Source organism: Pempheris klunzingeri, chromosome 22, assembly GCF_042242105.1.
Source record: "Pempheris klunzingeri isolate RE-2024b chromosome 22, fPemKlu1.hap1, whole genome shotgun sequence".
Taxonomy (NCBI): domain Eukaryota; kingdom Metazoa; phylum Chordata; class Actinopteri; order Acropomatiformes; family Pempheridae; genus Pempheris; species Pempheris klunzingeri.
In genome coordinates, this window is record NC_092033.1 from 12138306 (window position 1) to 12208308 (window position 70003).

At 41.4% G+C, this 70003-nt stretch overlaps 1 protein-coding gene across 1 annotated transcript; it reads right to left on the reverse strand.

Moving 5' to 3' along the window:
• Positions 1–6821: 6821 nt before the first annotated feature.
• Positions 6822–46834, reverse strand: ptn (pleiotrophin). The gene is made up of 5 exons (XM_070854006.1): positions 46755–46834; positions 18551–18645; positions 17546–17719; positions 14349–14510; positions 6822–7604 (listed from the first exon to the last, which is right to left on the reverse strand). The coding sequence occupies exons 2-5, from the start codon at positions 18642–18644 to the stop codon at positions 7549–7551; spliced, it is 486 nt and encodes a 161-aa protein (XP_070710107.1). The 5' UTR covers position 18645; positions 46755–46834; the 3' UTR covers positions 6822–7548.
• Positions 46835–70003: the final 23169 nt, after the last annotated feature.

A 70003-nucleotide genomic window follows, 5' to 3' on the forward strand; every position in this document is an offset into this window, starting at 1 on the left:
AAAAAAAAAAGATAAAGAGCGGAGGAAGATCTGCACTGTACGAAAAACACAAGAAAACTTCAAAATGGGAAAATAGGGCTGACTGAATTCATAAACCTCAGAAGTTTGAAGTTCAGTCAAGATACCTGTAGATAACTGTACATATCAGTGTATACTCAATATTTATGTGAGTGAACATGTGGGTGTGTGCTGACTCAGAGTATGTGTGAACACCCATGTGTGCCCCTCTGCCTGCCTTCTTTCTATTTGTCTGTGATTCTCATCATGGCACTTCCAACCAGCAACATGTAGAAGAAAGTGGGGCAGCTTGTGTAGATTGCCTCTGACGTGGTCACATCAGGGCTGGAAGCTATCCCATCTACCAATGAGCCCCTGTGGAATTTAGTTGCCATTAATACATAATAGATATATAAATATATTAACGCTGCACCTGTCAACTTTGCATGCTGGTGGGCCCAACTGGTGGCTAGACATAATTTAAAACATAATAGATCAGTTCATCTCACTTACCCTTACTGGTGGTGTTTAACCATGCAGCTGGTTAGGTTCATTTTATTCTGCCTGGCATTGAAATATCTGTCTCCAAACCACTTTAAAACAATGGAGGTAAATGCAGTTTTTCATATGTTGACTGCAGAAAAACTAGTATCTCTCTTGTTATTTCCATGAACCAGCTCTTTACAGGATGTTGACCCATTTTGTGCCATAAAATAGGACAAATATTCACCTAATGGAGATAAATGTAGACATGCTTAAGTATTTATTTGGACCAATCGATGAACCCCTATCTAATTTGAAGGAACAGCTTGACATTTTGGGAAATATCCTTATTTGCTGTCTTGTCAAGAATTCGACAATTGATGCTACGTTCGTAAATATGCAGCTGAAGCCAGGCTGCAGTTAGCTTAGCTCATCTTAGCATAAAGACTAGGAGCAGGGGGAAACAGCTTGCCTGGCTCTGTCCAAAGCTCAAAAGAAATCACGACTACCAGCACCTCTCAAGCTCACTAATTAACACGTCATTGTTTTATGTGCACAAAAACTGAAGTGCAAAAATGACAAGCTGTGGATTTTACAAGTGACAAAGTTTCTCGTCATCGTTGTGAGAAAGTCACTGCAGCCGGCCAAGAAATAGTCTCTCACATAACCCCTGTAAAAAAACCTCAACTTGCTGTTGTCACATTTTGGAAGTCACAGAATGCAACCTGCCATGTATCGTTACAGAGAATAACCAAAAAGCTGTAAGAGCGACAAACTGACAAAACAAGAGTTTTGACTAAATAGGAGAAAAAAGTGGCATCAGATTGTTCAGTCTCACTCTTTGATTTGCCAGCTGTTTGTACCACATCCTGTCAGCTACTGACAGGATTTCTGATGTATATTTTAGGCTTGTTATTAATACGTTTATGCTTGCTGTCAAGTTTTCACCACTGCTAGGAACCTTCCTGCTCTGTGAGTGAAACAGGTGGCCGGAGCTCAGAGCCTATTACTGTCTGTGGGATGGCATTGTGTGGTGTTTTTTTTTTTTTTGTTGTTTTAGGTGTGTGTGGATGAGTGGGAGGCACTGATCCTGCTGATTGGTGGAATGATGTCACAGCGTGTACTGATGATGATTGTGAGGACTTGGGTGCATGTGTGTGGGTGCTCTTGTGTGAGGCGTGTGTGGGTATAGCTGCTGGCACGAGTGTTTGCTCCAGGAGTGGAGTTTACTTCTGATCACAGGTTGCAACCTTGTGATTTAAATAAGGGCTATTTCTGCGTCTTTACTGTACATGTTTTGTAACCCATCTCCATTTTATTCTAAAAAGCAACACGCGAGTTAATCAAATATATATCATTATATTCTTAGATTAAAAGTAATAAATGGCTGTGCTTATTTTAATTATAAAAGAAATGAGAAAATATCAATTTACTGTAAGACATGTTCTGTGTATTCATGCATGTCATCCATTATTTCAACCTATTAGACAATTCTCTGTTACATTAATGTATGCTCACCAGTCGGAGCGATGAATATACATGAGCCTTTGCCATCAGCAGGTTGCCACAGTGGCTGGTAGGGGGGCTTTGCAAAGAATTACGCCTGCACTGAATAGCTCCTCAAGGCTGTCTCCTTAAAGAGAGATCTGGGACAGATCCTATAATGAAAACTCACCATGAGGCTGATCAGATTATGGGACGATGTGGAACACCTACATTTGAGATTAAAGATCGGCCATTACACGCTCAGCTTGTGCTTGCATGCTACGTGCCCATGTCCCACTTAGTGCTCCACTCAGCCCTGATCCTGTTATAGTCTCTACCTCATATATGAGGTCATGAATGTAATGTAAATATCATATGTGCAGTTCCTTGCTCCATCTTTAATTGTCTCTTTTTTTCTCCATCTCCCGCGCTCATTCTAGCCTTCCTTCCTGTCACGTTACACTGTAAAGCTCCTATGTGTTCATAGCCAGTGCAGGATAAGCATCCCTTCTCTAAATTACAATTCTGCATTAATCTAGCACGCTGACATTTCTCATTCACATTTGCATTTGTTTGCTGGCCACCTAAAGCACAACGGTGAATGCTATGTTACAATAGCATCTCTAGCATGTAGCTGCACATCAGTGGTGGAAAGCGCATTAAGATGCTTAAGATAAAAGTTACAAAATCACAATGTAAAAATGCTCCATTATTAAGTAAATGTACTAGTCACATAAAGACCCCTGACGTCTTTACTGTTTCTTCTTCATCAGATGAAACAGTTTAACAGTCAGAAGCTCACTTACTCTGTTTCATAATGTGTAGATGTGGTTCGATGAGATTTGATTGGCAGTTTTAAAGTGAGCCCCGCCAACATCGATTCAACGAAAAGACCTGAGAGAAAACAAAAATCTTTCGTGAAGTCTCTCATGTGAAATTACCAAAACTGTTCTCACTTAGGCAGATACATTCGTGCTCACGCGGCCTTTAATGAAAGAGCGCCTGCGTTACAAACTGGGTGTGTGGACTTTCAAACAACGCTATTTAGTTGCATTATGGGAAGTGTAGGATCCAGTGTTTTTGCAGTGTGACCAACACTAGGGAGGCCACAGTCTCTCACAGTCTATTGGCCATTCGAGTCCCACAGCTTTATGAGAGCGTAGACCTGTCTGGATGATTAATAAATTAGTGGATTAGTAATTACAAACTACAAATCTACAAACTACAACTGTCAACTTGAGTATAAAGTACATTCTGAAATGTAGAAGTGTTAAGTAGCAGCAAATGAGAAAACTGACAGTACAAGTGCCTCGACATTTTACGTAAGTTTGCCATTTGCTGCACAAACAGGGAAGCAGTTTCAGCAGGAACTGAGGCATCTGTCCAAGTTTAACATCCAAACATCCGTCACAGTGATAAGTCGAGCCACGTCTGTCTGACATCTGTCACACATCTCAGTAGTGGGTAAAGAGCCTTCCAGAATATCTGATTAATCTTTTTAAGCTGTCGTTTGAGTGGTACCAGCAGGAGTGTAAGTGGCTCACAGCTCACGCAGAGGTCCAGGGGTCCCACTATGAGCAGCTGCTTGGGTGTTTGATGGAAGGTGATGTCAGTTTATCACCCCCTGGAGTGAGAAAAGGCTGAGGTGCATCTAAAAAACAAAAGTGCTCACCGTGGTTATCTCCTCGCCTTGCACTTTAAAAACATCGGGAGCAAAGTCCTCATGAGCCGTTTTGCTCCTCCTGCTCACGTTGCCAAGTTGTTAAACAGATGAGGGCAAAACAACGCTCTTGTATCGGGCATTGTCTTTTGCGTTGGAGAGTGGAACGGAAGAAGTGGATGATGGGGGAGAGAACGTGGACTTACGATAGATGGAGCGGGGAAGCGCCATTGGGTGACAGTGAACAAGGGCAGCTGTCAAGCATGTGAGGGAGAAAGGCGGCTGATAGCCCCCAAGGTGTACACTCCATACGTATGAAACAGATAAGCTGGCCTTTGTGGTCATGGCAGTGGGGGGGGGGGGGGGGGGGGGGGGGGGGGGGGGGGTGAGGAGGTGAGGGGAGGGAGGGTTGTCAGTGACAAAATCCAAAGCTGGAGGATCATTGCATGTGGACCATGTTTGGAGAAGTCACAGCCGTTCTCGGCAGGTCAGCCAAGGGTTTTGCTGCAGGAATTTGAGTGTCCCAGACGAAACCTGCTGCCTGGTGTAAACACAGTGTGGCGCGGGGCTGTTTACCGTCCCTCCTGCGCTTTTATTGCATCCCATTCTCATGTTGTGCAAACACGTTTCTCGTTTTGTGGTTACTATGATCATCACCTTTGTATTCAACAAGTTAACTTATATTCTGATGTTCATCCATCGAATATGACCAGAATAAACATTGTCTCCATTGAAATCAACAGATCATAATGTGCCGTCAGAGCTAGCTGGGCTCCTCTTCATACGGCTTATGTCAAAGGGCTAAACTCCTTTTACGGAGTACAAATGACATGTAACGTTAATCAGAGATGACTTTGAATTCAAGGTTTCTCTAGCTTTGCTCTTGCTGACATGCAGGAGTGAAAACGCAGCAGCTTGTACATGCTGTGAAAATTTTAGCGGAGATGGAAAATATATATCGCCAGATTGTACAGAGCAATCTGAAGTGCCTTATCCAGAGTGACTTAAACAGATTGCTCTTTTATCCTAAAACCCCTGTTGTGACTGTGCTGAAAGTTTTCCACGGTGCTTCAGTGTGAAGAGTGTCTTATTAAGCCTTCCTAAAGGTACTTTTTTTTCTCCTTTCTGTTAAAGATATTGTGTTTCTACGCTCTGAGCTCCCTTTACAATAATTTCTTAACATCTTAACAGCCACTGCAGAGGCAAAGAAAGTATGGACTGAACAATCTAAACTCATCATTGCAATGGTTTTTAAAATAATCTTTCAAATAACTGTACAGTATACAATATACAGTCACAGGAGTGACATATTTCAGTACTATCCTGGAGGCACAGCAGGCTATTTTGGTTGATTTTCCATCCTATACACACATACAGTATATATATACTGTATATATATACACATATATATGTGTGTGTGTGTGTGTGTATGTGTGTGTGTGTGTGTGTGGATTCACATTTGTCATATCGGAAATTGTCCTTTCCTGTGCAAACCCTGAGCATCTGCCATTATACCAAGATCAGTACTGTCTTTTGTGTGTCTGTGTGCGTGTGTGTGTGTGTGTGTGCACGTGTGGTTGCAGCTTGCTGTGCAGTGTTTTATTTTTTCCTAAATGGCATCCTCAGCATGAAGACATCAGATTGGACAAAATATCGTGGCACACATCAGGGAAGATGCACACAGTGTGATTGTCTGTTTCTCTGTCATCACTCTTTCCTCTTTTAAACAGTCTTTCAATAGCAACAGGCTTCCAAAGACTCACACGGCTTTGTGTGGTACTGGAATACATATAAATACATCTTATTGTACATTTTCTATCACATTTTATAAATATCTTTCTTTTATCATTGTACAAAGTACAAATGTGGTATTATAAATTAGAATATGATCAGTGTACAGCCAGAGTTTCTTTTTTTTTTTTTTGGTTTGAGATTAAAAATGTAATTTAAAATCTATAAAGATATGAATATTGTTGGTTATGGAAGTGTTTCAAAGAGAATATGAGTATAAAAATAGGAGGTATAAATATATGTGCATTTCTGGGGGCTTGATGTGCTAATAAATGGATTTATGCCTTGCAAAACGGAGTGGATCCAAACTTTTAAACTTCGGAGCAGCCTCCCAGGCGAGTACAAGAGTGACTTTTGCAGCCAGAAAGAAAGAGAGCGAACCTGGAGACCTGGAAGAGCACAGAAGCTAAAACTAGTTTCAATGTGACCTAAAGGCCCAGAGGCAAGGGCTTCATTTTGATTTCACCTGTAAAGTTATGAGGCTTCACACTCACCTTGGGAGGAAGGTGGTTGTCTGCTATCTTAGCGGACACACTTTATAACTTTTGCAATTTTAACATCCCAAGGAAAGGATGGGTTTATTTCTGTTTCTTTTTTTTTTTTTTTGTGGAACAACCAAAGTGTTAAGGATTGAGTTGTTTGACCTGATCTGAATTTCAAGGGTCACAATGTGGACTTAAAACAAAATCAGCATACAAAAAGGTAAAAAAGAAAAAGGAAAAAAAAAAAAGAAAAATCAGTAGCCTGCTGCAAGTGTTTAATGTACAAGTGTTCATTTTTCATTTGCTTATGTATGTAGATGTTCATTGTGTATTCACTCACTGTGGCTTGTGGCTTCTCTTGCAATAGGAAAAATAAATTTAACAGTCTATTGTTTGCATTGTATATATCTATATGATAATACATTATATGTAACTCAGATGTGGTACATTTGAAATGTACATACACGTCTTTAATAGCTACTATCTGAATGTTTCCCCCTCCTCAACAATACCCCATTTAGCCAAACCCCCCACCCCACCCCATTCCCCAACTATGATACTTCCTGTACAGTAACAATGGTATTGATTTCCTTTTTGATGCATTCTTGATTGATTATTTGTTCTGGACAATGAATCTGAGTGTTACTATAACTGGCCACCTACAACACTGTAAGATGAACTGCATCAAGTGGTTACATTGTGCCATATTCTCTCAGAATGAAATTCAAAATAAAAATATATCAAAATGTGTTTGAAATATTGAATCTTTTTTTTTTTTTTTTTACTGTCAGGACGAGATGAAACACAAACACCTTCTACCTTTTATTTTTTATTCATTTTTATTTTTGGAAATGTAACGGAAAACAATGGGAATGTTAACTCCAACTGGGGACTACAATTGTGAGGATTTAACTTTTTTTTTTTTTTTTTTTTACAGCCAAGAGTGGGAGAGTAAAAATCAGTGGGTATTAATTGAGGTACAACAGAGCAGCAGGAGGAAAACAAACTGAAAACAGTGATAGTTTGCACACTTAAACAGTAGCCATTTCATGCAGCCTCCGGAAAGAACTAGCTTATGTTTATTTCTCACTGGAAATAAAAGAAATATTATCACATAGCACAGAGAAATGAGGGACAATGTTACAATTAACTTGAGCCACTTGAAAAATTGCAAATACACAACTTTTTTTCTTTTTTTTTTTCAACTCAAATTAATTAAGTGAAGATGTTTAGAGCTTCACTTTCAGCCAACTGCTTCATTAAATCGGGGCATGGACCAAAGAGTTTTCCAAATTAGAGTTAGGCTATGCAAGTGTAAAACAAATCCTATCCAATTTGTTCTTAAGAAAATAATCCTAGAAATAACATCATTAGGTAAGAACACTAGTAAACAAATCTCCTCCATATTCGTTATTCGTCCCTACTGCTGAGTATTATGTCTCCTACCACAACATAGAAGTTGTTTCAGGTGCTAGAAAGAAGAAAAAGTAAAACATATTGTCGCTAAAAGTCATATTTCCACTGGTTTTGTCAAAGCTCTATAGGCTCCTACAGTCAACCTACAGGACATACGAAGAGGAACCGTGTGAAATAGGGCAGTGGATGTCTTTCCACCCACTTGTTTCTTCCTCCCTGGGACAAACAACCTCATCAGTCCATTTGGGTGCGCTCCCGCTTCTTGCCTTCCTTCTTTTGCTTCTTCGCATCTGCGAGCACAGAGAAGACAAAAAGTAACAACCCACAGTGTTTACTCGGACAATTTCTCCGCCAGAGGTGATGTTTTGTTTTAAAAAAAATAAACCAATCCCATTGTGTCCATGAGGAGCACAGATGCTGTGCTTCAGCTTCAGATTGTAATAATCAACCGTAAGAGTTTAAGACTTTAGTTTTTATTTGCCAGAGTGCAGGTTTAGTGCTGTGACACTGGATGCAGCCGCTCCTTCCGCTCTCTCCTGAGGATTGATTTGGTGGCGTGGCGTATGCCCCATGAAAACCCACTTTATCAACTTCCCGCAACAGTGGATTGGTACCTGGCAGCCATGACAGAAGCCACAGTCCATGGCTTCCCTTTCTGCTTTGCGGCCTCTCCGCTCTGGTGAAGCGGAAGAGAGCACAACCTACAGCGCTCTGGTTTAGCTAGCTCCTGGCTAGCTGTTTGTTGGACTGTCAATCTGCCGGGCTGTTTGTGTGCCTGCTAGTCTGTATGCATGTGTGGCTGTCTCTCTGGCAAACTGTCTGTCTGTGCCCTGTGTGTGTGTGTGTGTGCAGATATGGGTGACATATCTAAATTGACAATTTTTGAGAGATTTTTTTGGGGGTGAAATGAGTTTATACCCTGCCAAACAGACCATTTTTGTGGAGGACATTTTTTTCCATCTCACATAATAAAAAACTCCAGCAATAAAGAAGTGCTCTGACTCTTGTTGTTTTTCTCTTTTAATTTCCTGTCAACACCAGCAGCGTTTGTGCTGTGTTCAAATATATGCTCCTGAACGTATTTCTTTGATGCTTGGCACTACTAATCGTCCCACTATGAGTAGCGTTTTCTAGCAAGCTTTTCAGCTTATGACATGTTGAACAGAGGTATCAGCCTCACTAATCCACACCCTTTTGTTTAGAACATGTACCTAATCCAAAGCAAGTTGCTTAAGCTGCATCTAACACTAAATTTAGATCCTCCCACATTGTTTTTGTATCCCTCACTGACTTAACAAACACAGAGGTGTCATATATAAAATAAGAAGTAATGCATGAAGAAAAGCATCTTGGTGTGTTTTAAAAGAGAGATAGTGTGATAATGTATAGAAATATTGTCTGTACTGAAATCATTTTTGCATGAATGTATTATTTTAAGATGACTCCTCCACACAGACTCACAGATCCTCTAATGACACGCTGGAAAGCAGCTCTGAACAGCGACAAGGTACGCTTAGTCAATGAGACGTCAACTGCGTTTCCGCCCTTTAACATTCTGAATGTGCACGATGAGTAAATCCTAGAAATCTGTTCGTCACCTCGGTTGTAAACTTCCACAGGCATTAAGATTTTGACGTGCAAAGCGCTCTCACCCATTCAAGTCTGCAAATTGCTCCTCCATCCAATTTGTTTGCTTGTTTTCATTTGTTTGAATGTTTTCACTCTCTCTCTTTCTCCCCCCCTCCCCTCCCCTCCCCCAGTTGTTTTTGTCAGCGTATCGTCTGCTCCTCCGGGAGGGAGATGGAGAAAAAGGGATTCACTCCTGCTCTGCTGATCTGCTGCTTATACGAGATGGGGACTCTGAAACCTGGCTGGAGTTCTTTCTGCTGCATTTGCACTTTACATGACACTGCTTGCTCTCCCCTCTGACACAGACGAATAATTGGGCTGTTGCTGCCTTTTCCAGCTCAGATCTGCCCCGACTACATATTTGGCCAAAAAAACCTGACATTTGTTGGGTGTTGGTATGTAACTACGTACTTTTACTCAAGTACAATTGTGAGGTATTTTATTTTTACTTCTACTTCAACAATTACACTTGGGAGACACTCAACTGAATTTATTTGACACCAAACTATAGTAACGTTGCAAATAAGATTTTACACAAAAACATGAAATCATATTATGGATATCAAATATGGATATTTAATTGGCATGTGTCATTTCCAGGTGCCCTGGTGGCCGAGAGGTTCAGCCATTGACCACAAACCGCAACATCCCTCGTTTGTGTCTGACTGGGGACCGTGGTCGCATGTAGCTAGACATTAATGTTCAGAAAATATCTTAATTATTTCAAAGAAATATGTCATATTAAAGAAAGCAAGTAAAACTGGCAGCAAACTACACTAACTGCTGTGTAGATGTAGAGCCAATAACACAGCTAATAATCATTGAGTTCAAATGGAGAAGAAAGTACTGTATGTTAAAAAGAAGAGCGTCATATCTGCCTTTGGACAATTTCAAGGAGATCCTCGTCACATGGTGGCACAAATCTGCCTAAAAAGGCATAAAATTAAGTTATTATAACTTAACTATCTGTTACACAGTTTGGTAGGCCAGCCTAAAAACTTCAAACCCTCTTTTCTTCACAGAACTTTCTCTAACTTCACAGTTTCTGCAGCTTTTATAGGGCAGAAATATCCTGATGAGAGCGATAACAATACTGTATGGCTCTGAATGAATGCCCTTTTATTTTAAATTGGAACGCCACCTGTCTGTCCACAAAGAACAAGGCAAAATAAAGCCGTTCCAAACAAAGTCAGAGGTGCCAGAAATATCCCTCCAAAGCCTTTTGTTTAACCTGAAATCAACTGTGGCGTCCAAACACTCCCTCGCGCACCACTCACTCCTGTTCTGCTGAAAGAGAAGGCGGGGACCTTGAGGTTTCTACAGGCATTCATAATGTTTCATTTCTGTCACTCTTTGTTCTCTCTCTCGCTCCGCAGGGTCTGTGTTTCACCTGGGCTAGACAGCAAAGACACGCAACTCTGAATCTCAGATCCCTCCCAAGGCTCCTCTTAGCATTGTCTCCTCCAGAATCTGCAAATGACAGATGCTACCTCCATCACAGCAACGTGCTGCAGTCAGGGGAAACCTCTCTCCCAAAGCCAAGGTGACTGTTCAGAATTGCAGATTCGGCCGGGCAGATCTCTGCTCCCAGCCGGGGTTAGATAGCCTCTCCTCTCTCCATCTAAGTCACTGTGGAGACAAACATTTATATATTTTTTTCACAAGCCCTCAGATCCCGCTGCTGTGGACTGTATCTCAGCCATCCCCTGACACACACACAGAGAAGAATTCACAATTCCTCTTCTCGTACACACCTCATTGTGCACAGCAGCCCCGCTTTTCTTTTTCCCAGTAACCTCCCTGCTTCCCAGGGCTTATCTTCCAACTGGCAGACATGGGAAAACACACATCACGCGGTCACATCTCTCAGATAGCCAAGCTCCCTTCTCAACTGCCTCCCTTCATTTCGGCCACTGTCATCCACGCGCCGCTTCTCTCTTGCCCTCAGCTCTCACACCTCTTGGACTGTCACTCCGCATCCGCACATGTGGCCTTCATTAGAACTGAGGCGTGCAGGTACGCAGCGCTGCACACATGGCTGCAAACCAAACACATTAAACTTGAACACACACACACACACACACACACACACATCCTCAGTGCGCGAGAAGACGCAACGCCGTTCAAAACTTTGGAATCGCCTGCCACAAAAGCTTGATGTGATACAGTCTCTCATGCTTTGTAGAAAGTCCTCTTTACAAACAAGTATGAAGGAGTTGAAAAAAGTTATGTTTTGTACGTAGAGAACAAAACTCTGTAGTATTGTTCACCCACATTGACAATTCAACTAGCACAAGATGCATCTGAGCAACAGTTAAAAAAAGAATAGAAGAGATCGCCGGTCATCGGTCAAGAAAATTGGAAGCTCAGCATCAAAATCTGTGCAGATATAAATAGGAACAGGTTCCTGTTTCAGTGCCAAGAGCACAGCAATGCCTATAACAAGCTGGAATCAACAGCCACGTTGTTTTAACAAAGCTATTCTTCTAATTTAAAAATAGAAACGGAAAGTTAGCCGAGGGCTAACGCTGTTGGAATTGGATTATGGAATATCAGATGAACGTAGCCTGGACTGACAAACCCCAGTTTAAACCTGTACACCTGCAAAGGACCCAAAAGAAAAACAGGTTCTGTTATTTGGAGCCCATTTGTAAGCACCATTGTGGTTCAGTAATGACCCGGAGTCACTAACACTTTTCTGGATTGGAAAATCGATTCAAAATAAAAAGGTATTTCAGGGAAACAAAGGTTCCAACAGTATTGTTCCCTGACGTGCAACACTGTGGGGACTAAATAGAAGTTTTACTTATTTATTGATTCTGATTTGGAGGCTAATTCTATTCCAAATGTAAACAATACATTTGTTGTCTAAATTCTACTGTTTCTATCTATGTTAAATTAGCCATTATTTACAGAGCAGATAAAATATAGAACAGGTTCCAAATTGTTTTGAACAGTGTATTTTCATATATATCTTACAGCATGAAAAGTTCATGATCCGAATTCATATTCTTGCACGATGAAACAAGATTAACTAAATTTGAAAAGCAGAATAATCAAAGTGTGATGTGGATGCGTTCATGCATCCTCTAAAAGGGTTTTAATTTGGACCTCACATTTGACTGTCCTTAAGGATTTTCTGCCATTTCTATGCTGCACAGTAGAAACTGGCAGGGTATGATGATTGAATTCATCCATTATTTTCATTATGGGATAGGTTCCATCCCCCACAGCTCTGGCAACCCACACCTATATACACCATAATGCTATAAATGCATATATGGTTCTTGACATTTCAACAGTAGCATCCTGCACCCTGTGTTTGCTTGTAATTATGGGAGAATCACAGCTGGCAAGTACAGTAGAGTTCCTCAAGAAACTTCCCGTCACACTGCATTAATGATGTGCTACCGGGTGAAAAATTAAACAGATTCCTCCTTTGAAAGTCAAATAGAATTTTGGCATAAAATGTTAAGACAAACAGTGGATCAGACAGCCGTGTTACATTTGGCCGCACTGCAGCTGCAGACACCCTGTAGTAAAAGTAAAACTCTGGAGAGCTCACATTGTCTTATCATTGTCAGTAGGGGACATCACCGGATTGATGAAGTCACAAGAAGGTTAAGCAAACTCCACGCATGAACCCTGTGTGCACAAATGTCATCTGCTGAGCCCGATAAGGGCGCAGTTTATGACCACTGGCAGCAATTCTGCACTCATTATAATCCTGTTTAAACAATGGGGCATTCACAGTGGGTCAGTTACACCCTTGTTTACAAAATTAACAAAAGGCATCGACTCACTTGGAATGAATTCTTATCACCAGCTTTACACTAATCAGTCCGAGCTGCCGGTAATGTATTCCACAAGCGTCCACATGGTTATTTAATATTCTCCCATTAGTTCAAATCTTGTGTCAGCTCGAGTTTTCCGATAACTGCCCATTTCCCCGTAGAATGCGGGATGTATGAGCGAAAAAGCTCTCTGGCTTCAGTTTCTTTGACATGAATGAAGAAAGCTAAGAGCATGTAATTACAGCTGAATGGTGAGTTAACCTCTTCACCCGTGCTTTAACACCGCCACTCACCGCTTCAACTTAGCACTTAAGTAGGTGGATTTCCGTCATGCTGATGGTGAGAATATGAATGTGAATTACAGCTGACAGAGAGATTAAAATCATTTGCAGTGGATTGTTGGATTTAGCAAAGATGCAATCAGTCCGAGATGTACCCAAAGACAAGATAAATTGAACTTTACAGTAATTATCACAAAAAGGATTGATGGAGGAAGTTCACTCTCAGGTACGCCTTGATACATATGGTGATGCTAATTTATCGTAATTAAAATGAAATCCAGATTATGTTATTTCATATTTTGACCTGTGTGTTATGGCCACCAAACATCCAAAACACACAAGCTTCTCGGGAGGAAGATTAGCCGAAGAAACAGATACACCCGAGGGGTAAACATGTCAGCCATAATTAATTAAATAAACCAACTTATCTAACATTCCCTGTAACTGTTTACCACGACTTGACAGGGTAAGAAAGTACTGGAATGGGTCTTCTCGTAAATCATCAGTCTGTTTCTGCGTGGGCCCTTGCTTTTGATCCAAACCGACCTAATGACATGTAATTTCTCTGGAGAGTAAACAACATTTTCCAGCTTTCAAACTGGTCCAAAAAGGCTAATGTATTGCACCCAGGGTTTAAGGATAAGCGTGCTTGAAAGAATCCGTCCAAACAAGCCTCGACAAAGAAGACTTGGCTTTGTCTTGGGTGAATTTAATTAAACTTCAGGATGGTACCTTGACTTATTGAGTTTAATTGTTACAACGCGCTCGGAAGAAAAAGTCCTCTTCCTCTGAGCTCACAAAGGAAGGAGGCAGCTCTCCGCAATGTGTTGCACGCTATAATAACTAAGAAACAAGTTGCTGAATCTTAAAGAATGTTACATTATGCTAATGTACATGGGATTACAATTTGAAGGTCACTGAGTGCGTCAGTTCGGGGGGCAGCTTGTTCATCGTCATCCCAGGAGTTTAATGGAGGGTTGATATCAGATTGATGTGTATACTGTATGAGTGCACTGTGTACTGTGTGTTTTATATAATTGATTATGATATTATTATATAACTGATTATTGCTCAACACTGTTTAGCAGTTGGATGTAAAAAGCCTTGTATGGTTGCCAGCATCTGTTTAAGATTCATTCAAGTTTTCTTTTCGTTTTTTCATCCTCCTGAAACTGAACAGTAAAATATCATGTCTACGCCTTGTGCCATATTTTTGAGGACATGGCGATCCATCAACAGGACGTCAGCGTGGCTCGCCGTTGCCGCCAGGCTCGACGTGTCCAGAGAGAGTTGCATTTTATGCGGTGATGATTTATTCATCTCAGCGTACCTTGCAGCTTGGTCTTGGGGATTTTCCCACAGGGCTTGGTGGCTGTGACAGTGGCGGCGCAGGTTGCGTCCATGAGCGCTCGCTTCAGCACACCCGTCCTGTTCTTCTTGCCAGTCGCCAGATCACACTCCCCCCAAGCCTGGAAGTCGTACTTGCACTCCCCTGCAGCACACAAAGACATCAGATACTTGATTGGGTGCTTTTGTTGAGTGAAGTGGCTCTGAGGAGGGCTTGTATAGGAGTGATCAAGCAGAAAACCTGGTAAAATTACACATTGCGGCTCTTATATTTGTTTTAAAAAGCAGTCATTTGCAATCAGTCAATGAAGAAAGCCCCTTGAGGTCTGAGGAGTTGTGCATCATACACTTTGAATCCCTGTTTGATGAGGTTTTAATTTACTTGGCTATTATCCCCTTCCTATCAATAGAAAGTGTCCTCAGAGTGAGTACTGCTACAACCTCGTCACGCTCTCATTAGCAGCAAAATAAAAGATGTTTATTGCTTTTCGCTAACAGGAACAGATGGTACTTCAATTGTTATCTTATATATCCTATATGATGAAACCCGCTAACAGAAGAATGTAATCAAAAGCAGTCTGGCTCCCGTTCATCTTGGATATAACGGACAGGTACAATCTTGCCAGCACAGAAGTGAGAGAACTTTCAGTCGTACCTCAAATACATTTCACATTTGTGCTTTTATTTGATATTAAATTTAACCGGTGGCTGGTGTGTGTTATAGAAGCGTGTGTGTGTGTGTGTGTGTGTTTGTGTGCTGTATGTCCATGTCTCTAATATCTCCCTCCATTATTTTGTTGCCATTCTCGCCGGGGCTCCCTCGAGGCTGTGACACTCATTCCTCAGCTTCCTCTCACATGAAAGCGTCGGACCCCTTGTCACTGCCTCTGAGATCCCAGGGTGCTCATCAGAGGAGGGGAGAGGGGAGAGAAGGGGTGAGGAGAGGAGGGACGGAGAGTGGCGAGAGGGAGTGACAGGGCCATTGTTGCAGGAATCCTTCAGGGACCTCCTGAGCATCCAACTTTAAAGCGCTGCTCCTCTATAATTTGTCTCTGAGAGAGAGCTTCCTTGCTGACTCCTGGGAATTTGGCAGGCAGCCCATGTCCTCCTTAAGGCGTGACATACACTTAGGCAAAAAAAAAAAATGGTTGTACAAGTACGAACACACCCACTCATCAGCGTGTCGAACATTTGTTCGGAAATTTAAGTTTTTTTCCCAATTGGGGATTGGGTTGGGATCGTTTAAATATTTTTAGAATTGAAAGAATAACTGTCCTCTATATAGGTGATGCAGCTTTATGTCTATAATTTTTCAACGCAGAATTTTTTCATCAATAAAATCATCTTGATAACTTGGTTTCTTTTTTATAGTTTGCACACTGATTTACACACACTTTTATTTATTACACACTTTAATCTCCATGATAATGAAAATAATAATTAGCAAATTACCTATAGCATGGATGATGGCAACACGGACAATGATGACAATAATACTCTTTATTGATACAGATATGTGTCACATAATTTATGCCTTTTTTTCACACATTCATGGGCTTCTATGCACTTGTATGCTACTATTTTTTAAATAGTTCTATTAGAATTTTGTTGTCTCCTGGCCCAAGCTAATCAGACTTCATTATATTTCATTTTATTTAGATGACATCATTATCATTTTATTCTTCCAGACTTTGGAAAGCTGAGTCATACTAGTCATGACAAGTAAACGGACTGTAATGCATAAAATGGGTGGAGTGCCGCTTCAATAAGGGGCCCAGACTTTAATCCCTTGAAGAGAAAAGTCTCCCCTTGCAGATTTAAGTATTATTCTTTTCTTAAATCACATTAACATTACTTATCTGTTTGTGTGCATTCACTGTTTTTGAGTATTTCTATGGTCTGTTGTAAAGCGAGCCTCAGTGTCACCTGCGCCACACAGCTGTCCCCTTTTTTTTTTTTTTTGGTTGTCCTGATGGAAACCCTGACGCTACAGTATTGTGCACGGACTCCTATTTTAGGCACTGCATTTATACTCTCCCTGCATTGTTGTGTCGCACTCTTGTGAGTTGCAAATTACAATTTGGGCCATATGCTGCAAACTTAAAAGCGCTGTTAACCTACTTTTTACATGTTTGTTTTTAAGGATCTTGTGGAGTTTAATATTCAAATCAGATGTAACAGTTTTGCCAAATAGGATGTTAAATCTTTTATGTTTCTCCAAATCGAGTCCAAAATGACTTCAGAGTTGACCCTTTTTTTTACAAGGTTCTTGTAATAGTGTCTAAAGCCACATAATGTTGTTCCTTAATGCAATATGCTATGCACCAGTATTTAGTTTACCAGCAAAATAGCCTTTGCATCAATGACAGACTGAGCAGCACCAGCTCTGAATCCTGGTTTGGCTGCCAGGGTTAAATTGCAGGGTCTTTTCGCACCTATTCTGACTCATTTTGTGGGGCGTAGGAACCAAATGTTGCTGTATTTATTTATCTTTTTAATTGCAAAAGTATCCAAAATTAAAAAAAAAAAGACACTGGCTCGATTGTCATCCTCTAAAACACAAAGAAAGGCCTTTTCTTTTCCTGTCTTTTCTTTTCTCAAGAAACTTTCCACAATTTAAAGGCCAGAGGCATGTAACTTATTGCCATTTCCCCAAAACTTTTACTGCTATAATCTATATAGCCAGTTAGTGGGGCCATTATTTCCTGCAGTGTGTTCATCACTCGTGACAGGCTCATTGCTGAGCAGCAGGCTCCTGCCTGACAGGCCTTACTGGGGGAACAAAAGTCCCCGAGGCTTGTCACTGCAAGACATTTCGGCTGTAAAGGCTGCACAGTCTCAAGCCCAAAAAGCAAATGACAAAAGCAGATGATTATTCCTGTGTTTTCCATGACGATGTATCACGTCCGCAGCAGACGTTTTTGTTGTACCTCTAATTAGCTAGCTTACTCATTCCTATTGTGAAAATGGGATCATTGTTTGTGTGAATGACAGGCTGGCATACATCATGGGGAGATGTGGGCTGAGAAGGATGGGAGCCATGCTGTTACAGAAGAAGGAAAGTTCTCTGCATCTTTTCAAAGGTCATAGGTCATTTGAATGCTATTTTAAAGTAGTTAAGATTCCAGCTCCAGTGACACCTTATTCCCAAAAATCTGAGCCTGAACAGTCCTCTCTTACCTCCAAACTTCTTCTTCCAGTTGCAGGGGATCTTACAGCGCTGGGTCTTGATGGTCTGCTTGCAGTCGGTGCCGGTGCGTGTCCCCTCCCTGGTGCCGAGTCCACAGTCCCCTTCGTTGGCTACACACACACTCCACTGCCACTCGCCGCAGTCCGACTTGCGCTCCTTCTTTCCTGCAGGATAAAACATACACCAATTATCGCCACAGATGAAGTCAGAGAAAAGTTCATCAAAACTCTCCAGTCACTTGAAACCACTCTTGTCAAAGCAAGTCTTGAGAGGTTCCTGAGCCATGCAAGGCTTGCCTGATTTTGCTGGATTTCAGCGGGTCAGAAATTCAGACTTAGAGGTTTTTGCTTTCAGGTGTCAAGTCATTTAAGGGTCAGTTTTTAGGTCCAGCCTCACAGCGGTCAGGACTGATGTTCTGTTTTAGTTTCATAGCTACGGCTCTGGTTTTACAAAACATGTCAGAATCTTTGTTCTTATTAATACAAGAAATGTAAACTGCTACTTGCGGTATTTATAAAAGTATATACCCTCTCTCGGGCTTTTGATGTAATGGGTTTAGGTACTAATTTCCAATGCAAATAAACATTTCTCTTGAATTTAAATTAGGCTAAATGTTGTTTTCCTTACCCATGTGGGAGTTATCTGACTTATTTTGCCTTTCTTGCAAGATATTGCTATTTGTTTCTGGTAAATTCTCAAAGGAGGAAAATTACTTCAACCCCAAAGGCTATTTTTTTTCATAGGGTTTTAAGAGCTGTGTTCAACTACATAGGTAGTAAAGAAGGACAATTCTCCCAGTCCAATTTTTTTGTGGAGTAATATCAACATACGTCACTCCTTTGGGGAAAATTCCTTTTTAATGATTGACAGGCGTTGCTTCTCCATCATCAAACAAGAGAAGTAAACTACGCAGAGACTCTCAACCTCCAGGGATAAAGTTATTCTCTAGATTTTTCTGCAGCTGAAGAATCTGTCCTGAGCTTTGCGAGATTCACCTTGTTTCTCTGCTTTGCCTCCTTCAGCTGCCATCACTGTTAGCACCAGGAGTGCCATCACGGCCACCCGTGTCCACTGCTTCTGTCCATTCATTCTGAAAGAGAAGACCAGACGATTATTAGGAGAACCCTCGTCGTGTTATCAGTCTGTGCTGTTCAGTGCAAATCATAGGGAGTTATTTTGGAGTGCCCCTTTTCTACTTCTGTCTTGATTTATAATTTCCTACATTTCAAAATATTTAATCTTCAAGCCCATGGCTTAAGAACTCTCTAAAAATGCGCCTGAACTTGAAACACTCAGCCGTTTGGTAGAACAGGAGAAAAAGAACCAAAAATAGTTGTCTGGTCGTCCCAAGTCTCATGAGGCAGAGGGAACAGCCTGGGGAACTTCCATGTCTCATCTTGTGTCATTTCCCCTGTGCTGGATTCTAGTATCAACATTTTGATTGTCTGCACTGCCACTACACTGTCACTCATGGCTGTATTTGCTGTCAGTCACTGTGAAACCTTGTCACGGGTATCCAAGAATCACCATACAAGTTTGATTTGATTTGTCAAAAATTCTTGTATCTCTACCCCCTGTAGTCTGAACTGTAGCAAGAGGGGAAGTTGAATAATTCTGTTATGGAGTGTGAGTGAAATTGAGGAGGATGCATGTGCATATTACACATGGATGATGTGATACACATGTTTGTCAATGATTTCATATTATTTAACTGATCAACAGGTGGCAGTAATGACCCAAATAACACATCAATGTGCCAACAAAATGCAGTAAAGAAGAACACTGCTAGCTAGTAAACATGGATATAAACAATCAAGTTTATAAATGTTCCAAAAGATTGTCAAATGTTCTTTAAGGAGGTAAATGCATTGAATGTTACAATGATTCGCAGTGTAGGAATGTTTATTCACTGCATCTGCATCTCTAATTTAGGAATATTCTAATTCTAAGATTAATTTAGATGTACACATTTTCAAAACCGGTTTAATATAACTCCTAAGACCGGATCGGACCAATAATACTGGATTTTACCACTAGGTGTTGCATGTGAATCAGCTGCTCCTGAGCGGAACATAATCAGAGCCCATGAATAAGTGTGTAGTAGAACCACAATCAGTTCAACTGAACATCCACTCAACTTAACTTGCAAGTTACCATCAAAGTAAAAATGCAGCTGCATCTCTCCCGGTGTCTGCTTGTTTTTTAGCTCAGGTTTTACTCCTCCATTGTTACATGACCAGGCTTTGGACGCTGTGTACACCCAACAGATGCTAAAAATACTAAGACACTAATGGCTGTTTTTATAGCCTAAATAGTTGAGTTATAGTAGTATTCGTATGTATAGTAGCAGTAGTAGTATTTATTGCTTATTACTAATGCAAAACAAGTTACATTTAGTGCCACCGGCACAGGTTGCTGATGTGGAAAACCGTTTTCGTTTGCCAGAGCATCTTATAATGATAAATGCCAGTTCAGTCAGTCCGCATCAAATCAAGCCAGGTTAAGCTTGTACACTGGACTGGACCAGACGGGCAAAACCAAAAAACACCCAAACCCTAGAATAAGAGACCATATATGTGCTGAGGGCCTGTAGTTTGAGAGACATGCGCCTGCTGCAGGAAAGTGAGAAAACAGCAGGTCTCTGTTATGTTGAATGAATTGTTGTGGAAAAAAAACGATGATCATCTGTCTCTTTGTGGCTCGTTGTTTGCACAGACCTGCTGACATTTTTCTGGGTGGTTTAAGGTCTTAAAATCTCAAACAAGTACTCCATATTATCAGAATCAGAATTTCCTTTATTATTTGATCCTCTAGCTTGTTCCGGATCAGCAGAAAGCTGTCACTGTCACTATCATCAACCTAATGCACTGTGATGAAGTTATTGCAGAAAACCCACTCTCTTCCACGTTCTTGCCTTCTCCTCCCCCTTTTCCTTCAGCAGACGGCACTCAGTGAGCAAAGAGACAGCATGAGACTGAAGCAATTACCTGACTGATGCCAAAAAATGCTCCTGTGTGCTCAAATTCCTGTAGAAAGGTTGAGCCTGGCAGGGAAATAATATCCATTTGTCATTTTTAATTAATTGTGAGCTGGTTTCGAGTCCCCCTCGCCCTATTGTGCTGTAAACTTACATTGCCAACTTTTCATTTCACTCACTAAAGACCTCATATGAGTTAAGTCTTGGTCTGTTTAGATGACCGTGAAAACCTTTAAAATTTAAATCTGGTATTCAGACTTGATATTTAATTATTAAATGGTATTGTACTGCATTTTACCTAGGATTTAATGTCTCCCAGCGCTTCTTAGAAACTCATAATGAGCCTTATGGCAGCGCTTGCAGCCTGCCTGCCAGGAAAAGTCATCTGAATCCTTCACACGATTGATTTTATACTTTTCCTACTGTGGCAGAGCACAGACAAACCCTGTTTTGATTAAATACTTCAGACTCAATCTCCCAACTTTTTTTTTTTTTGTATTTTGACTCTTTTTAAGAGTTTTCCACTATTCATCTCCATAACCCCGAATGAGGGGAAGAAAAAAAAATCATTGAATCCCAACTGTAAGAAGCGCATACAATGAGTTCTAAGAGTTTCAGAGAGAAAACCCAATGAAAGCTGTCCGATAAAGATCATTTTCCAAGAGAAAGGCATTGTGGCCTTTGAAAAGATAAGAAAGCCTTTTCCTCAGTTAGTCACACACAGAGTGATGGGCTCTTGGTGCAGTGCAGGCATAAAAGGGAACAGGGTTGATGACTTTGAATGAGCACTCCATACAGTAGGTTAAAGAAAGAAATAAGTCTTGGAATTAAAGTGAATTAACCATTTCGTCTGGAGCAGGAGAGTCCTCTGAGACAGCAGGTTTCTCCTCCTCGTGAGGTCAATAAATTAAATGGAAGTCTCTCCCAACCATGTAGCTCCCATTTCCAGAGCATGACAGCACCTATAATGGATGACTGGGTGGATTGGACCATTTAACTATCATTCAGCAGGCATGTGTGCTGCCTGTGTAACGCTTTGATAAGAAGCACTGGGGATTGGCAACTTAAAGGACATCTACTTTCCATAAATGCTCTTCCCCCCTTTTCCTTCAATACACACACAGTCAGACACACCTCCAGCTCGACACTTCGTGACATTTCTTCCAATTTTCTTCCAAGACCTGGCAAACGAATCACTTATTCTCATGATGCAGAGCCATAAAATTTGACAACAACAGTGTGTTTTTAATATCAGCTCAGCTCACTGCCGTCCCTAGGTCATTCCTTCTTGACACCAACAAAGAAAAAGTGTTCTTTTTTTCTGCAGGAAATTTTCCAGGAATTACAGAGGAAATTTGTAAAAAAACAAAAATTTGACATATTTCAATGTTCTGCTGAAGTTGGTACACAAGTAACCAGACACAAGAGAAAAAGGGTCATCAATCATTGCTCACCTTCCTTGATTCTAAGCTAGATATTCACTGTAGGATATTGCCATACCTGAAGGTTTTATTGAGGTGAAACTCAAATAAAAGAAACCCATTTAATGTCTCAGAGGTTGCAGTAAGACTTTAAGTTTCAGAAAAACAGAAAGTTTGTGAATTTGTTGGGACGCTTGAGAGACAATCTGACCCATTAGGTCCAATACAGAAGTCATTTACCTGCCATTCATGTGTGAGAGAAACGGGTGCTGTCCTATAAATATTCCCACTTTCAGATTAGTGCGTTATTATTTGATTAGTCTTTCTTCTTATTTTCTCACTTAATCGTTTAGTCTATGAAATGAAAAGAAAATGACCATCACAGTTTCACAAACCAGAGTTCTGGGTCTTATCTTTGAATTGCCCAAAGATATTCAATTGAATTTAATATACAAGAGCAAAAGGCAGTGAATGCTCACACTTGAGAAGCTGGAACCACAGAAAGTTTGATATTTTCATTTAATAAATGACTGAACTTATTAACTGATAAATAGTAGGAGATAAACTGTCAGTTGACTAATTGATATTTCTATTCATTTTTTATAATGCTCTTTTTTTGTTAGAATTCAAGACAGAATTGATACAGCAGCAAATGCAATGAAAACCCCTCCACACAAAACAGCAGAGAGAAGCCAAATGATATCGCATTTAACAACTGCTTGCAATCAAGGTCAGAAACCTAGTAAAGTCTCAATCTAGATCTCCACTAAGCCACGTTAGGAACAGGAGAACTGAATGTTTGCAAACCTAACACCGTGGGGGTGATTTTAGCTGGAACATCATAAACACCCAGTAGCCAGAGTGGCTCATGAGCCAGTGAGAATTAGTCCTATCAAACCCTCAATTTGGCCCATTGATCCAGACCCAGCTGTGGCTTCCTGGTGAAGGGAATGGAAGAGGGAAAGCCAATACCGGCCACAAATCGATGGACCTTCAATGACTCCTTGTGTGCTCCAGCGAATAAACACAACAGGCTCCACCACTCTGGAGAGCAGACAAACACAAGACGCAAAGAGCTCTCCATCTATCTCATCTCTCCCATTAGAACTGATGTAATCCCCACCGAGTGCAAAGGAGAGTCCCTTCATACTATCAGATCCTTTGCTTGCATTTGATACTAAGGCAGGGGGCGATGGAGTCGCCGATGAAGGAATAAAGGAGAGAGCTGTTTAATGAATCAATTATCAGGCCCAAGAAAAGGTGAATCGCTTTGGTTATGAGCTGCTCTGGCTGAGCGAAAAAAGATTTCCACCATTATCGTTCTGTGAAGAATGGATTTTATTTTCTTTAATTTAAACCATTAACCTTTCAAAGTCCAGTTCTTAATCACAGAACTTGTCTAAATACAGATGGAGAGTGTGTGACGAAGCCACAGCCCCTCTGTGGTGTGTTCATGATGAACACAAATGTTATCGCATTACACATGTATGCTTTTAATATCACTTAGCTGCACATGAATTATAAATGTTTTTTTAACAACTCTGCCCCTGGAGGCAACAAATCAAAGAGTGTAGTTTCCTACGGAAGTCTTTTCACAGCTCTCTCTGACTCCGTCACACAATATTTAGAATTATACAACATTTTTAATTTTTTTTTTAATTCAAATGTGCCTTTAACTACAGTCACATGGTGCAGTGAACATAGCATTGTTTTTTTGGCCACACCAGACAACTGTTTCAGAGAGAAACTCAAAGAATCCACAGAACACTGACTGCAGAGCACGAAACATACACCATTAGTGACTAGCTTGTGAACATAGTGGTGCAGTTAGCAGCTAAAGAGCCATATATTTCCAGTGGGAGTTGGTAGAAACCAAAAACTGAGCAAAAACAAAGTGAATATTGGACTCACATTTACCATATTCAAAGGAGCTTCCATACTTAAATTCCACTAAATAAAAGAGAGTCCCTTTTCAAATCTTGGGATGACAATAGCTATCCAATACAGGTGGAGCTCATGAAATCCATTACGTCTTCAGTGATTAATGGAATGGTACATAAGCGTGTTAAGGGGTTGTGCATTGAGCCAAACGTACAATACAGAACCATTGTTCTTCACACAGCCTGTGATAGGGGACAAACCCTGATAGCAGGTCAGACAGAAACAAGTCACCACGCTCCTCCTATCTCATCTGCAAAGTAAAAAGAGGGATGGCAGCCAAACATGTTCCATGACGTAAGGCTGAAGAACAGGCCAGCAAGAAAAAAAAAAGCACAACCCCCATGTGTAGTCCGTGAAAGTTGTGGACAAAACGTGCTGCAATAAGCATGTTTTGTCTTGTGCGATAAGCTTTTTCCCCAATTCTCCCCCCTAGCCTTTCCGTCTTTTCATAGTCTCTTTCGGTTTTGGAGGCATATTTCCCATGAACGAGCAACCGGAAGGAAAAGGTAGCCTAAGTGTCACAACCACAGTGGTAAAAAAATGGTAAAGACAGGTCACTTATGTTCCATGTGCATCAATGGACCTGGAAAAAAAGGCCATAGTCACCTATCTCTTCCCTATGCAGGAGGTAACCATCGGTCTCACACGTCTTGTCCAATCATAAAGCATAAAGCACAGGCTTGGAGGAACTGTCTCTGTCTCTGTTTTGAAATCTTTAAGAGCTCTCATTGTTTGAAACTCCTTAAAGATTGACTTAAGCTAAAGATCTCTTATTTGCTGAATTCAAGTGGTTGAAGTTATCACCTTGCTGCAGTGACTTAGAAAACTTAATTAAAGGTGACATCAGTACACTTTGACACCACTGCTTTCAGTAAATATGAGTAAAAATAATTTGTTTAGTTTTGGCCCCGTTTGTGATGTCACACGCAGGAATCTGCCGATCACATGTTGATGTTCAAGCTCAGTTAATGTGCTTCCACTTCGGAGACGGCAGAGCTCATGCGTGAGTTGTTGGGCAGTGTCTGCTTAGGGAGCTGACTAATCAGAGCAGACTGGGCTTCCTGGGAGGGGGGGGGTCTTAAAGAGCAAAAAAAGTGGGCCAGTATGCAGTATGCACAGAAAAGCAAGTGAACATAATAGCATGTAAATATATTCGAGTAGAAACCCCAAACACAAGCGAGAACCTGAAAATGAGCAGAATGCGTCTTGCTTTCTTGATCTTGCTTTCTTGGAAAGTTCTCACACAAAGAACTCTCAGTTGCACCCATGCATATCCTCTTTCATGCAAAATGTATGACCTGGTGTCTGGTAAATAAAAGGCAAAATCATATTTAACAAATAAAATCATCTCACTTAGAAATATCTACTGGGATGATAATTTCAGTTTCCACTTAGTCATTTCAGATATTTAGAAAAACAGAAATAAAACCAAAGATATTATATTGACAGATTTTTCTGTACAGTTCACTGTTTGTTTATCTTTAGATACAAGCAGAGAATACAGCACTATGTCCTTGGGAAAAGTCAGCCAGAAAAATCCACTTCTGAGTGGCTTTCCCATCTCAGTTGTTGTGATTCAGAAGAGGAGCGAATGCCTCACCAAGACACAGGGCATATTGAAAGGATTTATTTAGGAGTTTCTCGGTCAGCGTGTTCCTTGAGCTGAGCTTTTGAGAGATTCCAGCACAGATGAAATGAGAAGTGTATTGACTAGAGGACAGAGGAGGGTCTTTGAAAGAGACAGACAAGCAGACAAGCATGCAAAGTCAAACCTATAACTCCAATATGCAGCCGCAGAAAAACAGCCTTTGTTTTATAGACATGTCTAATAATTATTTTGCAACCTTGCCTGAACCTGAGCGTTCACGATAACTCGATAAATTAAAGCTGATTGGTCAGCCATCATGCCTGTTCAGTGTTACCCCGTCCATGTGGATCAGCGACACCGGCCAGACTGGCTTATCTAGACATCTATACATACTTGAAATCACTAGCATTAAGCTAAGTGTTGTCTATAAATGACCAACCTCTTAATACCCAACTGTTAGAGCTAGCAGGCTGAGATTTCATTGGAGAGGACAGTAATGTTTACTGTTGCTGTGATAGTTTATGACTGTACTCCAGCAGCCTCCCACTCGAGCTAGTTAGCTTTCCATCAGTGGGCCTACTAAGTGTCACCAGCATCCTTTAGCTATTTACCTCAGTGAGTGAATATTCACGTATCTCAGCATGAAAGATTTTAGTCTCACAATCTTGTGCTAATCTCGATCTACAATAGTTTCTCACGTTATGTAAAAGCTCGATTCTTTCCCACCAAAGGGGGTGCGGTCTTGGCTTGGCGCAATAGATGTATACCTATGCTCAGCCTGAGGACGTGATGTCGGTCTGGTCTATTAGACAGTGCGCCCAGTGATCTGCCCAAGTTTGTTCGAAAGGGAACGAATGGAACAAAGTAGAGCAAAAGATTGGTGAAACATGATGGTTGGTATATTTCTATTAAATTTCCATTCCAAATATAGCAAAACAGGTAACTCTTGCCGTGATATCCAAGTGTTCTTTAGGCATCATGTATGTACCCTTCAGGATGATTCAAGACCATTCCCCCTTATTATATGGCTTTGTACTGAATAAATCAATAATTTGACATAAAATATAGATTTTTAAATGGTTTTATTGATTTAAAAATGTTTTTTTTTTTTAATCGCTTCCGCTATCGGAACTGCATCCATAGCAACAGTCTATCATACAATATTAACAGACGGTAGGATGCTGTAACCCCGACCATAATCAGAATCAAGCATTAAACAAAGCTGTGTAATTATGCCTTTAATCATTTTAAAATCAAAAGTTACATATTGTACTAACCGGAGGCTAGGTACATGAAATATTTTCTTGTTCCCCATATAAATACATTTTTGTGTTTTTAACATACAACCCAAATAATGTAGTTTATTTTGATACATTTCAAGGTTGCTATATTTTGTAGTTTAATTTCAAAGGTTGGAAAGTCGTGTATTTTGAATCTTGTATCAAGATGCATTTTGATTGTAATGCTGTCCACCTCTGCCTCTGGGTTTGATAATGACTGCCATTGAAGAAAAGTGGCTCATTTCTCACGAGGCTGTCAGATGCCTTAATTGAAGTACGCCACCAATTCTCATGTGTTTAGGTGCAGATGATTAGAGGAAAATGCCACACATTTTCTGACTTGTGTTTTCTTAAAGGTCAGACAGTAGGGGAGAGAGTGTGTGGAGAGGGTCCCTGCTATCTCTCAGAACAGCCCTGGAGCAGCCCCCAGGGAGCTGTGCTCCGGAACAAAAACAGCATGTGTGGCACTGTGTGTGTGTGTGTGTGTGTGTGTATCTGCCTGTGTTTGTGTGTCTGCCTTTCTCTGTGTGTGTGTGTGTGTGTGTGTGTGTGTGTGTGTACTGTGTTTGAGTCCAAGTCTTGAAAACAGAACTCAGTTTGATCAGCAGTGCAAAATGACAGGCTTGTTTAATGATAAAAACACAATAATAAGGATGACAAACAATGGCTCTGTGAGAGCATCGGAGCTGAAACAGCTGAAATTGAAGACTTCTATTTATGCATGAATGCCTCCATTACACTGATCATATTATATCTACGCCTCCAAACACCCACTCAGTCACTTATCCTCCCACTCATCTCTGTGCCCCCTTTTTCTTGATTATTAGCTCTCATATGAGGACATTATGAGCCCCATACTGTCAATGGTACGACAAACTTCAGTAGTTATCAATTGCATTCATTTTTTTAGGATTATATAAATACCAATACCACAAATGAGGACTATATTCAACTTCTTTTTCCGAATGCAAATCCACTCCTTCCCTCTTTTGTATCTTTTTGAGTTTATTCAGCTTTTCAATATTTCAGCCATGTTTTCACATGGAAAAAAAAAAGGTAGCGCAAAGAGAGCCAGGGGGGCTACACAAGTGGATTAAAGTTCCAATAAGGGTTTCTTTTCAGTGGAGACAGGTTGATTAAAAAAACAAACAAACAAAAAACCTGTTTTTTTGCACTGGCTCAGGGGGTAAACATTTCAAACAAATATTAGAGAATGGTCTAATTTACAATGCTGTAAACGATGGTACAAAAAATTAAAAGACTGCCAGTTATTTTGAAAGTTTTCTCTCAGCTTTAACGTGTGGACCTCTTTTCAGTTTTACTCTCTGCAGTGTGCTGAATACGTACATCATATCACCATTAAAAATGTGGTAGTCTTTATGTTTAAACTTGATTCATGTAGACTCTCAATTGCATGTCTATCAAAAAAAACCTATTATTATTAAGTAAAGCAAAGTAAAGTATCTGTCTGCTGTTGATTATAGAAGTGACAGAAGTATGATTTAGTAGTGTTATTGAAGGTGCAATCACTTTTAGCTCTGTTTTTGGTCTCTACCAACTCTTGAGAGGAAATTTCGCCTCTTTTTTCGCTAAAAACCATTTCTAAGTTGGCAGGCTTTGGTCAAATTTCTCATCATTCACATGTTTAAAATTTGGATCATGTGATGTTTCACATGATCACAAACTTTTCGAAAGATTGTGTTGTTTTCACACAAGCTAACATTAGGTTTGACTTCTGCTGCAACGGTATTCATAAGTATATGGCTGCTCCGTGTACGTCAGACCTACAAGGGTTCACAAGGCTGAACACTGATGGATGTTGCACATTTAGGGAATATGCTGAAAAAGGCTACATGGTGTGAATATTTTGAGTCAGCAGGTTTGATCATTTTAGATTATGCTGAGTGTGTTATATTTATAGTCACCTTTTTTCACCCTCGCCATTAATCTGCATTCCTTTCAGTGAGGAAAGCTACAGCTGAGTCACCTGTGTGAAGCCTGGCTGCAGAGGACGTCTTATCACCACTCCTCGTCCTGGTGCTTTTCTCCACATATGGCTGCCTTTTGATTGCTCGAAATAGCTGGGTTTGTTACCTTTAGATCTTTGGCTGTCTGGATACTGGACCTGCGAAGCCTGATCCCCTTGGCAGCCGCTGACAGCCCAGAAACAGAGCTCCGTCCCTCAAGCCCCACACTGTTAGCATCAACGGTCACCGCCTCCCTCTCTCCTGTGTCAGACACTCTCTCCTGCCCACTCTCCAAAAGGCGCCAATTTAGAGCTGTCTGTCTAATTGAAAAGGCAACATTTATCTTTATGTGACTGAGTGTGTGTGTGTGTGTGTGTGTGTGTGTGTGTGTGTGTGTGTGTGTGTGTGTGTGTGTGAGTGCACCTCTCAGGCACCCACTGAAAGCACCTTGAGTCACTTGTTCATTAAAGTATGCTGGATGAGAAAGCTTTTGCACAGTGTGGGCAGTTTTGTCCGCCTTTTGATTAAGTCATCCTCCCTCCTTTTCTCTTTTCCATCATGTCTGCTCTCTCTCTCCCCGCTATCTGCTTCTTATTCAATGCATTTTCTCCGACACATACAGAGAATTCATATTTCTGTCCACTTGAGCGGCGTCGTTCATATCTCTGTGTATTTAATTTTGCTTGTAAACAGACTGTGGATTTTCATATTTGAAGTGGAAAGGCAGCGACAGCTTATTAAAGAGCCCAGAAATCACAGTCTTCTTGAAACTGAGAATGCACTTAATGTGCTGTGGATTAAGGTAAATAATGCTGTAGCAGATATGCCTGCCAGTCACGACTCGCCCATGAATAATACATTAGAAACGCAAAATATGAATATCATTTTGATTTATAAAGTTCAACATAATCTACAGGTTTGTTTTTGAAGATTTATTTCCACTATGTAGATGTGTTCTTATGGCATTTAGCAGCATATAGTCGTGTCATACTCCACATTAGTGGCATAGACACAAATGAGTATGTCCCAAATGCATATAACTAAGCAGAGTCAATTAAGACATTACAGAACATTAATTACTACACTGCTCCCTGGATGTTTAAAAGACAGTCTTCTGTATGTCAAGCAGTCAACAGGCTTGAATATTGCTGTAAAAAGTTTGTAGCTGTTCCTCTCACAACAGAGAATTGAGTGAGTTTGCTGATAAAAATCATTTTGCTCAGGTCATAGAAATATTCATTGTCACCGACGAGGGTTAACCAGTCTCATCAAATTGATAATGTTGTGATTTTTAAGGTGTAAATTCTAATGGTTAAGTTAGGCCTAAAATCAGGCCTGTTAAAGGATAGTTCCTGTTTTTGTGTAACATAGGCCCTATTTTTTATATTCAAAATGACTGGTAGGTATGAAAAAAAATTAGACCTGGTCCAGCAGCTTGCCTCAGTCGATGGCTGAGAACAGGTGGTAAATGAACTACAATGGCTGCAATGTAATCTTTTGGGGTAATTGTGCTTGATTAAAGTATGTCCACTAGAAGTGCTTGTTTTTGCCGCTAACTGGCTCAGATTGTCATTTTAAGTGTCATTACAGAAATTATCCCTACAGGGACAGACATGTAATACCCTTCTTGTTCAACTAGAAACAGACATTGTATCATTCTACTCAAACTCACCAGACTCCATTAACCAAAACAATAATTTTACCTTACAGAACATGGGAGTGGCTGCTCCACTGCTGCCTCAATTAGTTAGTTTGTTTGGGTTATTGTGTGTTGCACAAATATTCTGTTGGATCTGAGCTAACCCTTTAAAACACCAAAGTCACCCAATAACACAAACAAACCAACTGATTGAGACAGCACTAGGCCAGCAACTCCTGTGTAAAATTACTGTTTTTGTCAGTGGAGTCTGGTAGCTTTTAACCAAGCGATATAACGGCTGTTTCTAGTTAAACAAAAAGGATCTTACAGGTCTATCTCTGTAGGGATCCTTTTCATAATGCTTTAAATAACGATCTGAGCCGACTAGACCTTTACTCGATGTACCTTGATCTGGCGCAATTTCCCTCAAGGATTGCATTGCAGCCATTACAGGTAATTTGCCATCCGATCTCAGCTGCTGGTGGAGGCAATCTATAGGACCAATTTCAAAACTCAGCAAGCCCTTTTTACAACAGTGTTTAGAACACAAGGATTGTTTCAGTTTGTCTGTAAGCCTTTAACCAGGAAGTAATTTTCAATACATCACAGGTGAGCATGCTTTGTTCAGCATGAGGAGTTGGTGCTTAAGATTTTTTTTTCATTTACAAGCTGAGCATTTCCCCAGCAGAGGAAATGGTGCCTGAAGTCCATTTGGATCTGCAGTTACAATAAATTCCAATCGGGACTTTTCTCCACTTCTGTGCTGTCCCTCCATACACTTTTAACACTCAAAATTGTGCCAAAATATAGTCATGGTGACTAACTAAAAACTCAGAAAAGTTGGCGCACAGGAGAAAACTTTCTGACATGAAGTCGGCATTAAACTCAGGTCACTGGAGTTATGTACATGACTCCATGAACACTCACATAGACGCACACACAAAGAGGTGACTGCTTGACTCTGATGATGGTGCGGGGACTCGCATCGAATCAATAAAAATTTAACTATCTGTGTGCTCCAGTGCTTTCTTTGAGTAAGATGCTGAGAGACTTTATGCTGCTTTCAAGTCTGCACAGACTTGTCCTCTTCTTGACAAGCACAACTGTGTTATTTCAGTTTTTCTATCTGATAAGTGAGCCATATTTTGTCTATATTTACATTCACATGTAAAGTGTTTTGTACATGTGTTCAAAGGCTTTACGATATATGCACTGGTTTTGTTTAATGCTTGCAAACCCAAATATTGTTACACTACACCGCAAAATGTGTTGTTATAACTGTAGTTAAACTGCAAAATGTGTTTTAGCACGGCCGAATCCCCAAATTTAGTGTGCCGACGGAATTTTAGATGTGTTTTGAAATGTATTATGGCGGCCCCAAAACTTTCAATATCCTAAATTTGATATAGCTATATAGATTTTTGTAATTCCTCAATTTTTTTTAACATGCTACCAAATTCCAAATTTGTAATATGTGATTTAAAAAAAAAGGGGTTATGGTGTCCACAAATCTAAAATTGTAAACTCTGCTTTCTTATTTTTTCCTTAAGGATCAAACTTTCTTCCAGGACTCCATATTGTGTTCCACACACCACAGACAGGATATTGCTCATCCTCTGGATTTAACCATGATTCCAGTCTCAGATAACCTATACCTACCACCTACACACACGCCAACATTTCCCCGTGGAGGTTTACCACCCACTTCTCCCAAACCAGGCGTCACACAGCGAGGCTGAGAGGGAGCATGACTGCAGCTGCTGGTGGAGAGATAAAGCCTCCAGTTACCTGTAATCCCACACCAGCTTCTCACACACACCGTTGTAGTCGCAGCAATACGTCCAACAGCACAGCACAAGGACACCAGACTGAGAACATGGGCAATACAGTACGACTGTCGCTATCTTTGCTTTGTTATCGTAGGTACTGTACAGGGCTTTTTTTTTTTCTCTGTGGAGTTCTCTTTTCTATTGCATTGTCTCCTGAAGTTTGAGCTCCTGCAAGTGGTTTTCTTTTGCTCATTCATCTTTTGTTCAAACAAACAAATTCTTTTTCAAAATCCAAGGAACAACTGCGTTAACAGACAACTGCGGCAGCAAATCTACACTTTCATGAGCTGAGTATCGCGTGAAGACAAAATTAAAATGTGTCTCTTCATTAGGGTGCAAAATTATTAGAGTTGTACAAATATTTCGCAGCGTGGTACAAAGTGACAGCAGTCACTACTTTGCCTGCAAATCCAAGAAAACCCTGCTTACACAGCCAAGCTTAAAATGTGGTTAATGGCACCTTTTGGGAACATGCACAGCCTTAATATAACAGGGCGAAGACGAGCAGAATATTTTCAATGCATACGGGGGAAACAGAAGCCTCACAAGCCAGATGTCTCTGTCAGTGTGATGTCTGTAGGAGAAGGGAAAGGTGATCTGCAGTGTGACACCCACATGGTCTAAAGATCTATGTCAATTAAAACCAGCCACCACTCTACATTTAATAGAGAGCAACGGAGCTTCAAGGTCAGTGGCAGGAAATTTACAAGTGCAGAGGAGTTGTGGGTACAGAAATAGGTGCTGTTCTCTGCAGTCAGAACATGACATAACCTACATCTTTTAGTGGATATTTTTAGGTGCTCTGTGCCAGACAGAGCACCTAAACAGGTTTGAGTGAAATAATGTTGAATAATGTGAGGCAGGTAATTTAACGCGGCATTACCTACAGCATATTGTTGTTTGTAGCTAATCCAAAGGCACAAAAATGTACTTTTATACATCTAATTTCATTTGGTCTTTGTGGTTTGTTATCAAAGCAGCGTTGCACAGTCCTATAGGCGACTCAAGACAGAAGATGTACGTGAAACCGTAGAAGGATTCATTACAGTCCCACTCCCCTCCTCCTCTCACGTTCTGCCTGCAGATCTCATCTTGCATCTTGAGGGAAGCCGTGGTGACAGCGGTGGCAGCATTAGCTTGCAAGGCATGCTAAGCTGCGCTGTCACCGAGACATGCACGAGATGAGAAGTTTGGTATGTCAGACATGGAAGCAAGACAATAACTGAGAAATATGTGGGCGGGTGGTGTTTACTCACTTAAGCAAAACAAATTGTGGTGGACAGTTCTGACAGCTCTTCCCACCATTTTGAAGAGACGTAATGTTGTGTTTACAGTATTAGTGTCACACTGCTGGCACAGATACTGGACAGTATATACATTATATTCTATATCTATATATATTTACCTATAACGTTGTAACCGGTCCTCTCCTGAGCTGACATACTGTGAATCAGAGGTGCTTTTAAGTGTGTTTCTTTATGCCTTCTTGAAATGGGTATAAAAGCTGCATATGGTCTCTAATGTACAATAACAAAGATACAGTATGATTTCTTTGTGTTGCTGAAGCACCACAGCCCGCCCGGTCTCCTTGTAGCCTGTGTGGCGGTGGAACAAAGCTGAACTGCAGATTACAAACGCCTCACAAAGGCAAACAGCAGTACATTTCCCTCCAGGCTGAGGCTCACCTCAGATCACACGGCAGCGGTGGAGAGAAATAGTTACAGTTCAACATCTACGAGAAGCACACTACACACCCTTGACCGGCCAGGTCCCCCACTCCTCCCCCTCCCAAAGCGATGCCTAAAAAAAAAAGCCTATTGATTTTAAAATCATAATAATAGTCGGTCTCTACAGCCCTTTGAGTCGCAGCATTACCTCGATATCCGTCCAATTTCAGGGATGACTGCAACTGAGCGAGTTTAGGCCTTTTAATCACTAACCTGTGCGATTTGGGAGGAGGCAATCATCAGCGGTCATTTTCGACAATTCTCTCACAAGGACATCAGTATGTGACTCTTCAATTTGCACCACATGTTTCTGAGACATGTAGATCCACTATTTGTCAGCGCACACACATCAAAACCCTCTGTTCGATTCCCATCTCCACTTTCAAACGTTTGGTTGATTAATATTCACTCGCAGGCTGCTCCCAGGTGGACGACCCGCAGAGAGACGGGAGTTTTAGGTGCAGAATTCAATAACGGTGTTTCTGTGCTGCTTTGAGACAGGGATTTGTTTCTCCCTGCAGTTTTACTTCTCAAATACCCCCGCTGCCTGTCTGAAACTAAAAGATAGCCTGGCATAGCTGAGGTGAACTTGGAGCGTGTTTTTTGTCTCTCCAAACATTATTTGCAAACTTGGGGACTGCGTACAGAACATGTCAGGTGGGTTTTAATTTCTCATGCGATGAAGCTCCTTTTCGCTTTTCTATTCTGGAGACAAAATGGCTCTGGGTGTGAAATTATGCAGAAAGAACAATGACTGAGTAACTTAAATCTTTAATTTAAAGGGCTGGACATCATTTTTCTCAAAGTAAGTGGAAAAAAAGATCAATCAACATGGTGAAAGAAGTTCATTTTTTCAACGCAGAAAAACTTATTCAGTGTTCTACTCTTGTTTGACACATTTCAAAAAAAATCCCAGAATCAGGTGAATGTGCCTCAGAAATAAATGATTTGACTCCAATGTAATCGCACAATTTGAGAAAAAATGAATTTGAAAGCCATGTGTGAGACTGCATGACTTACTTTGCAGAGTCCAGAGTTTCATTCTGAAGGTACACACCGCTTACAAGAGGCTGTAAAGTTGCTCAGTTTAAACTGTGCAGACTCAAAACTGAAAATAAATCACTGGTCACTCCTCAAGGCTGTTAACAGCATATTCACACTCTAATTTTTATCTCTTCCACCCCTCCCCTTTGATCACTAAATCATTTCTTCATTTCTTTTACAGCAGTAGGTGGGTGTCTGAAATAAGATTTTAGTGCTAAATGATGATTAGAATTTCCCAGTCCCACTTCAATTCTCCACATGAAGGGGGAAAAAAGCAGCTTATTTCTGATGACTCAACCACAGAAAATAATCACACCTATTCAGTAAAGTCTATTTCTCTTCCTAATGTGGGACAGAAATTGGAAGCAAGAGACTTTGTTTTGATGGTGATATTGGTTTCTTTTGATTTAACTGTCAGTAGAGGGCTCTCATGATCTATCCATAATGGCCCTGACCTCTCATCTGCACTCTGTTCCAATGTATTTAATGACACTCACCATCAAAGTCCTTTCATGGCAATATTGAACGGGGCTTTTCTCTCCCACTCGCTGCGTTTTTCTACCTCAAACAATGGCGGAGATTGCTCTGATGTTTACCTTGCCTCACTGACGAACACTATGTGTCTCTTTTTTTCCTGCATGCCGCTCAGTGTACCATTGATCCCCTCACAGTCACAGACACCCCTGCTTAGACCGGACAAAATGATATCCATGCACCCCCCTCCCACACTCCTGTAGTGACCTCCAGTGAGGGGCTTCAAAAGCGTTTTTTTTGCAATGTAGCTGTCATATTGAGTGGATGACCTCATCAGCTACACACTGGCCTCTACTGGGTGAAATATGTTATTGCCTGAGGAAAGAGAAGCAGGGAAAGGGTAGAGGTGGTTTTGGGGGAGACAGGATAATTTCAAATGGTTTTTGTAGATGAAAGATGTCAGCCGCATTAGGGCTTCATGTTCATGTTGATGGGTAGCTTTGGAGCATGCTGCAGCGCAGAAATGAGAAAGCCGAGTTTCTCCGCCACTCCTTGTGAACCCGCATGTCTTCTCATCTCCCCAAAACACTCTTTTGGCAGGCTTTGAATTACCTGCACTCATTCCCTGCCTAAATTGTTCAAATATGTTAGAAGTTGATCAAACAGAAAGGCTTTCGGAGCGCACGGCCAACAGAGCTTCCCCTGTGGGCTGTTGGGGATCAGACATGAAAACAGGGAAAGAACAAAGGCTTGTCGGGACTGTTAAAGACGTCTGGACCATAGCAGCCTATCAAAATTCATTCAGTCAAACAGGCATGAAATACCCGCAGACTGCAAGAACCACTCAAACATGCCAGAACTCTCTCTCAGAGAATGTGGAGATACTTTCATAAGATACACAAAGCCTTTACTTAAACTGATCTTTGTCTTCCAAAACCAGTCAATATGTATACTTCATAAAACACTTGTTATATGTTTGTTAATGTTTTGGTGTTAATGTTGTTAATAATTTGGTTTACAAAAGATTTGATTCAATTTTGACAAACTTGCTTTTGACTACTTTTAACTGAAGTTAAAGATGCCCTTCACAGTCTTTTAAATAGTAACAGTTATCAAATGACTACATGGAACCGTGGACTCTATGGTTGACCTCTGGTTCAACGGAGAGTTAGCATCTTTAAGCTTGTTTCTTCTTATTTCTCAATCTTGTTTTAATTAGCGTTGTTTCCAGCCGGCAGCTTCTTTTAGGCAAAAAATGTTGTTGAACCCACTATACACTACCCGCTCAGCACCAAACATCTGACAGACGAAGTTAGCGACTGCTGCATTGATCAGCTAAAGAGATAGATATTTCCCTCAGGAGTTGGTGGAGACCAAAACGTGATTGAATATTTGACTGTTCTGTCTTTGAATTGGTCTGTTGGATGTGTAAATGAGCAACGGTTTGCTGATATATCAGTGTTACAGCGTGTTTTGCTGCCTCCAAATGGCTACAAAAAACAGCAATGCTTTAAATTAAACTTCCTGCTATTGCATTTTGATGAGCTATTGTTTAGTGAGTAAAAGAGCACTAATTTTGTATTCATTGTTTTTCTTTTCTCCTTTTTTTTGTCAAGAGCTACCAATACATATTAGGGATTCTTCTTTCTTATAGGAGACATACAGATCAAGTAAAACCAGTCATCCATTATTAATTTGAATAATCCATAATATAATTAAGTTGAAAAGGGCTACAATTCATCATCAAGCTGATATATGTGCTTATATTAGTATATTCTGTATGTTGTTGCCATTATGGTTACTTAATAATCTGTTTATCTTTATTCTTTATGCAAAATGTGAGGAAACTTTCTTGTTGAGACCCTTGTACGACAATGGAAGACTGCTATTTTTAACTTGTTTACTCCAGTTTGCAATGATAGTGTCACTCAGTTCCAACTCTGCCAGGCTCTGCCCGACCCACAATGAATCAAACATAGCTTGCGACGCTGTATATTCCAGGACCAAGTGACAGTCTTATTTCCAGCCATCGCGGAAGCAGGGAGAAAGTTATTTACTGAGAATGGTGGACAGAGGAAGATTGGACATCCCTGATCTGTCAAGGACATGACTTTTGGCCGAAGCAAATCCTTCACTTTTATTGCATTGTCTTTGGGGCCATTTGGCACGAGGAGATGGAATTGGGAGGCTAACATGGCGTATTGCCTTCATCTAGCACTGTCTTCCACTGCTAAGTTTCCTGGACAGAGATAAAACCAAGACTATAACCTGTAGAGTCTGGAAACATTCGAACAATTCTTCATAGATTCTGGCCTTGCTGACCAGAGCAAACCACTGATCTGAGGCTAACAATCATTAGACCAACCCATTCAAGACGACGCACTGTCTGGGTGTCTGTCATAATTTCAAAAAGGCAGCAAACAACTTAAGCAATCGGCTTTAAAACATCTCTGATACCAGCTGGCTGAAAGTTAATTGAACACCTGTTTTCCCAAAGAGTCCTCAAAAATCTTGCCTGAACGCCAAACCTAATAAACATGTAAATAACTTTTTATATGTGATGTCCTGGACTTGAAAAGAGAAAAAATATGGGGGAAAAGAGGATAGTAATTGTCATATAATTGGCAACTGGGTCTCATGGGGTACCTACACAGTGTGTACGTGTGTGTCTGTGTGTGTGTTTGAGAGGGAGTTGGAGTTTTAAGTGGAGAGCAGTCACTGAGGAGGGCACGTGCAGCACCGCAGAGATCCGTCGCCTGAGGTCCTCTGACGTCAGCTGGAGAGGCTGATGGGAATTCAATACACAGCATCCACACCGCCTAATTTATTCCACAATAAAATCGGCTGCAGCTTGTTTGTCTGCAGTTCCATTGATGGCTCGGGCTGATGAATGTCACTGAAGTTCAGAGCTTCTTCAGCTAAAGAGGGTTCGGTGAATCAGTTGCAATCTCTTTGTTAAGGTGCTAAAACAAGTGCAGAAGAACAGAATACCCTCTAAAGGCGGCCATGAATTGTGAGGCCAGTTCATTTACTGTTTTGTCTGCTGCAGTGGTGTTACAACAAACAAGCAAGACACTGAACAATCCAATATACCAATGAGCCAAATACACTAAAGAGTGTCGAAACATCTTTTTCACTGTAAAGGTAGCCACTGTGTGATAATAAGGAAAGAAAATGTTTTCATTCCTTTCAAAATGTGGCCCATTTTTCACCCAAACTCATTTAGTCTCGTTTCTGACACATACAATGCACTGTTTGTTGATGCACTGCACTCTGCCTCTGCAGTAAGCTATTTCCATGTGCACGCTGCAGTCATTGTCCACATTCATCTGCACAAAACATTATTTGTTCCAGCTTTGTTTACCAAACCATAAATGTGAGGATACTATATGTGGCGGAATTTACCAATAAATAAGGGAGCCCATATTGCTGCGTGGACATATCCAATCATTCCCGTTCAAAATGAACACACAACTCAGAGCTGCTGTGTGAATGCCTAGTAGCCCTTCTGTGTTTGGGCTGTGCTCAGCTGTGGTGTGGGTGGAGGGTTAAGAGGTGGGGAGACGAGGGTGTAAGGTGGGGGGGGGGGGGGGGGGTAACTCTTGCCCACAGCCACTGCTCAGGGCATTAAAGATGACCTTTCAACTTGCCACTGAGCATTAGAACAGCGAAAAGAGACACTGAGTCCTATATTCGTACACTGCAGAGTGTGGCGGGGCTTCTGCCCTCCGCTGACACACTCTCTTACTTTAATGTGTGTCACACAAGCCAATGCAGTCAAGGTAGTTTCACCATGCGTGAAAAGAGCATGCAGGTGCCCCAAACTGACACACAGTTGATTCGACAATTTGAGTGCGAGGCTGGTTGTCTCTGCAAAGTGAACACAGTCAAAAGAGCTACAGGACAAGTGTGATTTTTTACACTAAAAAGCAGAACTGCGTTGCCAGCACATCATTAGTTGGTTAGGTTTTTGACAAATAATATATCCAACAAATGGTTGACAAACGAGGAGAAAACCCAGAATAAATGTAACAAATGTTCTCAACAAATGAATGCACATCACAAATTATTGAGATTAACACAATAAAGCTAACAAGAGTAAACCTATTTCCAATGTGATCCTCTAGTCCATGCAATGAGGTAAAGTTAATGAAAATTCATACGCCTGCTGTGTGCTTTCTGATCAACCATAAATATACAAAGTAGTTTCTGACACTTTAGAGTAGAATTTTGTGCCAACTAAGCCTGAATTAAAAGTTTCAGGGTATTAAATGCCATGTTATTAAACTCAGATAAGTCAGGGCTCTGATTGGGGAACCTGGGTGGTACAGGAGGAAAACCCAGCAGCAGTGCTTGATCCCAGTTGGCAGTGTTGATGGGTGGGAAGCTGGTGAGGGATCAAGTCCATGTATCAGTTTTTCAGTCTACAGTTCTCCAAAGCCAAGAACTGGAAACAGAGGCATTAAGTAGGGGATTTGGCCCTTCAAATGAAGGCAGCACAGATTTTCTCTATATTCCCTGATGATTATGTTTAAAGTCCACTTGGGGCTCAAAATCTGACTTACTCATGCCGCCCCAGGAACGAATATTTGCACTCTAAAATAGTACAGTACTGCTGTATGTTTGCCCGGCAGCAAAGAGGTGTTCAGCTGGTGTCCAAGGACATCCTGCGGTACATTTCCATTCATCTGTTTTGTGCCCGTTTTCAATTTGTGCATAAAAACCTGAGTGGAAGTGTCAGAATTTTGCAGAAAAAGGGCACAAATTGGCAAAAAAGATAGAACAGTTGAGGTATTGAAAAAGAGAATATGCAATAAAGACGATAAAGACGAAGATGGAAAGAGATTTTTCAAATACACATCGATGCCGTGGTACTTGCTCCCACTTCTGCATTGGTGTCACTCTCTATTACATGCCTCTTCTCAAACCACCACAAGGCCAAAAAATAGGGAACAAACAGGACATGGTGATGTGGGGTGTACATAACTGCAACTTCCCTGGTTCATGTCCAGAGGGGGCCCTTGTTTCATGCCACGTCCCTGCCTAACCATACAGACTGATAAAAGACACCAGTGGGTACATGTGGATCAGAAGAGACTCATTTGTTAAAAACCAAAGCTGCAGGTGAGAAGCAGCAGTGAAGAGCCTTAATGTAACAGTTACTCATGCTCCATTAATTATATCATCTCGTCATGTCCTCAGGAATATTTTCATATGTAGTTACAACACTGATTTACGTTGTCATTTGCAGATTTTTGCAACATTCGACCGGAAGCATGGCTGCTGTCAAAACCTCGGCTTCTTTGCATTCAATACTTTAGATTTGTGTGCCAGCTGAGTACAACTGCCTCCAACCAGGAGCACTGGGACCTTTCAGCGATAAACTGTGGGGAAGGGAAGGTGGCAGGCGTGTGAAGAGCAGACGTCTCAAGGGCAGAAAGACGCCCCTTCCAGCAGACAATGCATCAGGCTGTAGAGGGTGTAAACCTAAAATGCTCAGAGGGCTAAACATTTTGAATTCACATTGTGTTTTTGTCTTCCCTCTCTCGGGATGCTGCCTTGTTCTGTACTGTCCTCATCGTGTACTGAACAGCATGTGAATTGTTGCTTTACTAGCCCTGCTAACATCTCTAAACTCCAGCGGAGACAGAGGGCAAGGCTACAGCCCCGGCCTGGTGTTTATGGTCAGATGGAATGTGAACTCTGGGTGAGAAAAAAGAGGGGAAGTAATAATGAGGCATCCCCCCTCTGCTGGTTGTTTGTTTGGACAGACCGGCTGTCTCACAGTACAAGCTGTGGATGGAATACTAATGGATATGACTAATGATTCTCTCTCGCCTTTCTCCCGATTCCTCCCTGCTCAGCTCTCTCCTCTCACTCCTCCTTCTCCCTTTCACTCCATGTGGATGAAACTTTTAACTCTTGAGTTAGGGATTCGAAATGCATTATTCAGTTACGACGGAACGGACAGCTGTGCCACTGCACGCACATTTTAAGGTATTTAGGGCAAGTAGCAAGTGCCTGACAGAACATTTTCTCCCTTGGGGCTTTGTTGAACACACCCCCACCCTTACTGATCCTGGTTTCTAATCACTTATTGGTGGGTGGACATAAAACCATCCTTGGTGTTTGCAATCATAGAGTGGGCCTGTCTAATCCTCTGCCCATCCATCTTAGGTGTTTAACTTTCCAAATCATACTTGCTCCAGAATGTGGCGCCTTGAGGGAGGAACAGGAAGACATCCGAGCGATGCAGAAACTCTCCACTGGGCCAGATTAAAACCTGCTGAGATTCAACTAAGGATTAGACACCCCCTTTGGCATTAAGAGGCTGTATAAACTGTTCAAAATTATTTTGGTATTAAGTATTGAAGATTTGGCCCTTTAAGCAGCCTGGTTTGGCCTCATAAAAAGAGCTACAAGAGACGAAAAAGCAGAGATTTTCTGTCCTAAACATATCATTTTATTGAATCAATTCAAAAGAACAGTGTTGAAGAAATAGGATCTCTCCTTCATGTGATCACTGCACTTAAATACAATTGAACTTTCATGATAAACTATGCAAACCACTCTTATCAGAGAAGTTTGTCACCCCAGCGCAACGTTACCATTAGCAATCCAATTAGCGGTGTGGGATTGGAATGGAGACACTAAGTGGCAGACGGTGTTCCACAGTGACGCTCACGATCAATTTAACTTTCCATTCGACATCAGCGGCCACATCACAACAAATCCCTGCATCGCTGTTAGTCAGAGCAGCCTGCCACCATTTGTCACTGAAGCCTTTTTCCCCCCTTTCTATGACCTGCACACTCTTTACACCTTTCAAGAATCAAATTCTCTTTGTAGAAATGATTATAGTATCGCTAATAACTCCACCGACCCGGTCGAATCCACTCGCGACTCCAAAGCACCCAAAGAGTGGCTCTAAATAAAATGAGATTGCATTGATTGAGCCAATAGATTACAGCATTTAGGTGAAGCTTTGGCATCGCATTGGCTGTCTGTTATTTAATAGTCCCCTCAGGGTTTACCTCTGAGCCATTTAGCAAGGTTTTGCATTGGGGAGAAACTTTTCCAAGTCGATTACGTGGCTTACTTTTATTTCTGCTGCACCTGCTATCATCACGAGGAGGACTAATGGAAGAATATAAGAAAAGACAAACTCTAAGTACCACTGCATTCATATAATGCTAATATCCAGATGTTTCCAATATGCTCTTGTTTTTCTTTTAATAGTCAACACAATTGAAGTTGAATTGTTATCCAGTTGTCCTCTCCTGTCTGGATTTCTAGCTTTCTCTCGTTTCCTCTGGTGGCATGGTGCATGACAGAGAAACGATCATCCCTCAGTTCATTAGAGGGAAACAAACACTACCCACTCTCCAGTGCTTGACACTCTGATGTCTGTGCACACACAAACTAAGGGTGGGGGAGCACCCTCAGGACCTGAATTCCCTAAATGACATTTCCCATAGATACACAAATACTGCATCTCCTTCCAAAGCCTCCACTGTATCTTGTGCACTGCAGGAACTGTTTAAGCTGTATTTGAGATAACAGAGTGGAACTCAGGCTAAAGTGCAAATTTGCATGTCCTTTATTAGCTTCCATATTTACAGGTCGTGCACACTTAAAGCTGCTCTCGTCAATGTTTTTATTCGAAGCGCTGGTCAAATGACTATGTGTAATGTGAAAGGACTCATTCATAGTGATGAACCCACTGAGAATTATCACCAGACTCTGCAGTTTCCATCAGCTTTTTAAAAATCTTAGTCTCGTTGAACTAATTTGAAAGTTAGCAACGTGAGAACATAGTGCAACATCTAGCAACTATAAAGTCAGTTATAGAGCTAAAGGAGAATGAATATTGGATCAGGTGCACACGAACATGACATAGAATGAATTCTGAAGTCGCCTCTTCTCTGCTCCCTGTGTGAAAAAAGACGTTGTTAGATGTTAGCTAGCTTTATAGGGTGATAATGTGCCAGTGTTGTGTTTTCTGTCCCCAAGTGGCCAAAAAAAACAATTAACACAGGTTTAACATCTTAGCTGACCATTTTTGAATCAATGAAGTACAGATATATATCTTTGGATGTATTTTTACAGCTGTTCCAGACAACCATTGATTTCCATTGATTTCTGTATAGGTTGGAAATCAGTTTGTTTATCTTGTGTAGTGTCATCCAGCAGTAAATGTCAAATCTGTATCAACATTTGGGGATGTTACATGGAATGGGAATGGATGCCTGGAATGGTTGACAGAATACTTGTGTCAAAACGTGTTAGCATGATATGCAAAATGATTAGTTATGAAGTAAAGTGATGTAGCGAGTGGGCAAAAACTTGCAAAAACCTCCTGTATGGTCATTTATCTTACTGTGCCACAGACCAAGACTGTAATGCAATCAAACACATCCAATTAAATGTTAGAATCCGGTCTTATATTACTGTGTGTTTACTCTCTCAGTAGGTACAGAGCCCATGTTCCAACCCTGTGACCTTTGCCCTCTCTTCTTTCAGTCACCTACCAGCAGGCCTGGGGACAGTTTGTGTGTTTGTGTGCAAATGTGTGTAAGTGTGTGTGGGTGGCTGTGTGACTGACTGGGACACTAATGAGCTGACTGATTACAGTGGAAAGCCTCGGGTTATCATTAACTCTCTGAGGATCAAACACCAGATCAAGCCAACAGCAGGGTGGAGACATGCAGGCCACTATTAGATATTTGTTTTTCCAAAGGGAAAGTAAAAAAAAACTACACAAGTTTAAGGACGGACATAAATAAGCACCTTTTTTAAGGTGCAAAGCTAGAAGAGGAAGTTTGATTCTGATCAAAAAGAGAACTGAGGGCTTTGCAACATGGCTCAACACAAACCTGGACTCGTGCGTATAAATTCATCCACAAAAGCCATTAGTAGCCCCGTCAATGGGCTCCCTCAGACAATGGGGACCAGCACCACACAAGAGGAACATTCTCTCACCAGCTTAGAGGTTTTGCAGACAGCTTTGATTGTCTTGCCCTTGCCTGTAATGAGATAGCTGCTTGCTCGACGTCTCCATGAGAACGTCTGCATTTCCACACATGACTATTAACCCAACAGCCGCGGGAGCTGGTCCCCTTGTAGTCATTGCTCATCGCAACAGCTCAATAAAAGATAAGGTGAGATTTCAGAGGCAAGCTCAGGTACTATATTTGTTTCCTATTTAAAGGACGATTCCACTTTAACAGAGCTATTTTTGTAGGGTTGGTCACTGTTTTAATCAGTTTTTGAAAGAATCAAATCACCTGTGGACAAAACAACTTTGCTAAAATGAAGGGCAACAGGGAAAGAGCGAGTGGTCGGACGGTCAGAATTATTGTGAACAAGACAATAATTTCACTTGATTATCTACTTTATTTAAAGTTCTGTGATTTGTGGGCTGTATTAATGTTTCTTGCACAGTCAGAGCTATTTTATGTTCCCAGATCTCAGTAATGACCTTACCACCATCAGGAAAGGTGGCCAAAACTACAAATAAGACCCTAGTTGCTCTATTTCATTAGGACTTCTGCACTATGATGTCTTCAACTGGATGCAATGAAGGATGGTTCCTTGACAGGCCTCTTTCCTGGCATCCCTCCCCTCTTCTTTTCTTCTATTTCCCTTTTTATCCTGTCCTCTCTTTCTCTGGAGGCCCTCTGGACCCCATCAAGCCTCATTCTGTTCATCCCACATGTGAGGGGTCAGTGCATACCCCACAAGAACAAACCAGCCACTCAATGTGAGAATCTTTGTGTATGTCCTCATCCCCCTACCCTTTCTCTCCCTCTCTCTCACTTACTTGTGCCCTATAGACGAGAATTGGCTCCATTCACCACGCTTCCCTCCCCCCCGCAGCGGACTTCTCAGGGCCCTAACAGCGCAATTCTATGCCTTATTGCCCCAGCTTCTCCACAGAGAACAGTCTTCGTCAAAGCATTTGTGAAGACACAGACGGAAATGAACTGGCTTTGTGCTTAGTCTTGACATATAGGCGAGATCACGTGGTGAAGTCTGTGGGGCAAGCGTTTAACAAGAGAAAAGGGCAGAATGTGTAAAATGTCTCTTGAAGGCCTCCAAGTGGCCATCTTGGAAGGAAAATGCCAGGACCTATTTAGAAATAAAGCAGTTTTATGAGTTTGGCCCTCCTGGCTGTCATCCAGCTTAATCCACATTGTGTTCTGACTTCCTACGGACCAAAGCTGGTTTCTCAAGCTCATCTCCACCTCATGTTTAATCTCCCCCAGCTCTTTCATTAGGACCACACCATGTGTTGATTCTAAAGAACACCTCATTTCGAGCAAGAATGAGCCGAGGAAGGCTTTTGTCCGCAGCAGGAATGCCCATAAGACAGAGAGGAACACTGTTTGGTCTGACTTGGGTTGCTATACCAGTGCTGAAGAAAGCCATGGCAACGCAAGCAGAAGGTCTGCCGGACCACATAGCACTGATACAATACCACTGCTCGGGGTTTGTCATTCCAGTCAGGCCTGACCCAAATTACGACATCTTGGGTAAAAGTGGCCCACTTCAACAAGCACACATGCATAGGCATACTTAATTGGGCTTGCGTTTAATTGGCTGATAGCGATAATAAACAAAACATATGGATGTTTGAAGTCTAATCACTGAGGAAACGGCCCTACTAATGATTTAACACCACAGCCCATGGCCCATGGCTGCTGGATTATTGGGACTTTCCAATTGTTTACCCAATATGTCTACAAGCCACTTTTCCATCTGCGGTTATAATTCTCACCATTTTAAGCTTAATAGTCTTTTATGTTTTCATATGTTTATTATCTCCTATCAACAGCCTCGGGGGAAAATCTGCTTAAAATGGGAAGAGCGACAAAGCGGCGATTAGGACCATGTCTACAGAAGCGTTTTGGTAAAATATGAAACAATAAAACTAAAGGCAAAACATCAGGAAAAAAACGCACAAATGCAAAACATCGTTTTGATCACCAGAGAAACTTAAACTGCGTTACTTTTGCAATTGATCCCAAACTTTACTTACTGTGAGGTTTAAAAACGTTGTGGACACAACAGGGGGTTGATATTGGCAGTTCTGGAAATCACATAAATCCCACCCTCAACATACACACAGATACACGCACTGAAAAACACACACCAAAAATGGCTTTCATACCATCTGTACTGCTGAGCATTTCTGCAGAGAATACATTTACAACTCCAAACTTTCTGCCTGCCTGGCTGCTCAAGTGACCATCTCACAATCAAATCACACCCAGTGGGCAAGTGGGCACCTAGAAAAAAAATCCACTTACTTTATTTTGGAGGTCTGGTAGTTGTATATCAGAGCTTGAAGAAGTAGTTTCTCTAGGCTCTTTTCATCTGCACCTCTGCCCCGCTGCCCTGCCTGTCCAATACTATTTCTCTATGTGGGCTGAGCATACGATAGCTGTGTAGTTTTTTTTTTCTTTTTTCTTTTTTTTTGTGTGTTGCATGGGGTGAGGGGAGGGTGGGGTGGGTGTTGAATGCCGGGTTTCCTGACTCGTGATCAGGAGCTCATTACCCCCAAGGTCACTCCAGGGACGCCCTGCCTGGCACTCACTGAGACACCAGAGAGAAGATGTGAGATGGACGGTGAGTGTGGGAGAAACAGAAAGGGAGAGAGCAGTTAAGAGCCAAAGTGCCTGGGAGACCTGTGGGGACGAGGAGAAAGAGCTGAGAAAGAAAAGCGACGCACAGATACATATAAACAGAGAAAGAAGGCAGACAGTGAGAGACACCGATCCAAATGCCAACAGAGAGGCAAATATTCAGGAGGTGCAAGCAAATACAACAACAAAATGTGGCTGCAAGAGCCTTAGATGAGCCCACATAGTGCAAGCTGGGAACAGCAATCCAGTCAAACCACACAGAGTTATATAAAATATCTTGTTGATCCATGGAAAAGTGAGTCCAGCCACACCAATCAATAGAATATTGACAAACACCAGCTGGGCTCTGGTTTTGTTTTTCAGCTTTTCATATGGGCCAGAGCCGCAAAAACATATTTACTGTGTCTTATGAATGACATCCGATTATACGATATTTTTGTCGCTTGACTGAATGGTCATCAACTTCGATATATGTTGTTCTTTTGTATGCTGGTTTTGTGGTTGCTAAACTGTAAATGTATTTTGTTCTCATGCATGACAACAGTGAATAAAGTTACTGAAATCATTGCATTTGATGACAACTTAAAGCTGTGTTGAGGCTGAGCTTCGGTAGCGAGATGGACAGAAGATATTCCCCTAATAAATATAGGCTGGCAGCTTTATAGACCACAGCATCTCGTGTTGTCTTCCTACACATGTTAATACCAAGAGCCGACAGCCATGAGGCTGCACTTGGGCACAAAAACGCTAACATGGCAACACGTTCTCAATCACAATGCTAACATGTTGATATTTAACATGTTAGCACTTGATAATCAATACTAAACACAAAGTGCATCCAAGGCTGATTGAAATATCATTAGCTTTGCAGACATTCGGTCATAAATCACAGTGTTGTACATGAATATTTATATATCTCTACTGAATCTGGTGCCAATCCATCAAGTAGACGTTGACACATTTCTCAAAGACAAGTGATAAGTGGTGATGACGCTATAGGAAAACTCAGAAAACCATCCTTTGGCGACTTTCTGTACACAATTTCCTACTGACAGACTAACTGATAATGCCGTCTATGGAGCAATGCATTAGCGTGTATGGCTAAAAACAGAAGATGTCAGGCATGTGTGGAGACACTAAAGTGGCCACTTTTGTTAGAATTGGGCTGAGCAACTAGTGCTGAAATCAGTAATGTAACTAATTACTTTTGCTGATGAGTAATTTGTAAAGTAATTGCTTTTTTCAATAAGTAATTAGTAATTGATTACATTTTTCAAGTAACTTACCCAATACTGATTTTCTGTTTAACTAATCGATTACTTGGCTAATCATTTCAGCCCGAAACAAAACACCACCATCTACTTGATTAAAGATCTGAGTGGCTAATTTATCACCAATCCTCCAAACAAGCAATAATAGTTTGCAGTTGAACAATTCATTTTCACACTTGAATTTAGATCATTAAGCCTCAGACTGATTTGCACATCTGCCATTTAATCTGTAGTCTCTCTCTTCCTCTCATGTTTCTTGTTAGATCCATTTTCGCTCTCATTTGTGGCGAGACATCCTTTTAGAGGGAGTGTGGTGGTAAGTTGTACATACTCTCAGGGTGTTTGGAAGGGCAGATGGCTGGAGATGACCCTATAGAGCAGTCTCTGCACTCTGCCGCAGCTGGACAAGCCTGGATTGACAGATTACAGCACGCACAATCAATAAAGTGTACCATTAGTTCTGTCCACAAAGGCCTGTGTACAATACTGATGTCAGGCCGTCTCTGTAAACTGTCTGTAGTCCACACAGAGAAATGGCCTTATATTTCACCTTATAAGGCTGTCTTTCCTGGCTCAGGTTATTGATTGAGTGTCTGGCACAAATTCACTCTGTACTAGAAAACAGTACTTCATAGTGCCCAAAAAAAGCAGCTCTTTAGCTTATACTTAATAGATAACCCATTTTAGTGCCAGTCTGTTGTGAAGGTGCTACTCACCACTGTTCACAATGTCACAATGTGATTATAATGGACCATTTCAATACTTAAATGGCCAGTTGGTGGTGACAGTATATTCAAGAACCACTCGGCAGTGTGATGGAGACTCAAAATTATCAATTCACAGAGAGAAATGTGAAACTAGCATTCATTGTCCCCGATGGTCAACTTTGTCCTTAAAGGTCCCACATGTAAAATTCACTTCTTTAAAGTCTTTTCAACACATGTCCCTGGTGTGCTTATGGACCCTCAGTCTCTGAGAAAAGACGATCTTTCTTTTTCTCCTGCTTCGTCTGGTAAATGTGTGTGAAAATGCTCCGCTTAAATGCGGCTCCCTTTATGACGTCACAAGGGCATATGATGACCATGTGACCTCCTCCAGGCCTTCAGCAGGCTGACTGTCCCTGCCCACTGAAAACCTCTAGAATCCACCTCGCTCGCACACAAACTTCTCTCATCTGTTCCGTTCTTCTAAAACGAAGCAAGCAGACAAGTATGAACTTGAAAATAAGCAGAATGTGGGACTTTTAAAACTACCCCAATCTCTCATCAGAGCTCTCCTCTCCAAAAAAGTCTTCATATAATGATTACCATTAAAACAAAAATCACACTTAATTTGAACATTTTCTTTTCAAACCCAGATTAAAACATTCTTTCCGCTGTCGGTTTAGTAGTTGTATCATAATCTTCTACACTAAACTAAATAAACTTCATTCAAACTTCATTCTTTAACTTAGAAGCAGCAATTGAGAAAACAGTCTCGCCACAAGAAGCTGTCACATGATCTTCTGCAGAAGATGGAGTATGTCACAGATGGATCGATTGGATTTTTAAAAACAGATATTCTTTCTGTCAGAGCACGGGCTTTTTAGTTAAATATTTAAGATGTGTGGCTATGCACTGGGTATGTTGTCTTTATTTCTATGGTTTCATGGTTTTATCATGTCAAAATTGGAGACTTCAATGTTTTTGCTTTCACGTCAAGTCTTGTGTAGCGCTCACAGCAGTCAAGTTCAAGCCAATACGTAATTTTTCTGATGCAAGCCTGAGTGATGTCCATGTCTTGAGTGTAAAAAAAAAAATCAGCCTTCCAGTATCAGTGTGATTGTGCAATTTCTTCCAGGTTGATATGAAAAAAAAATAAAGGAAGGGTGAAGAGGTGAGGGGAGGCTTGATGTTACAAATTTCAAGAGACCACCGCTCAATCACAGGTATTCATACCTTAAGTTCAAAACAGAGAAGGATTTGTGTGCCTTGAACCCTTTTTGCCCAGCAGCTGAAAGCTTGTTTTGAGAGTCATCAAAGAGGTGCTAAGTTGAAAAAAAAAAAGTGTCGAAATTGGCGAGCAATAGGCCAGCAGCACAATAATGGATTCGTTAGCAAGGAGCCTTTAGGCTGTTTGGTGCATCTGCCCCAGAAATTTGTGTCCTCATCTAAAGTCTAAATTAAGGCAGAAAGTAGAAATACATGCATTGATTTTTGGACAAGAACAAGCAGTCGAGCAAAGTTGAGAAACATTATGGATCACTTCGGTGCACACATGGCCAAATGGCATGGCAAGCATTATGTTTTCGGGACTTCTGCAAATAGCGAACTAAAGTCTCCATTTTTCTACCCACTGAATTCATAATTGTGTTTTTTTTTTTTAAATTACCCTGCACTTTGGTCTATTGTTCAGCCTGTGGATGTTGTGGTAGAGCTGCCTCTGTGACGGATCTAACACTGCAGTTCCACATGTTTAGCATCATGTTGCACTGTTGGGGATTTCAGCATCAGCCCCAGTGATGGCCAGTAATTAGTATGACTCATACCCCCTGCTGATAACGATATACCATTCCACTGCTGCCGTCTCATATTCAACTCATTAATAATACATTTCATCCATTTGCACCCCCCCCTTCAGCCCTCCCCTAAGTGTGCAATATGCTTTAGTGCCATCCACGAGGAGCTTCTCCAATGATATCATTTCCCTTATTTGATTAAATGAGATATGACAAACGATGAAAAAATTATGAAAAATGATCCTTCATGGCCTTTTCTAGGAACTGAGTTCTGTTGTGTTGAAAGCACAGAAGGAGCTCCAGAAAATAGTTTACACAGACATTAAAGGGGGTTTGAGCAAAATACGATCTTTGTATTAAATTAAACAGCTCCCTCGTTATTTTTACTCACTTCAAACTGGCTGCTGTCACTGTGAGCCTGAACAGAGCCGGGGATGAAGTCACTGCTAAGCCCCACTAACCCCGTTCGTCGAGTATATGTCCACTGGCAGCCCAATAAGAACACGACAGCGACTGGGCCTGTCTGCGGTGAGAGTCTGATGAAACCAAATGAAATCAGCCTGTCGAAGTCAGCCACAGCATTTCTTTCTTTGTCTTTTTTTTTTTTCTTCTTTTCTATACCAGCGGCTCTGCCTCTCCAAACGATCACTCCCTGACACAAACACCGCAAAGTATCGGCGCAGATGAGAGCGCCGGGAAATGGCAGGGAAGTCATTTTTCTACACCTTTTTTTTTTAAAAGGCATGTACTCAATTTGTCATTATGTTTGGGAGGAAATGGAGGTTGAATTTATGGCTGTAAGAGGAGAAAATATCTGTCTCAGAACATCCTCCCAAATAACTCAAAAACTGTTTAGATAATCAGACACAGCATCTATGGACGCCCTTTAATAACATATTCCAGTCAAGAGCAGATATGTACTCTCCTTATTGTTATTGTTCATGCATTTCATTCATCATATGAAGGCAGGGCACGAGGACAAAATGCAGGAACAAAATGTCTTGACAGTGTGATTCACAGAATGAACCCTGCCAGGCCGCAAGTCATATCAGACACAGGACAAAACACACACACGCACACACACATCTGTGGGGCCATGACCGCCATTTCAATCTGTATCCAGCTGTCTGCAGTACACCCAGTGAAACAAGCCAAGTTTATTTATGTCAACCATCCTCACAAGTTTATCAAAGAGGGCACTGCAATCCATACAGCACCCTCTATCCTGACACCCTTGCGCTGGATAAAGGCAAAAAACAAAGAGGCAGAACGTGCAAAAGGTTGCATTCAGACTGCAGGCGAAAATGGCCCATATCAGATTTTTCTGCTCATATGTGACTCTGATCTGTTTTTTTTCATAGCAGTGTGAGCAGCATAAATCACATGGAGCCTGATTGTCCTGTCAAGCTGTGCCTCTGATAGAAACTTTTCCAAGGAAACTGAAAACCAGTTGATATTTTGGGGTTCTCGCTTCCCCTGTTAAGTTTGATTTTGTAGTTCTGTGAGTCGTTAGTTTCTGTTTCATTTCTTAGTTTTCTCCTCTCATTTCTGTTACTTTTTACCTTTGTGTTTTCCTGCTTTTGTAATCGTCGTCACCTAACGAGGGGAGTGAAAACAGGTGAAACAAAACAGGATTTGGTTTCACCTGTTTTCACTCCCCTCGTTAGTCAGTCACTTCCTCAGTCTGATCCTTTGCTCATTGTTAGTTTGTCTGAGTTCATGGTTGGTGTCAGTCCTTGTAGTTAGCGCCTGTGCTTTTGCACCTGCTTCCCATCTGTATTGTAGGGTATTTTCTTATTAAAATCACTGTAGACCATCTTGTAGACAGCCTGCATCTGTATTTGAGTCTTTCCTCTGTGTTCGTGGCTACTGACACTGATCTTTTCTTTCATACGCAGTCCTAAATCAAATATAGGTCTAATTTGAACAGTCATATCGGAATACATGCGACTGTTACATCATGTGCTCTCGCGGCCAGACACTCAGTTTAGCAGTTGGGGAACTGAGTGTCTGGCCGCGAGAGTCTTGTGGAAAGGCGCTGACAGATGTAGTTAAAAGTAGCCCTTGACATCCTGAAAATTTTGGCTGAAACCTGTTTCTGTGAAGCCATTCACGTCACGATCCCACCGCTCCTCGCTCTGACCCCACATCCACACCTTCATACAGATGTAGCAATCTCTGCTCTGCAAACAGCCAAATTAAAAATTTGTTTTTCTCCTCATGGTCATCTGCTCACAAATCCGCTGGCTTTTACTGCACATCAAATGAAACCATAAACACTGACTTCAGTGGTCTCCATGTTCACTTCCATATGTCTTTGTTATTGTTGTTTAGTAGTTCAGGAGCGTGACCAGTTCACACTCCAATCTAACACTGGTCACATTTAAAAAAGAAAATGTGATCAGCCAAACAAACACATCAGATCTGAGCAACAAATGAAGCTTGCAGCCCTAAGAGCTGCTTGTAGTGAGCAAAAAACCAGGGACTACAAAGGAATGCTTGGCAGAATATACAGAATAAACCAAAAATTGCAAAGTTACAGAGCAAGTAAGTTTTATAGAGTTTCAAGCAAAGTTTAAGGGCTAGACCGAGTGCTTCCAGCAGAGGAATTTCAGGGGGGAAAAACTTGCACAAACAAGGAGCTAAAAGACTCACAGACACCTGAGGGGAAAGGCAGAGTCAGGCAAATATTCCCCGTGGGTTTGTGACATTACACATAATCATTTGATCCATTGTTGCTGTAAAAATATTGAGTAGTGCAGCTTTAAGAAAATTAGGATCCCTTTGGATTCTGATCATTTTACACTCCAACACAAATAACAGCACACACTCTTCCATACTAACTCTTTGTAGACACAAGCACAACACGGACACCTCAGTAAAGTTGATTCCCATCACGAATCTTTATGAAAGCACAACCTTTATCTCCTTTATGGCTCTCATCTATTCGGCATGAGGTAATGAACGGTATCCCATTATGCCCATTTAATTTCACAAGAAGCTCAGTTTCATTAATAAAGCATAAGCTCTTGGTTGAATATTAATATTTATATGCCTGTGCCCTAGCTAATAAAAGTAAAGAGATTTTTACTTTCCAAAGGCCATTCCCTGTGGAATATGATCGGCATGTTTTCTTTTTCTGTTGTTGTTGAACGGCTAGCATCTCCAGGCAAGACTTTTTCACATTTTCATTGTAAAGCAATAAAAGAAGCAAAGGTTTACCTCTAATGCTCCTAAGCCTGCAGCTGTGTTTGTTATTCAGGCCTTAATGCAGTATTTAATCTCCATTGAAAATCTATTTGATGGTAATTAGTCATCATACACTTTCACCATCAGCAGAGTAATGGTGAAAATGTATTGATTAGCAAGATAATCAGACTAAAAATGAATGCTGATTTATTAGGCGGACACTTTTGTATGATAATGTGCGTTGGAAACCAGTGATCCCCAGCGATTTTTAGAGGATGTCAAGTTTTCAGTTACTCTTGGGTGTCACGCTGCGGGAGCGCCTACCAGTCATACAAATGGAAATCTGATGCAGTACAGGGTTCATTTTGCTGTGTACAATGCCTCAGAACTTTTCCAGCTGAATTTTAATGCAACTCCAACCAGATAAATCAAACATGTCCTCTCCTATACTCATGTATAACCATGTCAGTGAAAGCCCCTGTCCTGGCCATCCTGTTTGAACACTGCGGAACTTAATTTATGACTGACAATTAATCTGAAAGAGCCCAAACACTCCAGCGTGGCCAGTGGAGCGTGACAGCGTTGGCGAAAACAGCTCTCGCCCGATTCGTCTCCCAGCCGACAGTCTGGCCCCGTCACCCAGCGTTTATCTGCCTCCATACGCTTCCCCCCCCAAAAAACTCATTAATCTCTAATGGCTTAATTCTGTGTTCCCAGTATGGCCTGCGTATGTTCTCATTAATGGCTTTTCAATCTTATGCTATAGAGCAGAAGCAAGATTATAAAATGTCTTTTTCTCAAAAAAAAAAAAAGAAAAGGATTAGATTAGAAATAGAAAACGTACGTGATCCTTCTTGTAGTTACTTGATGGTGAGCACTGCACATAATCAAGTATGAGATCTGGTAGGAGGGATGATGACAGAAAATGAAAATGCATAAAGGCTTCAAGCAAGTCATAGTTCAAACTAAAATTATGAACTTATGAAAGACACTGAAAGACAGAGCCAACTAAGTTTGCAGAGGGCAAAGGAGTATTTGCTGCAGCACAGGAGTTTGTCAGTAATTGTGAAAAATATCCACAGCTGGAGGGAAAAACAAACTTTTGTCATATTTGATCAATGCTGGATCTCCTAAGGTTTTGTATTTGCCAAACGAATAGACTCAGAACCTCAACATTGGGTGGTCAATGCCAAAAACAATGGTCCAGAAGTCAGTCTGCTTTGAAGAACTTTCAAAATAGGACCTGTAGTTCTCGTATTTTGATAACTGTTGTTGGGATTAAGGATTCTCACTCTCCCCTTCGGGTATTTGCCCAAATCACCTTCCATATTTCATTCGGCTTTTTTCGTTTTTCTAAACAGAAAATACATTCCTCCTGATTTCCAGGGTCTTAACGACAAGCTGACAATTCGTACGTTTAGTTGTCAAAACAAACCAAATTCTCAAAAAAAGAGAGAATGCACACTTGAATGCATTTTTCACGCCTGGTACACAATAGCTTTGAGGCCAATTAGTGAGGGAATTGCTGTGAAAAAAGCAACACAGACAGAATGAGGGCCAGAGTGAGAGAGGTGGGAAAAACGTATCATCTGCCCGGTTCTGTAAAAGTAACTTTGTATCATCCAAAAAACACAGAGCTCTGTACTTGTGCTCGGAGTGTCTTGGTGTTCCCGGCAGCCACCTTTAACAACAGGATTAGTGCCAAGCTGAGAAGCAAAAAAAAGGCAGGGGAAGGGATAAAAACTGCCTGGGATCACTGCTATCACTGATGGAGCCTGAACCCCCGAGGGAGCTCTCGTCTTTCTGTTTGATTTGTTCTCTGTCATCTAGTCTGTAGCCGGTGGGCTGGGGGCTGTTTGCTTGGCACTGTGCAGCCCTTTTATCTGCCGATTTGAGAGAAAGAAGGAAGGGAAATAGGTTTGTGACCAAAAGCTGAACCCTCCTCCTCCATCTCCTCCGAGCGAATGCCGAAGGAAACCGGCACTGACCTGAGGACATCAGGCTGCGATGCCCCGTACCTGATGTTCCAGACGCTTGTGTGATGATGGGAGTCATTTGTGTGGACGCTGCACAGACGTGAACGCGTGATTCTGTGTGATGCAGCTCGCTCTGACTGCCGTCTTTCCTCAGAATGCTTTATAGAGATGACCAACCTGCGGTACTTAAGTGAATTTAGATAGAAGTCAATATCCTCATAATAAAACACCTCTGTTTCACTCCAGCTGATCAGCAGTTGTCAGTGTTTGTAAGAGCCCGCAGGCCCAATCGATGGGAAAATAAATTACCATTGGCAACCTCGCCAGAGGGCTGAGGAGCGGTTGAGCCACAGCTGCAATTCAACCAGTTTCCCCCCTTTTCCAAAAAAAGATTAAGAAATACTCTCAGTAATGATACAGCATCTGGGCGATAGGGACCATATGCAAAAGTGATGGATTTGTCTTCATTTTTGATTCTCTCTTCTTCTGGGAATTTAGCAAGACAGCTAAAGTGTTTGTGATTGGCACCGAGCCCCTCTGTCTCATTTCTCCAGTTGTGGGCTTCTCACCGAGTCGGCCAAGCGTGTAAACACACATCAGCTTAACGGGTGCTGGTCCTGCCCTTTGCAGGTGCTCACTGTCAATCCAGGAGGTGGTAAAGTAAATAAAAGTCCACCTGACAACACAGCTCGGACCATCTGTAATCAGCGCTCTGTAGGCCGCACTATAGCGCTCATACTCATCATGTGAAGTACATTATTGGAGACAGAAACAGCAGGGAATTTGTAGCAAGTCTTTTAATTAAACTTGAGGATTTGCTCCAATCAAACCGCTCCGGTATTTGATTCGCAGAGTTTGCAAAAGTCAATTTTATTCCCATTGGTTGGAAATATTTAATCAATCTTATTTAACGTGACTCTTGTTTGTAAATAAGAGGAACATTAATCAACTTATAAGACTTGATCATGATGCCGAGAGGAAGCTACAGCGGCTAGAGAGAAACATGGACGTCCAGCTCAAATTACAGACAAGAGTTTGTTTAAACAGGGACTTAACTTTGATCACAATGCACTCAGCTCATTTTGATTAGCATCCATTTTTAATGAAGCCACGTGCAGCAGCCTCAATGGGAATGTGCCTCGGCAGTGAACAATTTGTTGTGGATGGAAATGGACATTCTTGCAGGGATAAAGCACAAGGATTAGCCTTTGCATTGCAGTGCCCCATGCGTAATGCTTGCTGATGAGTTTTCATCTATCACTAAGTTATACCAATGCTGCATTCTCATTAGCAAGCATTAAATGTGGTGCATTACAATGCAGCCTCCCAAATGGAGTCCATTATTGTAATTGGATGAGTGGGTTTGTAAATTTAACTACAAAAGCAAAATCTTTTATATACTTTTAATTTCCCCTAAAACTTATCTGAGTGTTTTTTTTTTTTTAGAGATAAGCCTTTAACTCAATCTGATTTGCATCAGCTGTATAAATATTGATCGCGGTATTAAAAATGAACCATTTTGACCTATTTTAATTCACGTTTCGTGACTGGCACCATGTAGAGAGTCACCCAAGCAAAGCAGCTGCAGTGATATGTCTCTCGTTTGTGTTTTATTTGGTTCCATTTTAGCCAAGCAGACGGAGAAGAGCGCCAGCCACATCGAAGTCCGTATTAGTGTCTCCTGGCATACAGATGAGAATGCATCTGGTCCGAGAGGAGTTCTGTGATTTCCACTTAATGAGGTCGAGAATAGCTCCAGTCCGAGCAGGTAAGGCTAGACTGTGTTGACCTTTAACTCCCCATCACTATCAGTCACAAGAGCCTGACAGACTGCAAACAGCTGACCGAAGCGCTGGCTAGATCATGCATATCACTCACTGTGAAGAGGTTCAACCTGTCGGCATGACGGAGAAGACATTAGGGTCAAGTCAATTCCCAAGCTATTTATCTGATGATCGATTGACATCTATCTATCTATCTATCATTTTTATCTATCTGCACAAGTATAATAAAAAAAAAAAAACAACAATTGAATGACTGTGTTGCAGCAATATCTGTCATAGGTTTGTTAACATGAGCTATCATAAGCTACTGGCTACGCCAATAAACTGTATAAAAAATGGCCACCATGACATCACCCGCTGGTTTGTGAACTGCCGTTTTGAAGCCTTGAGTTTAGCATTTTGGACATCACCATCTTTGTTTTTGAAAGAAGACCCATGAAGACCCTTGTGTCTGATTGGTTAGGTTTCAGCATGACCTGCCTCTGACTGTTTGGTCACAAGCTAGTCCCGTCCCAAAGCAGACCCTGCTTTATCGACAATTTTACTCTAAATGGGACCATAGTAATAATCATGCTGTGCTGAAGAAGACTTGAAACTAGCAACTGAGATCAAGAATAAGGAAAATGTTTAAATCATGTGAGAAGTAAGGGCATTTTCTCGTAGACTCCCATATGTTTGTAAGTCATTAGAAAGAATGCAGGTTTAAGGCACTTAAGCAATGGGACACTTCTTTTAAACACTACTGTTACACCAGACCAAGTTAGGATGTAACAGCAAACCCGTGAATGTATTGGACTGGGAAAGGGTTTGTTTTACTTTTCGTTTTCATTAGTAAGAGTGATATTGGGTTATTTCTCCTTTTGAAAGTATCTTTAGCTTTAAAATAAATATTTCTGTTTTGATATAATACTGCCTGTACAGCTTATGTCTCTGTCTCTGTCTCTGTATCTCTAACAACTACTACAACTCCGGTGGCCTTAAATTCAATAGAATCTCCTCTCCACCTGTCTGCCAGCATCATGATAATGAGATTTTACAAGCCACATAACAACAAGGCTGCGTAAATGTGCACCTGAAAACTCTAAAATTCATTCCCCGTGATGGATTAGCTTTTTGTGCCGCCTGACGATTCAAAAAGATTCTCTTTCTCTTTATATTAATGGGCCATTTCTGAATGTTGTGAGATATACAGTACAATTTGAAAGCCACAAACAGCTTTGATCGATAACACTATTCCACGTAACTACATGGTTATGGTCACAAGTGCTGCCATACACTCAATAAGGCATGACCTTCACTGAGGGCACGTGTGGTCAGGAAGGGAACACCATCAAAACAATTATCTGTGCTTCGTTTTCCCCGACTGCTCGCCCACCATACATCATTGTTTTATCAAAATCGAAAGGGCCTGAGTGAATACAGCAACCAAGAACTCCTGTGTCCACGGATCGATGGCTGATTATAGCTCCTGCTGTGGTTTAAGCACCTCTCGCTGCAAGCCGAGTCCAGTTGTACAGCAGCATGAGTCAATACAGATGTTTTCCGTATTATAGGCCATATTACAGCCATTATATTCATGCAGTGGAGGCTTAATTCTGAGTTATTGTCTCATTCATATGAGCCTAAAATGGCTAAAAGAAATGCTGTTGTTCAGAGACGGCTGTGTTTTTTCTGTCGTGAGTGCCAATATATCGAGGAAGCAGATGCAACTCGGAACAGATGTGCCTCCTTCAACTAGATGCGACATTCATTAGATTTAGGCCGTTGCAAAGTTATTAATATTTGAAAGAGGGAAAAAATGGACCACAACAAAGACTTCAAACATGGCATTGTTCTGACGCGCCCACGCTAAACCTGTGATTTTTCAAGTCGAGAACTCAGCCAAGCTTCAGGATAGTCTCATTATGCAATTGCTATCATCAAATGCACTCAGTCGGGGCTTCACTTGAAGAGTTTGCTGTGTCTCCTCTTCTTGAAAGGAACCGCAGTGATAAAAAAGAGAGTCTCTTATCAGTTTCTGCGCTCATTCTACAATCTGCAATTTTCTAGACTAGTTTTTTTTTTTCTTTCCGCTGTCATAAGCATATTAAAACATGTCAAGACATAAAAATCATTAGCCCTTGCAGTCTGACATTTAAATGCAGCCAATTCTCTGAGTCATCTGGGGACACGTACTCCTCTTGTAGAAATGTCAGACTAATAAGGTACAAACAGCCACCATAATCCGATTCAGTGTACATCTTTAAGCATGAGATGCAATCAATGTATTCAGCCCTCTGGTATCCCAGCAACGTGTCTGTGCCTCTCTTCCCAAGCGTCTAAATCTTTTCTTCTAACCTATATATAAGGGAGTAGGAGGGGACAGGCTGGTTACTGGGAGGAATGTGTATTAATTTCTGCTCAGCAGCCTCTGCAAACAAGATGATGTTGTTCAAAGGACTATCATGCTTATAAAACTGAGAATATGTCAGTGTGCTCCCCCTGACATTCACAATAGTAGCACTAATACTGATTCATGTAAAAATGTATTTCTAAGGATAGCTACCAATTGGCTGGGATGTATATTTTGATCTGTTTTAGCCCAAAATGTAGAGAGAGCCCGGCCCTTGATAAAGTGTGTGTGAAAGCAATTCCATGTCTAGGTCCACTAACTAGACTTTGCTTCGTGCCTACGATTTCATCCAGTGGCACTTTTAGGTCTCTGTCACAGTTCAGAAGACCCAAACGCTGATTCACTGGAGGCAGGAGCTGGACAACACAGTGACTTTACTGACTGGCAGACAGATGACACGGGGGAAGTGGCAGTGGGTGTGGATGGAGGACTAGAGGGAAAAAGCCGGCAGGTGCTGACTGGAAGATGAGCAGAAGGGTGGGGTTTAGGAGCAGGAGGCTCCAGCAGTGTCCATGATAGACTCCTGACCTGAGTTGGTCTATGTTTTACTTTTTTAATGTGAAAAAGATTCTTTTGGCCTTGAAAATGGTTTGTTTGACAAAGCAAAGCCAACTTAAAGTCCATTTACTGCTATAATCTACACCCAGAAACACACTCAAATATACACAGTCCAGTAGTTATACCCCTATTTATACACATTTTTCATGTGCGTACCTACACTAGTACGTACATTACTGTGACAATAGATATATTAACACATACATTAAAATGTGTAAACAACAATACAACTACAGCATTTTCATGAAATCATATTGATACTATTTATGGTTGGCACTGTTTAAGCAATAACCATTAACTCTCTGTGCAGCGATGGTGGCAGAGTCCACCATACCCATGCTGGATTCATATTGCCCACCTACGCATGAGGCATTTATAGGAAACAAAGCATGTGTGTAATCCACCATTACGGTTTGTAATTTTCTGTGTTATTATAATGATGATAATGTAATTGTCCTGTAAATGAAAGTCCATCTGTCGTCTTAAATGTTCTACTACCTTGAGATCGCCCATCGTATTGTTCACTTGGTCCTATTTCAAACCCACGTTATACGATGATAGACCTGGAATGTGTCGAAAAGCACATTTATTTCTGTGTTAAACAAAAGTAAAAAGTAAAACACAAATATTAGAAGAAAAGGGAAATGCTGGCAGTTGTAGTCCCATAGCAAACACTAACATTTCACCACTGAACTCTCGCAGCAACCCGATGATTTCAGCTAAGGACAAAGGGTTGTTAGGATAAAGTGGAGCAACGCGAGGTGGGAATGATGACAGACGAGATGTGGGTGGCGGTGTTGCTGGTGGCATCTGTAGCCTTAATGGCAGCGCTGAGTTTCTGTATCAGTGTACGTGCTTGCCTGTGTGTGTTGTACATACTGTAGTAAGGACCTTTTTTTTTTTGCGGTGCTGCTGACTGCCCAGATTACAGGATTACTGCCGTCGCTGACTGTTCGACACCTTTAAGTCAGGAGAAAGCTCCAATCCTTTTTCTGGCAGTGGGGATTTATATCATTCAAATCCTCCCTGCAGCTAAGATAGAAAAAAAAAATATTAATATAATCTCACAGAATTGTCACTGGCTCAAATCATTCTGATGTGTGTAGCCCCAGGAATATTAATTAACACTGAGGTCACCAAAAGTCCTATCAGGAAAAGCAGGGCAAATATTTGAACCATCGTAGGTGCGTTTGATTTATCTACCTAGACACACGCGGCCTCAAAAACGATAACCCAAGCAGCTCTCATGTATCTTTAAAGTGGGCTCTGTATTCAGTCGCTGTTCTGTCCGGGTCATGGCTATCAGGTCATTTTATCAAGCGAATTATGAGCATCACACACTCTTCAATGTGTTGTGCTGTGTTTTTATCACTCCCGGTAGGAACACATACTGACAAACACACACACACGCGTACACACACAGAGGACAGAGCGGTCAATGGGGGATTGTGCAGCTCCATCCAGCAATCCATATCTTATATTTTCCCCAACATAGAGTCATCGAGGGGGGGGTATTTGTCTCCGAGATCAGCTCTTAATGTGCACTATCACGTGACAGAGGCCCTTTGGGTGTCATACTGGCAGAGCAAGCACATCCATCTGAGCCGTAAAGAGAGCCAGGCTTCCCTTCAGTAGATGAAATGAAGGGAAGCCTGGGGCCAGTTTGTTTCTGGAGAACAAAAACCATATTCAGGCTTTTGCTGTAGCCTTTAAAGTACATTTTGATACGCCAGATGCGGTTCGCCGTGATGCAGGTGATGATCACATTTAGTCGTAGCCTTCTGTGGGCTTTCAGCTCTGTGATGTCGCTCAGCCTCTCCACCAGTGAGATATCTGGCTTCAGCCCCGCGGCCTATCTTGTCACGCAACAGCTGATGTGACACATCGATGGTGACAGACGGTTCTGGCCTAAACTGAGCCAAATGACCCACATAGACATGGTCAATGCGTGGTCCTGCTGGTCCTCCAACAGCCTCGCAACAAAAAGATCCAACTTACAACTCTATAGCATGATCTGTTTTGGTCTAATTCAGATTCATTTTTTATGAGTCTTATAGGAATGAGAGCAATTCCATTAATATCCCACTTCACCGATTCAAGATGAAGATAAAAAAAAAAAAGTAACTCTATTCCAGCAGGAAATGATTGTGTAGCAATTCCCAGACACGAGCACCATTTCCTGACACTCTCTATACCATTTTTGATAGCAGAGCAGTGAAAAAAACCTAATAAAGATTTGGGCCATCACAGACAGCAGATTCATCCGGCTAAAACAAAATTGTCATCACTCTGCTTTGCTGAGCTAGAGCTTAAAGGGAAGGGAGGAAGCCAGGAGGGGAAATGGGTTAGCAAAGAGATAGAGAGAGCAGCTGTGTTGTGGTGTATTGCGCTGTCCCTGTCAGGCCGGGCTTATTGAATTGATGTCACTCCTTTAAACTCCAGTGGGCTGGGTCGCTGCGTGCAGGTGTGTGTGTGTGTGTGTGTGTTTGAAGGAGAGAAGGGATGGGGGTAATACTGATAACTGTGGTTTTTCTTGTGAATCTGGAGAGCCTGGCGACCTTCCAGAGACTCAAGGAGGTTTCTGAGCTCCGCGCTTACAGCCTCTCCAATAAGATTGAATTTACCTCCAATTCAGTGCACATTTTTGTTTGTGGGAATGTAGGGGTGTTCGCGTGTAGACCTCGCCGGGTGTACGTTCACGTTGGCTCTGTGGGGTGGGGGGGGGGGGGGGGGGTGAGCAACGGGCATGTGTGTTGTTTCAGACAACCCCTCTCAAACACCTCCGAATGCCCACTAAAAATAGCTGGCAGGAAAAAGACCTAAACTCTGTTACTCTGATTTTATTTATTGTTTTCTTACTACATCACACATGCCTTGCAGTGTCTGTATGAGATTGTTGTCAAAAGTTTCTCTCAACAATAACCACAGGAAAAAAATCAATATGCGACTAAAGAAGGGTACCTGGTCTTTGGTGCGAGTGCCTTACAAGCGCTTGTGAAATTGTGCGTTTAATCCAATTTATATGAAGCACTCAATCCATGAGTGAAAGCAGAGATGATATGAAGGCATCCTCTCTGGAGGATTTTAGAAAAATATTGAGGTCAAGAGTCAACAGTCCCCCCCCCCCCAAAAAAAAAAAAGAAACTGTCTTTTATCATTATTATTATTTGCTGTTTTTATTTGGATTCAAATTATATTTCCTGCAAGTTTTATTGAAGGTGAGCAGTTCTCAAATTTATCTCTGTATTGCTTCTGATTTTGAAGGGAACCAGCTCAACTAAACACAGGGCGTGGATTTCATTTCAATGGTGGAGCGGGGAGGGGGGGCTGTGCCTTCGGATGAATTGTTGTGCACATATTTGTGCTTTTACTGTATGGAAATGTCTTTATTTATGTAAAGGAAGACGCACAACTCAGGCGCTGGGTGACAATTCAAAATACATTGGAATATAATGCAGTGAGGTGCTGAGGCGTTCCGTGCTGCTTCCAAATATTTATTTTAGATCAACTTTTGTCATTTAATGTTCTCCCTGTTGAGTCAACACACATGCAGGCATGATTTACTCTCCTGTCCTCATTTGTGTCTTTTGCTTGGGGAATTAACCTGATTGATTTAGAGACCCCCAGACAATAGCGGCTCATATCTCTTTCGGCAAGATTCCAGCATTGTTGTACTTCTGTATCTGCTGCTGTATAATAGCGGCTATATTCTGCATATTCACTATATGCAGGGTTTTGTATTGCATTACTGGAATTACTTAAGTTTCATTTTGCGCGCTTGCAAAAATAACAAAAAATAAAGTCTACTGAAGCAAATTGCAACATCTTTGAATAATCTCTGACATTTACGGTAAGGCAGCACGGTCCATGCAGTAAAGAAGTGACCTTATTTTTTGGTTTATAATACATAGAAGCAAATAAAAGTGAATAAAATAAAAAGTAAATAGACAGCAGTGACACTAGTTGTGATGCTACCTGAGTGTGCTGCCTGCCTCCCTGTTCTCTCCTGTCCGTTCAGCTCAAGATGTGTTCCCCTACCCATTGCTATGATAAAATCGCAATATAGCGCCTGTGTCATGGCAAAGAATGAACAGCTGTAGACCATGTAGATGTTAAGTGGGGGAGGGGCATCCCCTTCACCACAGTAACCCTCTCTCACCTGGCTGTGTGCGCTCGGCGTGAGAGAAGAGGAAGAGATTATGTGCTGCTGTTCACTAAGCAGCATGCATGCAAATTTCCTGATTATATAGCACCAGTCTTTTTTTAAATATATACATATATATAATATATATATATATAATAATTTCTATGGAAATAATTACTGAGGTCTGGCCCTCAGTTCCCTCACAGCCAGGGCCACGCATCCTCTTATGAAATAAAAATGCTGTGCTATTTCCCTTTTGACGATGGAGCTCGCTGCTCATGAGTCATGATGTGAAAAGCATGAAAGTGATTTGTCAATGCGGTGCAAGTATTTGAAACTGAAAAGATCAAATATTGATATGGCCAAAAGTGTAATTCAGTTCTGGTGTCCTTGTCCCTCTCCCTTTCTCTTGTCTCTCGGGTAACAATCGCAATTATGACAAAACTAGGAGATTAATTTTTCAATGTCTTCTCCACACTACACACTGACTCAGCTGCTGCCTACAGACTGTAATCTTTTTTACTGCTGCAGTTTCAGTAGAATATTATTATCTATCAAATATTACAAGCACAAGTGTGGTTACAGTCAAAAAGTAGAGGAGGACACTTGTGTAGTACATCAGGATCTGAGGAAAATTGGATGCCGAGGAACAATGAAGCTAAATGCAAAAGTGCAACTGATATACTGCAAATGTTGTGCAACCTGAGCTCAGACTGAATGTGAAGTGAATCTTAGAGGCAGTTATTGTCTAAGGGACAATGACTGGAAGAACCTCACACACAAATCGCACAATACACTCTCTGTAAGATAAATACAGACTGCACAGAATTTGTTTGCATGGCTTTCAAACTATTGTATTTTCTCATTCTTGCCAATAGACAGCACGATAAATGAATATGGTGACACGTCTCCTCTTCCAAAATGTCCAAGCCGAAATGCGAAGCCAAAATATCTTGACTACACCCAGACACCCACCCTGCTCAACTGTGTGTTAGGATTAGCTGTCAATCATGACATCACACCCCCTTTTATTAGAGCATCAAATAATCTTATCTGAAAAATGAACACTTGAACATGAATGATAGAACTGCCTAAAACGACACAAACAAAGTAACAAAGGGAACAAAGTATTTGACATTTTTGGCCCATGTCCCATCCACTAATATGGAGGGCTATATGACCTATACTGCAGCCGGCCACCAGATCAGGCTTCACTTTTGGGGAGCTGTCATGTTTTCCATCTTTAAATACAGTCTACAGTCCCATCACTCTCATTGTGTCAGCAGCCACAACAGGAAGCGGTTTTCAGACACTAAACAAACAGGAAAAAAAGCCGAAAGTTTCCTGCAGGAAACGGAGCAGCTTGTTTCTGCTGCCCCCAAGTGGCCAAAAAATGAAGCTGATGCAGGCTTAACTAAGTTGTGTCACTTAAAGAAGCACCATTATAAAGTGTTGTAAATAAAGCAGTTACTTCATTAACGAACAGTTTGACTTTGTAAAAAAAGTCCCAACTTACAAACACTTTATAAAGCAGACATAACTATAAAGTGACACCTTAATGAAGGGATACGTTTTATCATTTTTACAACAGGAAACTGTACCTGTGTTATCATACAGCCAATAATAAAAGAGCCCGGCTTTTCTTATTTTACTACTGTCCAGCTTTACTGTGCAGCACAGCAGGCACATAGACTATTAACTTTTGGTCACGTTTTCGCAAATAGGCTTGAACAAGGGTGAAATAAGTATGAAACTGTTATGCTTGGCTGATAATGTTTTTAATGTACCTTCTCAGCCGCAGTCATTAGTACCTCCATCAGCCTACAAAAAAAAGAGCTCCATCCACAGACGGCATTTGCATTTAAGCTCCGCCAAAGTGATGTCAGAGTGGCCCCCGATGCTCTCTGTGAAATATCAGCGGTGAGACAGGTCCGACTGGGGTTGTCTCTGCTGTGTGTTAGCCTGCCTGTCCTCATTAGATGTTGAGAGATTGACATAACCCCCCCCTCTCCTCTTCCCCTTCAGCCCTGATGAAGCTCTGTGAACACTAGCAGGGTGTGAGCAATAATGAATCACTATTAGCCTGGGTCACGCTGGCTGACAACCAATTTACAGGGTAGGAGAGGCTGCACACAGTGACATGCAGGTAAAAGTGAGTGTTCGGCTGGGTCATCCTCGTCCTGAGGTGTTGTGGCTATTTTCAAAGCGTCTATTATGGGAAGATGAGACAGATTATATCGTATCTCCAGATGTTTGTCTGTTTACCTCTGGTCGTTTTGATGCAAAGTAATAAGGACACTTCTGCATGAATGCGGCAGCACAAGTTCAGTATATTTTGGTGCTTTGGCTGACTTTGCCATGAGTGGGTACATTCTGACATCTAGTGGTGGTAAATAATTACTGCATGAGGGAAACTTGCTGCCCAATAAATAATATATTTTTGCATGAATCAGAAATGCCAAATATTTCACTTCATGTGCTCCGTATACTGCATGTCTATGATAAGATTTACTTGACGTGAGGCTCATAGAGAGTTATGAGGCAGTGTGAGCGTGGCAACAAGCATAGAATATATAACGCCATACGTCCCAGAATTCCTCTAAGCACTAAAGCCTTTAGTGATAATCACATCATAATTACATCAAACGACGTGATGTGATGTAATAAAGGCGCTGATGTTAGATGTAAATTACTGTATGAGCAGTGAAAGGCTTGCAAAGATATTACAGTGCATTTATATGTCCCACACTAAACATCAGCAAAGTCATTACTTTATTGCCCCACTGAGGCAGAACTCAGCATGCCTTAAAAAAAAAAAAAACTCTGAGTCATTCCAGGAGGGAAGTGCGGAAATTAAAAACCAGAGCATCTGCTGGAAACTCAAAACCTCCTTTATGGATGACAAACGGACCATCTGTGTTGCCAGTCGAACGGCAAAAAAAGCAAAGAGGGCCTGAGAGCCATCGACTGAAGAAAATGAAAGTCAATTAAAAGTAACTTTTTGGAGAGCTGACTTCATGCTCAAGCTCTCCTTGAAGGTGACATGATGGCTAGATTTTCATTCCAATCAATCAGTGAAATCACATTTTGCAGCTCCGGGTCAAAATGGAAAGCTGAATCTCTTGAGACTCTGTGGCATACCAAAAAGTCACAGTGAGAGATTATCAGTGAGAGATCCTTTTTTTTTTTTAATGTCAATGTCCTGTCAGTTCCTGTCAGCATATTCTTGATCCCTGCCCCCCCCCAGCTGCCCTGAGGGAGCTGAAATAGACGGCTAAATGGAACTGCTGACGATGTAATTTAAAATAGCTTATAAAAATATATATGATAATTAAATTTAAAGTACTCGCAATGGAAATAGTATCATTATGGGTAAACTGTAGTATAATGTGATGAGGTGCAGCAGCCAATGTGACTACATAACGACCATTTACAGCAGCAATAACCTAAAGAACCATAAGCAAGCATTAGCTACCATAAGCTACTGGTCATACCAGACCAAGTAAGGCCGTAGCAGGAAAACCCCTCAGTGTATTGAATTGAGTGATGGTGTGTTTTGTTGCTTGTGAAGTCAACTTTTCATTCATCACAGGAAGAATGTGTTATTTCTTTGTCTCAAAAGTTACATAGAGTTGTTTTAAACTCTCCTCACATCACATCCAAGCAATGCATTTAGACAGTAGCATGCACTACAAATAAAGCCTCTGCAAAGAAGTTACATTCCCTCTAAATGCCACTGCAAGTAATTAATTAGTGTAAAAGGTTTCTGGCAAACATTAATAGCCACCTGAGATTGTTCATGTCTTTCCACATTTCTAAAAATGCCCCTTGAATATGACTTACTGTAAGTGTTTTGTTTCTTCCTAAAACATTCCCTGTAACTCTAGTGATTGTGGTGCTGACCTGGTGAGGAGCCCGGGGCTCTGATCAGACATCTGAGAAGGACAATAGAGCCAAAAGCAGCTCGTTACCGGGCCTCAAGTCGCTCGTGATAAAAGCTCCTGACCACAATCAAAAGAAGTTCCCGTCACGTGCGGTTCATCACGTTACGATCACCATGTGTGGAGGCCGCGAATGGGTTTAACTGGACTGCAAGTGGACACAGAATGGAAACTGAGGACAAATAGAGTCTGCACACTGATGCTCTGAAGTTGTATAACACGTTTATCAAGGAGCAAGAAGCCCAGTGAGCAGACTCTGTTTTCTGTGTCTGCTTGTTGTTATTTGGAGCATAAAAATAGCAACAAATACAGGACAGGCTTTCTGTACATTTACAGCGCACGGGATGATAAAAGAGCACAGAGAGAAAGAAATGAGTGTGACTCTACCACTACCACAGACACGGGCTACTGACTGATAAAATCCCAGGGAAGTTTTCTTATTAGCAATTTAATAAAAACAAATTATCTGAATATAAAGCTGCATGCTACAAAGTATTTTTCTTTTAAATTAGATGAAAATACCAAAATGAGTGCGTTGACCACTGACAGCCCAGTGAACCCTCCTAACAAGCTGAAACTGAATTTGCAGAGTGATTACATCGCCCATTTGACAACATGATGCGCTCAGCAGCTGGGATAAGTTGTGCCCTGACGTTAAACCTTATGCCGTCCACTAGATGGCGTCATGTGCTGAGAGCTCTTTGTATGGCTCAATGAAACCAACATGGAGACAGATGAGCACAAGAGCAGCTTTGGAACAAAGTGCTTCCCCCCTATATGAGTATTCAATATCACATGAAGCGCGATCAGTATTTTCTTAAAGGCTTAAACTGCGTTAACACTGTACTGCAAATTACAAAAGTTGTTGAGCTCAGCTTATTTCAGCTGAGGACCATCTCAAAAATCATTTTTATCTCTAACATACCTTGAAAAGACATTCTGAGCTTTTACTTCCAATTACTGCGGAGCACTTTATTCTGGTGTTGGTCAGAAGGCCATCACTTGCCTCCAGGTTCCTCCAAAATGCAGCTTTTAGCCAACTCCAAAGGAGGAGACCACATTACTCCCATCCTTGCCTGTAGCTTTCCAAAATGATTTTAAAGATTTTGTTGCTGATTTTTAAAGTTCTGCAGGGTCTGGGCCCCCGCTTTGGTTTCTAAC

Coding starts and splice junctions, on each gene's coding strand:
- ptn (XM_070854006.1), bottom strand. CDS start 18,644: ATGAATGGACAGAAGCAGTGGACACGGGTGGCCGTGATGGCACTCCTG. Junction 17,720..18,550: donor AGGCAAAGCAGAGAAACAAG/GTGAATCTCGCA, acceptor TTTATCCTGCAG/GAAAGAAGGAGCGCAAGTCG. Junction 7,605..14,348: donor CCCCAAGACCAAGCTGCAAG/GTACGCTGAGAT, acceptor CTGTGCTCGCAG/ATGCGAAGAAGCAAAAGAAG.